The sequence below is a fragment of the Scyliorhinus canicula genome, chromosome 5 (genome assembly GCF_902713615.1).
Source record: "Scyliorhinus canicula chromosome 5, sScyCan1.1, whole genome shotgun sequence".
NCBI classification, from domain to species: domain Eukaryota; kingdom Metazoa; phylum Chordata; class Chondrichthyes; order Carcharhiniformes; family Scyliorhinidae; genus Scyliorhinus; species Scyliorhinus canicula.
Window position 1 is genome coordinate 103718858 of NC_052150.1, and position 72089 is coordinate 103790946.

The following is a 72089-nucleotide window of genomic DNA, read 5'->3' on the forward strand; positions in this document are numbered from 1 at the left end:
GCAGACAGGGGGAGAACGTGCAGACTCCACACAGGCAGTGACCCAGCGAGGAATCGAACCTGGGACCCTGGCGCTTTGAAGCCACAGTTCTAGCCACTTGTGCTACCATGCTGCAAGCTGTATTAGGTAAAGGTTGATGCGCTATTCAACAGCAGGCCACCCTAGCTTGCAGATTTGATGACAATGTTAGGATTGTGCTGAAGAGAATGCAAGTTTAGTGGGAGATGGGTTGGAGTGAGTGTGTGGAGCAGAGAAATTGGGACACATTGGGCGTGATCTAACTGAATTGCAACAGAGTCCCATGTTGAGTGCGTTTAACCGGGTGTTTTTTGATGCTTACAGCTCTGAGAAAGACCATGCTATCGAATGTGACTTTGTTGCAATCCGGGGCCTCAGTGGGGAACGCCCCATCGGGCCACACTTAGTCCCGTTTCCTGCACTGACAAGCTCGGCTCGCCAGAACTCCTCAGTGCAGGAGGAGATTGGGACGCCATTCCTGATCTCTCAAGCTCCCACGTGACCCCAGACCCTCCCACGCCCCAATTCACAGGTAGGGTACCCCCGGGCACAATCCCCAGTGCAGGAAAAATGCCAACCTGGCAGTGCCCCTTCCAACTGACAGTGCCACCTCAGCAGTTTCTGGCTGATCCCCAGTTGGCACTGCCAGGGCAGCAGCACCTGGGTGCCAGGATGGCACTGCCAAGGTGTCCAGGTGAAGCAACAGTGCCAGGGTGCCACCTTGCCCAGAGGGCAGCCACCTGGTGGCCTCTGATCCCCTTGGAGACCCCACCTGCTATTCTTCCTGGTCCCCTTTTGTGGAGGCCAGTACTGAATGGCACTCACATAGGGGGCTGGATTTTTCATTTCTAAAACTAAGTGTTGACACCGGTGCAGGATTTGTGGAGTTCCGCGACAGCAAAACTGCCGCCGCAACTGGACTGATTCTGCTACTGTTAAGGGGCCAACACCGGGGTAACATAGAACACAATCGATTCCAATGAGAAACAGTGCGAGATTCACCGGTTTTGCGGTTGACACTCAGGAGGCTGACAAGATGCAGCTACACGTATACACTGCACTCCCCACACACACCATCCGAGCCAACAAGATGGCAGCAAGGCGTGCGGTGCCACGCTTCACCGCCGCCGATCCGGAGACTCTCCTGGATGCAAGGAGGAGAGGCGGGCAACCCTGTACCCAGCCTGGGAAGGAGGCCGCCAGTCGCCACCATTCATCATGCCGGGTCGCAGGTGGCAGAGGCGGTCAGTGCTGTGGGCAACACCATTCAGACAGGCCAGCAGTGCCCGACAAAACTGCACGACCTCCTAGGGGCAGCTAGGGTGAGTAGGCAGCACTGTGCCCCAGCACGAACCCACCTCCCACACACCCGTAACCATACCCCCCCCAAAACATGGAGGGAAGCCGAATCCCCACCCTGCGCCACATGCCGGTACCCATATCAGCTGCCATGGCCGGGTTCCCTGGCGACTGAGGCCACCAGCTACCCACCCTGGGGCTGAATGCGCAGACTGTCTAGCACTCTCGTTTCCATTGGCAGCCCCCTGAAGATGTGGTCGGCGGTCTGAAGGAAAGGGAGTTCGCCAGGGTGGAGTTAGGCCGCGGGTGAGGAAGTGAGACCACGCTTAGTTACAGTTTCTCGTGACACGTGTCAACACTGCCCCCCCCCCCATACCACCCCCACTTGCCCCTCACTCCCACACCATTCTCACCCTCACACCCATCCTCACCGCGCACCACCCTCACCCCACACCACCCTCACACCCACCCTCACCCTGACACCTCCCTCACCCCCAGGGTCACCCTACATCACCCTTGCCCACACCCCCATCAACCCCACTCACCCCGGCCCGATGTCTAATCATGCATCTTGTCTTGTGTGTTGCAGGACCTGCTGGCGATGGGGCGGGTCCATCCGATGTCCCCGCCCCCAGCCTGTGCCACAGCTGGAGCCCCCCCGGAAGCCGAGCAGGGATGAGGAGAGGAGCTCAGATGGCAACCCTCGACCTGAGACTCAAGACACCCTGGAGCTCGAATCTGAGGATGACACTGAAATTCTGTCACAGTTGTGTCCAACACCCTCCACCATCCCAGAGACACTCACCTCGGTTGGGCACTTTAGTGAAGAGATTCCTGAGACACTATCTGGTGCTCACCACACAGCTGATCCGGTACAGCAGGTAGAGGTAGGAACACCCGAGGAGGTGGACAGTCAGAGGGCAGGCCGACCCCAGGAACTAGCTGCCGTCCAGATGTGTTTTGGGCTTCTGGAATGGACAGTCTCATCGATCATGGAGATGTAGTCACAGAGCCAGGGACTATATGAGTGGTTGTCAGTGAGCATCAAGTAGCTGCGGGTGGAGGAGTCCAACTGCGTGCAGGAGCAGGAGGTGGTGGCAGCCGTGCATGCCACCCATGCCAACACTGCATGAATGACATCCGTGGTGGAGGCATTGGGGGTGATGGATGTGGCTATGGGTCAGTATGTCCAAGGCCCGGGGCATTCTGTAAAGGTGCTGACCGAGGCCCAGGGCAGGGCTGCCCTCTCACAGGGAGCCATGCGCCAGAGCCACCTGGAAATCGCAATAGCGCTCCTGAGCATCGCCCAGTCACAGCAGGCCATGGCTGAGAATGTCAGCGGCATTGCCCAGGTGCTGGCTGCTGTGGCACAGACAGAGGGAGATGGTCCAGTCCCAGAGGGAGATGCCCCAGTCACTGGCTGATGTTATACAGAGCAGAAGTGGTGGCACAGTCAATGGGTGATGTGGTGCAGCCCCAGACAGAGATGGTCCACTCCTTGCGCTCCATGGCCCCAAGCATGCAGACCCTGGTCGAGACCAGGGCGGGCCTCCAGGACTGGCAGCGCCAGGTAGCAGGGGAGCGTCGGGTTACAGCTTCGCTTGCACCCCTGTCCCATGGAGTGGCCCGGGGGCCATCGGGCACCCCCAGGGAGGAGGAGATGATGGGGCCCGTGCTGGTGACTCCCGCAGGGGAGGTGCCAGAACACCGCTGCACCTCGGACTCCTCCCCTCATGTCGCTGGTGCATCTGGTGGGAATCAGGGAGAACAGGTCAGCACCATGCCACTGGGGCCACCTGAACAACAGCCTGGCCCACCCCGGCCCGGTCGCCCTAGAAGAGAGCCGCCAATCTGGACCCTGCTGTAATATCTGGGGATCCACCAAGATGTAGCGTTAAGGCCTGTAAGCCCAGAAAGTTAGACACCAATTAAGTTGGCACGGGTGCAGGGCACAGTTTAGTTATAGGGGCTAGGGCACAAATCTGTATAATGTTGTCACATTAAACACACTGTTACAGCCTGCCTCAGTGCTCTGTCAGGTGGGTGTGAGAGGTGGGCTAGTCTCAGCAGAGAGAGGGTGCCGGCAGGAGGGAGGGGCCTGGGCTTCCCACCCTCCCCCCACTCCTGACCATCCCTACCACCGTCACCGTAGGGATTCAATGGCACGGTGTGCTGGAATGGCCAGCTCGCATCCAGAGCTACCGTGGGCACGAGTCTGATGTTGTGAAACAATACGGAGCACAAGAGCTCACATCAGCCTCGTGTGTATCAGCATCGCCTATCACCACAGAGCGGGTTGTCATTAGTCTCCATCCCATGGACTAGACCCACTGTTAGCGCTAACCCAGGGTTCCCACCTCGTAGTGCAGCAGGTTTGTATCACAGAGAGGGTGCAATCGGCAGGTTGGCCAGGAGGGGAGGAGGAGGTGTGGGGTTGGGATGCGATGTCGATGCCCCTGTCCAGTGTCCCCCCCGGACTAGATGGTGAACCTGGTGGCCATCAGAACATCTCATGCGCGTTGGCCCTGCCGCACACGTCATGCGGCCTCCCGTGCCTGACTGGGCCGCATGTCCTGCCCATCCTGCCCCTCATTCTCCTTGTTGGACAAGGCCTGGCGTTCATCCTCCTACTCCAGCACACGGCCTCTCTGCTGCGCAAAGTTGTGGAGGACGCAGCAGCCGCCACAATGCGGGCGACTCTCTCAGCATCATACTGGAGGACCTCTCCAGAGAGGTCCAGGCACCTGAAACGCATCTTCAGAAGGCCGAAGCACTGCTCAACCACACCCCTGGTCGCAGCATGGGTGCCGTTGTAGCGGTTCGCTTCGTCAGTCTGTGGCCTCCGAATAAATGTCATCAGCCATGGCCGCACTGGATAGCCACTGTCACCCAGGAGCCAACCTCTCATCCGAGGGGAGGTGTCTTGAACTTGTCAGGAATCGTCGAGTGTGCCAGGATGATGGTGTCGTGCACACTGCCCGGTTGTCGGTCGCAGATCTGTAGGATGCGCAACTGCAGGTCACATATCTGCTGCACATTCACTAAGCGGAACCCCTTTAGATTTGTGTAGAGCGGCCTATCATCTGCAAGCGCTCGTAGAGGGACATGCATCCCATCGATCACCCCCTGGACCCGGGGTATGTCGACAACGGAGGTGAACCCCACTGCCCGTTAATCCTGGCGGGCTTGATCTACATTAAAATGGTTGTAATGATCCGCCTGGGCATATGGTCTCCATGGCGGCAGAGATGCACCTGTGCACTGAGGTCTGTGAGATCTAGGACAGGTCTCCATTCAGCGCCTTGAAGGACCCCGTGGCACAGAGGGTTCAGGGTGACGGTCATCTTGACTGGCACCGGGAGCTGATGTTCTTTCCCATACCCCCGTGGTGCCATTGCTGCCATGATCTGGCAGACATGTCGCACTATCTCTGCTGACGGCATGCCCGGTTCGGCAGCTCCTCAAATGATAGGCGGTACAGGTACACACGAGGCCTCATGTGGCGCCTCCTTGGCACCTCCTCCTCCGCCTGTTGGGCGGCTGGCTCTCCATCCTGGGAGGCTGCCACTTCTTCCTCTGCGGCACCCTCCGCTGCTGCAGACTCTGCTGCTGCAGCTTCCTCCTCCTCGACCAGCGTCAGCTTGTACAGCCGCAGGTCATCACCCAGACTTGTGGCGGCAAGCAGGAAAGCCACCATTGCCATTGTCTGTGGGGGGTGGGGGGGAGGGGGGGGGGGGGGGGGTTGAAAGGCCGACATGTGAGCATGATGTGAATCCCCGTGCCCAACCAGATCAAACGGGCTACATCGTGGCCCCGGTTCGTACTGCGGGTTCTGCCCCTGTTTTCTCCCCCCCACCCCAGGCCCTGCTGGTGCCCGGCATTGTGGTGGCCACTGGTCCCAGCGCCTGTCTCTGATGCCAGGTGTACTGTTGACTGGCACTGCCCTTGCCAGTGGCACATTCCTCTGCCCCCGCCCGTCGCCCCCCTTGGTGGGTCGCCTGATGCCCCACCAGCAGCTGTGTGGGGGGGGAGGGGTATGGCTGAGTGTGGGGTGGGGGTGGTGAGGGCACCATATAAGCCGGTGTCACTCTGCAGAACCAGGGGCCAAGTTAGATGGCCAGTGGGGTGCGCAGCATGATGGCAGCCTTGCAGTCCGTAGCGGTACACTGCCCAGTTTCATGGGGGGGGGGGGGGGTACCCCCGAACCTCAGCCAGTTCCCCCATCACCACCCCCCTCACCCCCGACAACCGTGGCAGGGCCCACCTATTCCACCTAGCTCGGCCAGTGTCCAGCCCGGCAGTCAACGTCGGGCCTCTCTAACTCCTCTCTCTCCCTCATTATCCACAACGCCATTGGGAACTTAGCCCATCGGAGGCAGAGATTCGCGGAGAACCCAGAGAATACCTGGTCAGGTCCACGAATGACATGCAAATGGTGTTTACTGTGCATGACTTCCAGACCACATTGAGGCCACCGTTGAGGTGGTGGAGAATTGCGATTTGACGACAAATCGGTGCCCGCCACAATTTTGGCATCAGAACCTATTCTCCACCACTCGCATTTCCCGATTTTGGCTTCAGCCAATGGAGAATCCCACCCAAGGTTTCCAAGGTGAAGAGGTTAGACCCCAACGCCTTGGTAGATCAGGCAAGCTGCATATTCAAGTGAGACAACTACTCACTCTAATATGCAGATTTTCCACATACTGATCCCGCCCAAAATGGGAGGAATTCGGGTCTTGACGGCTCACGAGATCCCGTAAGATCTCACGAGGCATGGTGAGCTGTGTAGATCCAGGATAGGCCAAGGGAAGTTGATCGCGCCTATTATGTCGAGTCAGCAATTCTCAATGAAAAGATCTAGAGAAGATAAGATACTCAAGAGATTCATAGAGGAGAAGATCAGAGGGGATTTTGAGTTTGGAAAAACGGTTTGGGTCAGAGGAAAGTGTAGGATATGAACGATCATGGGCAGCACGGTAGCATTGTGGATAGCACAATTGCTTCACAGCTTCAGGGTCCCAGGTTCGATTCCGGCTTGGGTCACTGTCTGTCCGGAGTCTGCACATCCTCCCCGTGTGTGCGTGGGTTTCGTCCGGGCGCTCCGGTTTCCTCCCACAGTCCAAAGATGTGCAGGTTAGGTGGATTGGCCATGATAAATTGCCCTCAGTGTCCAAAATTGCCCTTAGTGTTGGGTGGGGTTACTGGGTTATGGGGATAGGGTGGAGGTGTTGACCTTGTGTAGGGTGCTCTTTCTAAACGCCGGTGCAGACTCGATGGGCCGAACGGCCTCCTTCTGCACTGTAAATTCTATGATCCGTAACGGATCCATGCATTATTGAAACTTGTGATGCTTATTACCTGAAAAATAGTTAGTGCTTTTGTTGATCTTGGGTTTCCCAACGTGAGGGAGGAGCTGCGGGAGGAATTGGAGGTGGTCCAGATAGTGTTTGGAGGTGGTCCAGATAGTGCTGAAACAGATGCAGGCAGGGAAGGCACCGGGGCCTGATGGGTTCCCGGTGGAGTTTTATAAAAAGCTTGTTGATCAGTTGGGCCCTCTATTGTTGGGTATGTTCAGAGGCTCCTTTGAGGGGGGTGCCCTTTCGGAAGCATTGGGGCTGGCGTCCTTCTCATTACTTCTGAAGAAGGGCAAAGATCCCACACAGTGCGGGGTCGTAACGTCCAATTTCCCTGCTGAACATAGATGCCAAGTTTTTGGCCAAGGTGTTGGCATTAAGACTAGATCCGTTTCTTCGGAGGTAGTAGGGGAAGCTCAGACGGAGCTTGTGAAGGGGCGAATGTGCTCGATTCCTTAGGGTGGTTCTTACTCCTGTGGCCGGGCCTGTGCTGGAGATCATGGACACGGAGAAGGCGTTTGACCAGGTGGAGTGGGGATGCCTCTTTACGCTGCTGGAAATATTTGGGTTGGGTGCGGGGTTTGTATCCAGGGTGCAGCTGCTGTATGCAGCTCCGTTTGCTTTTGACTGTACTGACAATATGACCTCTGGGGCCTTTTGGCTGCATCGAGGTATGAGTATCCGGGAGCTCACAGATGTCTTCTTTGTTGTTTGAGCCATTGGTGATGGTGTTGAGGGCCTCGAAGGAATAAAGTGGGATCGTTGGAGGCACGGTGCATCATAGAGTATCGTTTTATGGCGACAATTTGTTATTCTTTGTTGGGACCTGAAGGTTTCTGTTGGGAGTATTATAGGGATTCTGCAGTGCTTTGGGGATTTCGCGGGCCATAAGATGATCATAGGAAGAGTGAATACTTTGTGACAGTGGCATAGGTGGGGAGCTGGATTGGGGCATTGCCGTTTCGATTGGCAGGAACTAGCTTTCGGTACCTGGAGGTACAGGTGGCATGGGATTGTGGACATTTCTGGAAACTGAATTACCTGAGCTTGGTGCGGAAGTTCAAGGCGGACCTACAGATGTGGAATAGTCTCCCGTTATCGCAGGCAGGCCGAATCTAGTTGGTTAAGATGAATATTTTACCGAGATTCCTATTTTTATTCCCGTGCCTCCCAGTGTTTTCTGCCCAAGTTGTTTTTTCGAGAGATGGACTGACTTATTAGTGGGTTTATTTGGCGTGTAAGGTACCGAGAATTCGCAGGGGGGTGTTTCAGAGGGAGAGACAGGCAGGGGGCATGGTGTTGCCAAATTTGTTGTACTATTATTGGGTGGCAAACGCGGAGAAAGTGTTGGGTTGGTGCAGAGATCCAGGGGCACCTTGGGTCTAGATGGAGACGGAATCAGTTAGGGGACAAGCCTGGGGGGCATTGGTAACAGCGCCACTTTCAGTGGCATTGGTGAAGTACTCACCAAATACGGTGGTGGTGGCCACGTTATAAATCTGGAAGCAGCTAGGCCAGCATTTCAAATTGGGGGCAGCTTCATGGCTGGCTCCCATTTGTGCCAATCACCTATTCAAAATGGCAAAGCTAGATACCACATTTGATGCATGGATGGAGAGAAGGTTGGTGAAGGTGGGGGGATCTATTTTTGGAGGGGGCGGTTTGCCAGCTTGGAGGAATTAAAGGAGAAATTTGGACTCGTGAATGGGGATGTGTTTCCTAGTGTGAAGCTGGGTTAAGGAACCTTTTCCGGCTTTCCCGGTGTTATAACCATCTACCTTGTTAGAGCAGATTCCATCCAGCTCAGGCTGAGTGGAGGGGAGTCGGTCCGGTATTTATCAGTAAATAGTGGGGGAGGAGGTGAGTTTATCAGAGAGGGTGAAGGCAAAATGAATGGAGGAGTTGGGGCCGATACTGAAGGAAGCAGTGTGGAGTGAGGCGCTGAACACGACAAGGGTGGACACGACATTGTCTTGCACAAGACTGAGCCTTATTCAGCTGAAGGTGGTATTTCGAGCACATCGCACTAAAGCAAAGATTGAGGGATTCTACCGAAGGTGGCGGCCATTTATATTGCACTTGAGAGAATTAGTCACTATTAGCTGTTGGGGGGGGGGGGGGGGGGGGGGGGGTGGGGGGGGGGTGGGGGGGGGGGGTGTTGCGGGTGTGGGTGAGGCAGGGGAGGGAGGTAAGTCACCTTTTGTAGGGTTAATTTTGTTGGTTTGGGGAGGGGTGGGTGGAGTGGGATTGAGGTTGGTATTTTGTAAGAATGTTTGATTATGTCTCTTGTATCTTTTATATAAATTGTTAAAAAATTTAATAAAAATCATTTTCAAAAACAAAACAATTGTTTTGTTAAAATGGCAGATTTGATGAACATAGAACGATACAGCGCAGTACAGGCCCTTCGGCCCTCGATGTTGCACCGACATGGAAAAAATCTAAAGGCCATCTAACCTACACTATGCCCTTATCATCCATATGCTTATCCAATAAATTTTTAAATGCCCTCAATGTTGGCGAGTTCACTACTGTTGCAGGTAGGGCATTCCACGGCTTCACCACTCTTTGCGTAAAAAACCCACCTCTGACCTCTGTCCTATATCTATTACCCCTCAATTTAAGGCTATGTCCCCTCGTGCTAGCCACCTCCATCCGCGGGAGAAGGCTCTCGCTGTCCACCCTATCTAACCCTCTGATCATTTTGTATGCCTCTATTAAGTCACCTCTTAACCTTCTTCTCTCTAACGAAAACAACCTCAAGTCCATCAGCCTTTCCTCATAAGATTTTCCCTCCATACCAGGCAACATCCTGGTAAATCTCCTCTGCACCCGTTCCAAAGCTTCCACGTCCTTCCTATAATGAGGCGACCAGAACTGTACGCAATACTCCAAATGCGGCCGTACTAGAGTTTTGTACAACTGCAACATGACCTCATGGCTCCGGAACTCAATCCCTCTACCAATAAAGGCCAACACACCATAGGCCTTCTTCACAACCCTATCAACCTGGGTGGCAACTTTCAGGGATCTATGTACATGGACACCGAGATCCCTCTGCTCATCCACACTACCAAGAATTTTACCATTAGCCAAATATTCCGCATTTCTGTTATTCTTTCCAAAGTGAATCACCTCACACTTCTCCACATTAAACTCCATTTGCCACCTCTCAGCCCAGCTCTGCAGCTTATCTATGTCCCTCTGTAACCTGCAACATCCTTCCGCACTGTCTACAACTCCACCGACTTTAGTGTTGTCTGCAAATTTACTCACCCATCCTTCTGCGCCCTCCTCTAGGTCATTTATAAAAATGACAAACAGCAACGGCCCCAGAACAGATCCTTGTGGTACGCCACTCGTAACTGAACTCCATTCTGAACATTTCCCATCAACTACCACTCTCTGTCTTCTTTCAACTAGCCAATTTCTGATTCACATCTCTAAATCACCCTCAATCCCCAGCCTCCGTATTTTCTGCAATAGACGACCGTGGGGAACCTTATCAAACGCTTTACTGAAATCCATATACACCACATCAACTGCTCTACCCTCGTCTACCTGTTCAGTCACCTTCTCAAAGAACTCGATAAGGTTTGTGAGGCATGACCTACCCTTCACAAAACCATGCTGACTGTCCCTAATCATATTATTCCTATCTAGATGATTATAAATTGTATCTTTTATAATCCTCTCCAAGACTTTACCCACCACAGACGTTAGGCTCACCGGCCTATAGTTACCGGGGTTATCTCTACTCCCCTTCTTGAACAAAGGGACCACATTTGCTATCCTCCAGTCCTCTGGCACTATTCCTGTAGCCAATGATGACCTAAAAATCAAAGCCAAAGGCTCAGCAATCTCTTCCCTGGCTTCCCAGAGAATCCTAGGATAAATCCCATCTGGCCCCGGGGACTTATCTATTTTCACCTTGTCCAGAATTGCCAACACTTCTTCCCTACGCACCTCAATGCCATCTATTCTAATAGCCTGGGTCTCAGCATTCTCCTCCACAATATTATCTTTTTCTTGAGTGAATACTGACGAAAAGTATTCATTTAGTATCTCGCTTATCTCCTCAGCCTCCACACACAACTTCCCACCACTGTCCTTGACTGGCCCTACTCTTACCCTAGTCATTCTTTTATTCCTGACATACCTATAGAAAGCTTTTGGGTTTTCCTTGATCCTACCTGCCAAAGACTTCTCATGATGAAGGATGAAATGGAACTTTGCAGCAGGTGGAATTTCAGCTGGAGCCTTTGTGAAATAAGTCAGGAGCAGATGCTGATGTGGCTGATGTGGCTGTGGAGACAGAAAGCAGTGCAGGTGAGCAAGGCAAACATGACAAACAAAATTGTATCGGGGAAAGAAGAAGAGCTTCTCCAAGAAACGTATCCTTGGCAGTGAATTGTACACTAATGCATTAACACAGCAAATGCTGGAGACGAAAATAAAAACAATAATCTCAACCATATGTGTAAGAACTCTCTCCACTGCCTCCAGATGAGATCAGCACTCCCTTGTTTGAAGTCTGGGTCCCTCAGACCTGGGTCACTAGAGTCCTAAGCTAAGGGTGATCATTTAAATTATCTCTCATCTCTCTTCCACTCCCAGATCCTCAGTCTCAGTAGCGCTTACACTGTTTCTTTCTCCTCTTTGGGCGTCTCTGTGCTGCCACTAGTAGAAGTTAGATGCCCTGAAGCAGTTGAAGTTGTGGTTCCAGCAATGGAAATGTCTGGGTGGTCATTGTCATAACTAGTCTCCTCTCGCAAATAACCTCACAGATGCCAATTACAGAAGTTTGGCTAGCTGTGCACTCAGTGATATTCCCTTTTAAATCATTGCTGACTGTAGGGGTATCACTTTGAGAAAGGACATAAAGCAATCATTACACGTAACAAGTATTTTGCAGCTTTATTCACTGCCAGTCAGTTATGTAGAATGGTCTGAATGTAACAAAAGAACAGGAATATATTGACTTGTGATTTACAGGCAGTGAAGACAACAATGGAAGCGATTTAACCGAGAAAAACAAAGTCCCGTTTTGGGTGCATTTCGCGGGTGTTTCTCGGCGACAAGGGCAAGGGCAACCTGGCACCTGGACATCTTGGCACTGCCAACCCAGCACCCTGGCAGTGCTCCTAGACGCCCAGTGGCACTGCCAGGGTGTCCTGGTGACAGTGCCAAGATGCCTGACTCGCAGTGTCAAGGTGCCCGCGTGCCAGTGGAGTGTCAGGAAACCACACCTGGGGGATCTCCATTGGCCTGGGAGACCCCTTCTCCCTGGTGCCATTATGCTTGGCTCATATTTGTGTGGACCAGTGCTAAACAGCATCCTGGCGAGGTCACCCAAGTGAGCATTAGTTCCCGGGCAGCAGGAGAATATGGCACAGACATATTTAAATAAGCCTAATAGCTCATTTAAAAATGTTAATCTGGATCTTGCCCAGTAAGGGCGGGATCCAGATTGCAACATCTTGTTCAATCTTGTGAAGGCATTTCGGGAGTCACACATCTCATGAGTGGCCTCCAGCAAGATTCAACAGCTTCGTTACATCACCAAGTCAGGCACAACGCGGCCATTAAATCGGGCTCAATGACCCAAAAACCCAGGAGCTGTCATTGATGACATGGAAGCAGTAGTGTAGTGGTATTGTTGCTGGACTAATATCCAGAGATTTAGGGCAATGCTCTGGGGAATCTGGGTTCAAATCCCACCCTGACAAAATGTGAAATTTGAATTTAATCAAATATCTGCAATTAAAAGTCTGATGATAACCATGAAATTATTGTCAATTGTTGCTTGAAAAAACATCTTGTTGACTAACATCCTTTGTGGGAAGGAAATCTGTCTTTTTTACCTTGTCTGGCCTACATGTGACTCCAGACCCACGGAAATCTCGTTGACTCTGAATTACCCTCAGGGATGAGTAATAATTGCAGGCCCGGCCAGCGACACCCACATGCCATGAATTTTTTTTTTAATGAACATTTTGCAGTGCCCTATACTAACATTCAAATGGACCCCAGAAGGAGCAGGAGGGATGATAACCTTGGGGATCATCCCCAGCATTCAGGGCTGGGAGGAGATCAGCACGCAGGTGGAGGGAGATCTGCAGTTGATATTGTGTTAGTTTTCCCTCCCGGGGTAATTTTCTTTTGATTGCTTGTAACATGTTTGGCTGTTTTTGCTCTGGACATGATTGGTGTTTCACTGTGTGGAAAGGTAGTTGGGTGGAGTAGCAGAGGAGTTTCAGTGTTCAAGATAGAGGAGGTGGGTGAGGAGGGGTTGTGCCTGAGGGTTGTTTATGTTTGATAAGTACGGGGGGAGGGGGCTTTGACAGGGCCACCTCGCTAACAAGCAAGGGCTGGCTAGAGGGCGGGAGCCAGGTGGGGGGAGGGGCTGAGCCAGCCAAACCTGTGCGGACAGGTTTCGGCTTGCCTTGGAGGTGTGAATGGTAGGAGGACGGGGAGAAAGAGAAGGAGAGACGTTTCGAGAAGAAGTGGTTGGGGATTTGGGGGATGCGGGGGGGGGGGGGGGGGGGGGTTCACTGACGGAGGCTGGGGACAGAGCTAGTTCCCACTTGGAGAGTGAGGCCGGGAGCCATCTTGAGTGGGTGACAGACCTACGATGTTCCTGGGGAGGCAACCCTGGAATGCTGCCCAATCTGCAAATGTTACTGGCCAGATGATTCCTTGGCATTCCAAGCGGTTGAGCACATCCTCTACCTTTGCCAGCAACGTAAGAAGTCTCACAACACCAGGTTAAAGTCCAACAGGTTTGTTTCGAATCACTAGCTTTCGGAGTGCAGCTCCTTCATCAGGTGAGACTCAAATAAACCTGTTGGACTTTAACCTGGTGTAAGACGTCTTACTGTGTCCAACACTGGCATCTCCACATCATGGCTTTGTCAGCAATGCGTAGGGAACTGGTTGAGCCCTAAAGTACTTTGGTTGAGCCTCAGGGCCTACGTGAATCTTGGGCATGGCACCTTTGTTCTTATCCAGGTTCTCCTGGAAAACTTGTTCCTAGGGATTGCTGCCGTATAAATGGGGGGCATCCTACGCTATTCACCTACATCTCTGATGTACCTTGGAACTTGTGGACTCCCTTCTCCACACTATCCCATGAGAGGGCGGCCTCAATGTCTCTTTTTAGGTCGAAAGACAGTTTGGCCAGTAATTTTCGCTGGGTCGCCATGTTGCTAACCCTTAATCGCCAAGCTCTGCCAGTTTGTGTATTCGTGCCAGAAACTCAGTAGCAGGCTCCCCCGGGGTTCTTTTGGCTGTATTGAATCGGTATCTACGGACAATGACCAACGGCTTGGGGTCATAGTGGTTCTTCAGAAGTGCAACCAATTTCTCAAACGTATTGGAGTCTGGGAGTTCGGGTATGTTAGGCTCTTTATGATGCTGAAAGAGTGAGCCGGCAGGCGGTTAAAAGAACCACCTTCTGGCAGTCCTCCCTCGTAATGGTGTTCACCATGAAAAAATAGTTCATACACTCAGCATACTGAGCCCAGTCTTTCACACACATGCCAAAATTGTTGAGTCTAATGAAGAGTGGCATTTTCAAGACAGTGCTAACCTTGCTCCTCTGTGTTAAGATGCAGCCATGGTCTGAGTGTACAGCAGCGTCGCCTGTAGTTCCATTTTATCCTCGTTACCAATAATGTATTCAATGAGGAGCCGTGAAAAAGTCAGTCAAAAGTAGATTATTTCCTACTCACAGTTAGGAAATGTGGCAACTAAGCAACTAAGCCCCAGCCGGGACCATCCTGAGATGCCGGCTCCCTCTTGAGCCGGCTTTTATCTTGGGGAATTAACAAGCCCAATGTTGGGCTTCTGCCACTCAGCGAGGGAGTTCGTATTCCACGATCCCCACGGGGAGATCGATCGGATCGTCCCCGCGAATCTCGTTGGGGTTTTGACAAAAATCTTATCCATGCCAAAATGTTACCTCCTACACTGATGTTAGGCTCACTGGCCTGTAATTACCTGGTTTAACCCTACTTCTCCTCTTGAATAATGGTACCACATTAACTGTGCTCTCATTCACTGGAGCCTCTCCTGTGAGGTTTGAAAATTAACGTCAGAGCCCATGCAATCACCTCCCATGCCTCCCACAGCAGCCTGACTCTTATTACAAAATTCCAAGAGCTTCCAGAACAGCCAAAAAAAAGTAGCAGCTCTGTTTCTGAGACGAAGTGCTGATGCCAGCATGGAAACAGTGGTGTTTTACGACAACAAAAACAGCTGCACCGATTCAGCAACTCTCAATAGGCCACGTGGAACAAAACCGGTTCCAAACAAAATGGCGCCGGATTCGCCGGGTCCATGATTGGCGTGCATGAGGCTCACACGCCGCAGCCGCACTTAAACGATCCATCACCCCCACACACACACCCCACACACACCGTCCCAGCCAGCAAGATGGCTGGAAGGAGAGCAGCGCCACGGTTCAGGGACGCTGAGCTGGACACCTCCCTAGATGCAATGCAGGAGAGAAGGATGACCCGATACACCGGTCCAGGAGGAAGGCCACCAGGTGCCGCCGTTCGCCGTGCTTGGGCGCAGGTGGCAGATGCGGTCAGCGCTGTTGGCAACATCGTCCGGACTGGCAACCAGTGCAGGAAGAAACTGCACAACCTCCGCAGGGCGGTCAGGATGAGTAGGGAAGGTTGTGGCCCTGACACTAACCCCGTGCCCCACACACCTGTTACCTGGCCCCTCCCCCCCGGGGGACAGCCGACCCCTCACCCTGCCTCACATGTCAGCACCCTTGCCAGCCAAAATGGCCAGGTTTCCTGTCCACTGAAGTCATTACCTACCCAACACCTGGGCTGCATGAGTCGGAATGCCTAACAGTGTCGTAGTTTGTGTTTGCCTCAACCCCCCCCCCCCCCCCGGCAGGAGAAGGGTGCGCACAACCAACGAGAGGGGGAGAAGATCGGAGGGAGCCCATCAGACCTGCGGCCCCTCACCATGCCTGAGCAGAGGGCACTGGACCTGGCCAGTGGCCCGGAGGAAGGTAAGGTCGCCGATGTGGAGGTCGGCGGCAGGCGAGCAAATGAGAACCTGCTCAGTTACGGATCCCCATGCCACATGTGTGGGTACCCCCTCCCCCCCCCCCCACCAACCGGCACCCTCACACCACAGCCCCCACCCCCCTCAACCCCCACAAACATCACTCACCTCCTTCTTCACCCCCCCTCCCCCCGCCCAAGCCCCTCTCTAACCATACATGTCGCCTTGTGTCTTATGGACCTGCCGGAGATTGGGCCGGTACATCCAGAGTCCTCCGTCCCCACCCAGTGTCAGAGTCGGTGCCCCCAGATGGCCGAGCACTAACGATGGACCCTCAATGTGAAGACAGGACTTTGTCTCAACAAGGACTGTGCGGTGGTCACGCCTACCGAGACTGTCATTGACAAATGCATCTGCAGCAGGTAGGTTGGGGAGGATGCGGTCAAGTACCCTTTTGCTGGTTCCCTCACCACTTGCTGCAGACCTATTCTAGTAGTTATAGCCTTTAGGACTGGACTACCAATCCAACATCAATACCATTACGCCACCGCCTCCCCACTTAGAGGTAGTTTCTTAGAAATGTCTCCATCTTGTGTTAAGTAAGCCATATTAAAATTTTTAGGGCTATTTAAAAAAATGTAAAATTGCTTTCAAACTGGTTTGATGTAAGATGCCTATGAACAGAAATTATGAAGAAAACTATCCAGCTGAAGCGTGAAGTGAATAGGGACATAGAAAAGGAATAAGCCAGTCAACCTCTCGAATCTGTTCCATGGTTCGATTAGAGCATGCCTAATCAGCATTTAAACTCCATTTACCAACTATCCCCGCCCCCATCACACCAACCCCTTGTTTTCTTTCTCAATACACTCACCTAACAACTAACGAGCAACCTCAATGTTGAAATTTACATGAAAAACAAGTGATGAGTTGCTGCTGATTCTACCCATTCTGTGTATGTAAAAACCTGGACTTGATTCTAGAATTTTGCACTGAAATAGTTCTGTGGTCAACCGAGCAATAAAACAAGAGACTGGACTGAGTTACAGAAATTGTAGAGGAGAGATTAATTTCTTGAAATGAAAAGCTTTATTAAAATAAAAACACATGCAGGAATCTACTTTATTTGCTTTCTTAGAATTAAGCAGTGGATGAAGGGAACTTTTTGTCCTGGGTGGATCGAATTGCATTAATAAGATCTTTATTGAAGAGATCAAATGTTCATTCTCAGCCTGTGTTCCGAATGTTGAGATGAGCCAGTGTTCCCATTTTATCTGTGTTTGCATACCTTATGGAATCCTCATGCTGGGATTTAGATTAAATTTCCTCAGCTCTCACATTCCTGCAAGGGAATTTTAAATGATCCAATTTAAAATGGGGTCTGCTGGCAAAGTTGCAACATGGCTTTAGTCTAGAAAAGAAGAACGTTTAAAAGGAAAACATTGAGCACTGTGAAAAGGGACAGAGCGCACACTGTGCTGGCAAACCATTAGCCTCATTGGGCAGAATCTTCAAATCCTGCCTACAGCGGGAAGCACGGTTGGCAGGAGAACTTAATTAGCATGAGGCCAAAAATCAGTTTCCCGACATCAGGAAGAACTAGCGGAATGTTGTTCTTGGTCTTTAAAGGTGGATTAAAGGCAGGTGGGGCTTCCCGATGAGTAATGTCAAAATGTCCTTTTGCATGCAGTTGCATGTCATGTATGCTCAATAAAAGACCACCAGAGTTAACATCCCCGCCATCAAAATAAGTTCCCCATCAGCAGGAAAATAGAACACTCGCTTTTACAGATTTATACAAGTGGTGGGCACCTGACGAGCTTCACTTCTTTCATGACCTTCTTGCTTTCACGTTTTTGGGAACCCCTCAGAGCCTCACTCATATCAAGTGCCAGAAGCACAAGCTGTGTAAAGGCCGGACGGTTGGAGGGGGGTGGGGGTGGAAAGCTGGACCAAGCAGGCAAGATAAGCGGGAAAAGGCGCAAGGCTGTCCAGAGCCTCCTTTGAATATGGCACCCAGATCATTGGGCCCATGAGGTAATAGTGGGGAGGACGACCTGCTGCCCATCTCCATGACGAAATTCACACTGATGTGTAAGTATCGAGCTGATCAATACAAGGTTGTACATGTTCAGCTATCTCTTCCTCCCCTCAGAATAACTCGCCCATTGTCGGGGATGGGGGGGGTTACGAAAAAAGCGCCACGCCACCCTGACGCCGGCTTGCCGATTCTCGGGCACCTGCAGGATCGCCTCTGCATCAGTCGGGGGCTATTGAAAACGGCCCCCCCCGGCGATTCTCCGGGCTTCCGGCGTGGATTACGTCTGGTCCCACCCAGCGGGACCTAGAGTTCTGCCTGCGGGGCCGTCCTGGTTGGGGGCGCGGGGGGACCAACCCCGGTGGGGTGCCTCCACGGTGGCCTGGCCCGCGATCAGGGCCTACCGATCGGCAGACGGGCTAGTTCCGTGGGGGCCTATGTTCCTCCGTGCCGGGCGCCTGTAGGGCTCCGCTATATTGCCCGGGGGCCTGCGTGGAGACGGGAACCCACGCGCATACGCAAACTCGCGCCGGCCATGACACGCCGGCTTTCGGGCACCAGAGCTGCGGATACCCCTCTGGTGCCGTACTAGCCCCCTAGGAAGGGGTGGTTACCTGCCACTTGAGGCCCGTTGATGCCGGAATGGCTCGCGCCGCTTTTCAAGCTGGCGTCAGAACTTGGCCGCAGTATTGGACAATCCCGGCCAAGGAGTCTCTCACTTCAGCTGCAGCAAGATGGTGTAAAATGTGAAAGTGGTGGTTGCAAATGAAAACCAATTGTTAGTTGCAAATTAATTGAAGCAGCAACTCCTCGGAAGCAGTTTCCATTGGATCAGAGGCAGAACTCCAGCAGCAGCAGATATCCAGCTGGCACCCAATTAGTGTGAATATTAGAAAAACAGTAGCCACCCTCAAACTGGTCCAGAGCTAATATGCTCTGGGGGAGAATGGAGGGCAATATAATGCAAGCAGCAGTACAGTGTATGGTTTGGTGAAGGTCTCATTGCCTGTATACACAGAGCCAGAACCATCCTGACTCCACAGGGTGCAAGTTCCTCAAGGACATGTATGTGGAGTGCCCAGTCACATGAACACCCATGTTAGAAAGACGCGACCCTGAGTAGGCATGGTGCCCAATCAAACGGACTCTTTGAGCCCGATTCAGTGACGGGGTGAGCCCATTAAATCTCACGCGACGTCACAACCTGGATTGTGCTCGTGCTCGCGGTCGGCGAGATCCAGATGAACATATTTAAGTGGGCCATTAGGCTCATTTAAATATGTCGGCGCCCGATTCCCCTGAGACCCGGAACGAACGGGATACCTCACCATGGCACCGTTTAGCACTGGCTCAGACAAACATGGACCATCTTTGGGGGGTCTCCCAGGCCATCGGAGGCCCCCAGGTAGTCGGGCTCTTGACAGGGTGGTACCCTGGCACTCCCACCGACACCTGGGCACCTTGGTGCTGCCAGCCTTGTACTTTGGCACCGCTCCCAAGTGGCACTAACAGGGTGGCACTGCCAGGGTGCCAGATTGACATGCCAAGATACCCATGTGCCAGGTTGCCCTTGCCAGGGGTCGGCCTGAGAGATGCCCTGCCCTTAAGAGGTGTGATGAGGGGGTGGCTTAAGGACCCTTTAACAGGTAGGGTGGGGCAGTGGGGGGTGGGGTGGGGGGATCTGGAGGCCACAGTGGGGTGTCCAAGGGGGCATTTAAAAATGGCGTCCTGATATCTTCCCGCACTGACGAGCTGGGTTCATCAGTGCAGGAAGGTGAGGTAAGTGTGGTCTCAACTCCACTTTCCCATCCATTCCCCCCATCCCTTGATTCCCTGCGAGACTACAAATCTGTCTATCCCAGGCTTAAATATTCTCAACAAGGGAGCATCCGCAACCTTCTAGGGTAGAGAATTCCAAAGAATTACAACACTTAAAGTGAAGCAATTTCTCCATATCTGTGTCCTAAATGGCCAATCCTTATCCTCAGACTGTCCCCTTGTTCTAGTTTCCCCAGACAACTGAAACAACCTCTCATTACCTACTCTATCAAACATATTGCAAATCTTACATGTGTCAATGAGATCACCTCTCATTCTCTAGAGAATTTAGAACCAATTTACTCAGCTTCACATTATAGGACAACCCTCTCATTCCTGGGACCAATCTGGTGAACCTTTGCTTCATCACCTTCAATACGTGTATATCCTTCCTTAAATATGGACACTAAGACTGCACACAGTATTCCAGGTATGGTCTCGCCAAGGCTCTGTACAATTGCAGCAAGACTTCTTTATTCCTGTGCTGCAATCCTCTTGCAATAAAAGCCAACATGCTCTCTTCCTTTCGAATCGCTTGCTGTATCTACATGCTAACTTTTTGTGTTCCTTGAACAAGCACACCTAAGTCAACATTTACAAGTTTCACTCCTTTTAATGTGGATGAGGAGAGAATGAACCTTAATCTGACATCACAATTGCAAAAGTATTTATTAAAACGTCACAGTTAAGGCTTGGTGATAAAAGCTCCTATCTTTATGCGGAGGGGCGGTGGGGGGGGGGGGGGGGGGGGGGGGGGGAGGAACACAGAAGATCTGCCTCATTTTAATATTTTTTTCTCCATTTCCAGGAATGGTGATTCTGGGGATGCTGGTTGATTGCAAAGTGGGCCATAACATTGGTTTGGAGACAGGGTAGTACCTCTACTCCACCTAATCGACATGCAGTGGTGTAAAAAGCATTTATTTGATGGATCTGGTCACTCTCACCTCCCTTCAGCTGCCGGGTTTCCCAAACCCTGGGTAGTATACCTTGAAGATGGTAAAACTAAAAGGCTGTAAAAATGTGAGGCATGCTGTTTCATTGGCATATTGAATTGCTGACCCATCTCTCGAGAGCAGGTTAATCATCCAGTGAGTAACTGGAGGGTATCTGTCAATTATGGAACCATGGGCTGAATTCTCTGCCCCGCCACGCCACATTTCCTCCTCAACACGCCTGCGGGAAGCTCTGTTACACCGGCCGGTCACTGCGGCTTCCCATTGTGGCGCAGCCCCACGCCATCGGGAAACCCCCTGGCGCCGGCAAAACAAAGCATTCCGCCTGCGGAGAATCCCGCCCCATATCTCAGTGTGAGTATTTGGCAGAGGGAAAAAGAAAAAAGTAGCTAAAATAAAACCATCATTTTGTCAATCTGTTAGCCCAATGTATAGGCCCCACTCATGCTTTGTTCTATCCCTTTTGCCAAGCTTGTATGCTCCTGATAAATTACATTTTGGTGGCATTATGTCCCATCCATGGCACTACAAAATAGTTTAACTAGCAAAGTGGTTTGGCCACTCTGCCAGGGTGTAAACTATTATTTCTGTGCTTAAGTAAGTATATGGGACTGTACAAGACAGTTACGTTTTAAAATGTCTCCTATAATTTAAGGTGAAACGGAATGTTTTGAATTGGGGTGTGGTGGTCATATTAAATCTCTGCCTAGAGACAGGCCCAGGAAAGCCTGCAGCCATGGAGAAGTAGACCCACACTGCAACCTCTGAACATCAGGTGACATTTTCAGGACTTGACACAATATAATGGCAGCTTCTTCTGTGAGACACAGGCAGAGAGTGACAAGGAAGATACTGCTGTGGTGGAAGCAGGAAGTTGAGAAGAACCTATTTTCGTTCCAAAGGAAGGGAACAAAATGGATTGTCCTTTTGGAGATTTAAGGATTGACAATTCATCAAGGAGGGCTTGCTGATGGAAGGTGGATCTGGGAGACCCAGACTGAGTGAACCGACTTTTGAAGGGCACTGAAAATTACAATCTGACTTAAAGGGAGAAGTGAGCATATTGGAATGCTTGAAATAACTCAAGACTTATTCTGCCAGAAGTCCAGTGCACAGTGAAAGGAGCTGTAAGACATATTGGGTAAGTTAGTTACTGCAAAAGTACTTTTTGTTTAGTTCAATGTGGTAGTTGCCTGAGTTTGATTTCTGTTGATTTTAATTTGTTACAGTAGAAGTCTTAAAATGTGAAATCTTGTCCTTCAGTTTATTTCTGTCATTACTAGACATTCTTTTCAAGTTATCAGTCTCCATAGATATACATGGAAGATACATATTATTTTTGATTTGTTGTTCAATTTTGTATTTTTTGAATTATATAATCCAGTAAGTGTAGAGTCCAATGCGTGCACTAAGCATCAAAGTTATTTTTCTTTATTCTTTCATGGGATGTGGGCATTGCTGGCAAGGACTGCATTTGTTGCTCATCCATAACTGAAGAGTCAACCAGTCTGAAGTAACATGTCGGCCAAAACAGTTCAGGATGGCAGATACCTTCCCCAACGGGCAACAGCAACCCCTGGGTTTTTACAAAAGTCAATGATAATTTGATCATTACTGAGACTAGCTTCTTCAATTCCAGATTTAATTTTTTGAATTTAAATTCCACCAGCTGCTATGGTGGGACTTGAACCCATGACTCCAGAGCATTAGCACAAGCTCTGTGACATTACCACTATACCATCATCTCTCCGATAAGTGAACAAGGGGCTGGTTTCGCACAGGGCTAAATCGCTGGCTTTTAAAGCAGACCAAGGCAGGCCAGCAGCACGGTTCAATTCCTGTACCAGCCTCCCTGAACAGATGCCGGAATGTGGTGACTAGGGGCTTTTCACTGTAACTTCATTTGAAGCCTACTTGTGACAATAAGCAATTTATATTTCACTTTCATTTCATGTCACAAAGATTAATTACTAGTATTCACATACCAAAGAACTGAAGATTACATTCATCTTTTTGACCTAAGTTTTTGTGATGAATATATACTTCCTCACCAACCCCCTGCCCCTGCCCTCCTTCGCATATCCACCCATTCAAGGACACGAATGCAAAGTTGTTCAAGTACTTTAAATGTTTCCAAATAGATATGTGAAAAATGTTTGCTATCTGTGTACAGCAGAGGGCACACTTCTCCAATTTTCTAGACACAAACTTAACCCCTGGTAGGGAGTTTCACTGCAAAGTTGTAATTATTCAAATATTATGAGATACAACAATTTCAAGCACCAATCTTACTACCCTCAAGTTGTAATCTCATATCCGTCGAATTATTTCACGAAATATTTTTTGAGTTTTATTGAAAAAAACAGACATGTTGTCAGGGTGACTTGCCAGCCAACCAGAACCCATCACAGAGTGGGTCGTCATCATCCTCCATCCCATGGACCAGACCCCCTGTTACTGCCAACCCAGGGCCTACACCCAGAGTGTAGGAGGCAAGTATCGTAGAAGAGGTTGCAGGTGGGGAGGGGGGGTATGCAGATGGGATGCAGTGTCCATTTCCTGGCTCGTGACCCCGCCTAGCCGGTGGAGGATGATGATGACCCACTCTGCGATGCGTTCTGGTGCTCCGCATTGTCCGACAATGACTCACTCCTGCCTAGTTCTTTCCACTGTCCACCTGGATGTTCCCTGCATGGCAGCTTGCAATTCCATCACATGGTCCCATCGAAGCCGCCGAGGTGGTAGACGTGGGGACGGTAGATGGGGGTTGGGGGAGGGGGGGGGGGCAGGTGGGGGTGGAGGGTGCTGAGATGGGGGTGGGACACTGGAGCGGTGAGCGCTGGCTGAACTGCAATCCCTGAGCCAAGCCCACCCCTAACCTCTGCCCATTCCCCCTACCTGCACCCCACCCCATCCACACCTGGTCGCGATCAGAGATCCCGTGCTCGTTGGCCCTGGCACACACTTTGTGTTGCCTCCCGTGCCTCCCCCACCCCCGCATCCTCCTCTTGGATGAGGCTGCGTTCATTCTCATGTTCATGCTCCTCCTCCAGCACATTGCCCCTCTGCTGCGCAATATTATGGAGGACAAAGCAGGCTGCCACGATGTGGGCAACCTTCTCAGCGCCAAAGTGGAGGGCCCCACCAGAGCGCTCCAGGAACCTGAAACGCATCTTCAGGAGGCCTTGCACCGCTCATTCATGCTCCTGGTCACTGCATGGGCGTCATTGTAGAACATAGAACATAGAACAGTACAGCACAGAACAGGCCCTTCGGCCCTCAATGTTGTGCCGAGCCACGATCACCCTACTCAAACCCACATATCCACCCTATACCCGTAACCCAACAACCCCCCCCTTAACCTTACTTTTATTAGGACACTACGGGCAATTTATCATGGCCAATCCACCTAACCCGCACATCTTTGGACTGTGGGAGGAAACCGAAGCACCCGGAGGAAACCCACGCACACAGGGGGAGGACGTGCAGACTCCACACAGACAGTGACCCAGCCGGGAATCAAACCTGGGACCCTGGAGCTGTGAAGCATTTATGCTAACCACCATGCTACCGGGTCTCCGCATCGGTCTGTGGCCTCCGGATAGGCTTCCTCAGCCTGACCGCAGTGAGTAACCCCTGTCGCCCAGGAGCCAACCACCCCAGCCGTGGGTGCGCCTCGATGAAGCTGGGAATTGTTGAGTGTGCCAGCATGAAGGCATTTTGCACACTGCCCGGGTATCGGGCGCAGACGTGCACACGCAAATCTGATAGTCTCACACCAGCTGCACGTTCATCGAGTGGAAGCCTTTTTGTTTGTGTAGAGCTGCCTGTCATCTGCAGGTGCTCATAGGGGGACAAGCACCCCGTCGATCACCCCCTGGACCCGGGGCACTGCAGCGATAGCGGCGAACCCCGCTGCCCGGGCATCCTGGTGGTCGCGGTCCACATTTATATGGATGAATTGTTCCGACTGGACATATAGGGTCTCCGTGATGGCACAGATGCAACTGTGCACCGAGCTCTGTGAGATCCATGATAGGTCCCCGTGACATAGACGTTCAGGACGGCCGTCACCTTGACAGCCACTGGGAGTGGGTTTCTTCCCCCAGTCCCCCACAGTGCCAGGTGCGCTATGATCTGGCAGATATGCCGCACTGTCCCCCTGCTGAGACAGAGTCTTTGATGGCATGCCCGGTTGGGCAGGTCCTCAAATGACAGGTACTGCCGGCATATAGGAGGCATCGAAAGGTGTCTCCTTTGCACCTCCCCCCCTCGGCCTGTTGTGTGATCAGCTCTCCATCCTCAATGGCTGCCTCCTGTTCCTTTGGAGCAAGCTCTACTGCTGCAGCTTCCTCCTCCTCAAGCAGCTCCAGCTCGTACAGCCACAGTGCATCCCCCAAGACTGCGGTGACGAGGAGGAAGGCCACCATTGCTCGTCGAATTCCAATATCCATGAACAGCCGACATGTTAGCATGGTACCTCCATGCCCAGCCAGGTCCAACGGCCTACACTGTGGCCCCGATTGGCATTGCGGACCCTGCTCCCACATGTTTCCCCTCATCCCTGCACCTCTGGCATCATTGGTGCCCGGCATCATGCGCGGCCTCTAGCCCTGGTGCCTGTCCCTGATACCATCGGCTGTCACTGCCCTTGCCAGCGGCATGCTCCACTGCCCCCATCCAGCACCCTTCTGTAGTGGCTGCTGTTGCTCTTGGGTGGGACACTTGATGCCCTGCCAGCGGATGGCAGCCAATTGGGAGGGATGGTATGGTGGTGGGTGGGAGCTGGAGAGTGGGGATGGGGGCACCCATATCGCCGGTGTCACTCTGCAGATCCAGAGGCCAAGGTAGGTGGGCAGTGGGATGTACAGCAATATGGCTGCCTTGCAAGTCACGCAATGGTGGTCCAGGTTTGTGTCTCCCCATGTCCTAACTCCTCTCTCACCCTCAGCAGCCATGGCAAATGTTTCTTGATTTTTAAAAGCAGAAGTGAGCCTCGTCGTCAGGAATTCCCACCAGTTGAGACGGAGAATTGCGGAGGCCCCAGAGAATGCGGACACGCTCGCTTATGAGATGCCAATGGAGTTTACTGTATGTGTGGATTGGTGTTTGCTGTATGTGCTGTTGAGGCACCAGAGAATTGCGATTTGGCATGAAGCTAGAGCTCGCTATGATTACGAGGTGGAAACCGATTCTCGACCCAATCGCGTTCCCCGATTCCGGCGGCGGATTCCAACACAGAATCCCGCCCCACACATTTTCAAACAGGTTTACGGTTGACATAATTTCCCACTGGTGTGACACAAGTTTGGAAGGCATGACGAGATTCCAGCAAGCAGCTGTTTTAAAGAGCATTCATGTTATTTAAATGCATGCATAGGGACTTCACATCACTATGCAGCGTGTTAACCGACCTGCCATTGACCCACCATCAGGAGAATTGCAAATTGTTTTTCTGCCAGTGGGTTTCTGAATTTTTGCCTGCCACCAGAGTCTTTAACAAAGTTAGGTTTTTAAGTTACTGCCTGAACTCTTTGTGCAGCAACTGGTACTTCCTTCAACAGAACAACAACACCTACTGAGCTTTTTCTCATATTAATCCTAACTTTCTCCAGGAGTTGTATCTACTTGGTTCGATTTATGTTTTTTGCATCAAAGACCTTCTCCAGTAATTAATTAAATTACTCAACTACCCTTTGTGTGAAATAGTTTTGTTTCAGTTTGTGGGAAGACAGGGTAATGGAATGGGCGAACACAGAGTAGATAAAATTTAATACAGAGAACTGAGAAATTACACATTTTGGTCGGAAGAACAAAGACAGACAATATAAATTAAAGGAGGCAATTCTAAAAGAGTGTGCAGGAATAGAGGTTTGTTGGTATATATGTGCACAGGTCTTTGAGGGAGGCAGGGCAGTTTGAGAATGATGTAAAAAAGGCAGTCGGAAAATGTGAAGTTCTGCACTTTGGTAGGAAGAATAAAGGAGCTGAATATTATTTAAATGGAGAAATAATGCAGAAAGCTAGGGCAACACGGTGGCACAGTGGTGGCAGTGCAGTCCCACGGTGCCGAGGTCCCAGGTTCGATCCCACCGTCTGGGTCCATGTGGAGTTTGCACATTTTCCCCGTGCTTGCGGGGGTTTCGCCCCCACAACCCAAAGATGTGCAGGGTAGGTGGATTGGCCACGCTAAATCGCCCCTTAATTGGAAAAAATGAATTGGGTACACTAAATTTTAAAAAAAGAATGCAGAAATCTGCAGCACAGAGGGATTGGGGTCTTCGTGCATAAATCACAAAACCCGTTATGCAAGTTCAGCAGGTAATTGGGAAGGCAAATGGAATGTTGGCCTTTATTTCAAATGGAATGGAGTATAAAATTAGGAACTCCTGCGAAAGCTCTACAAGGTTAGACCACGCCTGGAACAATTTTGGTCCCTTTTTCTAAGGTGCTGGCATTGGAAGCAGTGCAGTCAAGGTTCACTAGGTTGATCCGAATATGGAGGGATTTTCTTATGAGGGGAGGTTGAGTAGGTTGGGCCTGTACTCATTGATGTTTGGAAGAATGAGAGGTAACCTTATTGAGCATATAGGATTCTCAGTGGGCTTGACAGGGTAGATGCTGAGAGGATGTTTCCTCTTCTCGGAGGGTTTAGGACCAGAGGGCAAAATGAAAGAGTAAGGGATCACCCATTTAGGATAGAGATGAGGAGGAATTTATTCTCTGAGAGGGTAGTGAATCTGTGGAATTCTTTACTCAGAGAGTTATCAAGGCTGGGCCATTAAGTATGTTCAAGGCTGAGATAGACAGATTATTAATCAGTGAGGGAATGAAGGGTTATGGGGATAAGGCGGTAAATTGGAGTTGAAGATTATACTACCAGATCAGTCATGATCTCACTGCAGGGCCGGCTCAAGGCACCGGCAACTCGGGCAGTCGCCCGGGGCGCCATGTGCTGGGGGGCGCCAGAGACTCGGGTCCCGCGCATGCGCAGTTGGGCCGGTGCCAACCAGCGCATGCGCGGTGGCCGCCCTCCCCAAGGCGCCCCCCCCCCCCCCCCGGTCCGCCCCCCCGCTCGGTCCGCTCCCCCCGCTCCCCCCGCCCCCGCCCCCCCCCCCTCGGTCCGCTCCCCCCGCCCCCCCCCCCCCTCGGTCTGCTCCCCCCGCCCCCCCCCCCCTCGGTCCTCCCCGCCCGCCCCCCCCTCGGGTCCGCCCCCCCGCCCCCCCTCGGCCCCGCCCCCCCCGCCCCTCGGCCCCGCCCCTCGCCCCCCCCCCCCCCTCCCAAGGGCGCCGAAGTTCAGCTTGCCCGGGGCGCCAGCAACCCTAGGGCCGGCGCTGTCTCACTGAATAGCAGAGCAGACTTGATGGGCCGAATAGGCTACTTTTGTTCCTACACTTTCTGGTCTTATAGGATACTGGGCTTTCTAAGTAGGGGCATAGGGTGGAATTTCCCGACCTAGGGCAAAATCCTGTGGCAGGGACAGAAAGTTCTTCCTTCTGCGGAGGCTGACAGGAAGGACACCATATCACGGGCAGCATGGTAGCACCGTTGGTAGCATTGTTGCTTCACAGCCCCAGGGTCCCAGGTTTGATTCCCAGCTTGGGTCACTGTCTGTGCAGTCTGCACATTCTCTCCGTGTCTGTGTGGGTTTCCTCCGCGTGCTTCAGTTTCCTCCCACAAGTCCCGAAAGACGTGCTGTTAGGCAATTTGGACATTCTGGATTCTCCCTTTGTGTACTTGAACAGGCGCCAGAATGTGGTGACTAGGGGGTTTTAGCAGTAAGCCTACTTGTGACAATAACAATTATGATTATATCTTCCAGCCCCAGACTCATGTATCTGGAGAGTTTGGTGTCATATTTTTTGGGGGTGGGCTTGATTGCATCTGTCTCAGTGTCATATCTGGGTGTCAAATTTAAAAAGTACCCAATATCACTGACCCACCATTGAAGAAAGATGAAGAATCTCCAGGAACACCCTAAGGCTGTAAGATGGACCTCCTCAATGACACTGAAGCTAGAAGATCCACCTGATGGATGCACCCCCATCACCCTCCCACTGCTGTGGTTTCCAGGGTCCAGTGTCACTGGCGACTTCCATCTTGAACTCTGAAGGAAGCCCCAGGCATTAGGCGAGCAGAGCGACGATGATAAAAGAGTGTGACAGAGAGCAGAGCCAGGGAAGAGTAAAAAGGGCAGAAAGAGCAAGGCAGAGCAGAGCTAGGAGGATAAAAGAGCGTGCGAAAGATCAAAATTGAGAGCGAAGCTATAAGAATAAAAAAAGTGTGTGAAAGAGCAAGAATGAGAGCGGAGCCCAGCGAATAAAGAGCTTGAGAAAGAGTAGGACTGAGATCGGAGATAGAAGAATAAAAAAAGTACGTGAAAGAGCAAGACTGAGAGTGGAGCCAAGAGAATAAAGTGCTTGAGAAAGAGTGGGACTGAGAGCGGAGTTAGAAGAATAAAAAAAGCACGTGAAAGAGCAAGACTGAGAGCAGAGCCAGGCAATAAAAGAGCTTGAGAAAGAGTGGGACTGAGAGCAGAGCAGGGAGGGTAAAAGAGCGAGACTGAGATCGGAGCCAGGAGGACAAAAAGCACGAGAAAGAGCGAGCCTGGGAGCGGAGCAGGGAGGATAAAAGAATGCAAGGAAGAGCGAGACTGAAAGTGGAGTCAGGAGATAAAAGAACATGAGAAAGAACAAGACTGAAAGTGGAGTGCTAGCTTGGAATTTGGGCTCTTGAGGTGAGACCAGGATTTAAATGTGATGTGGGCATGTGGAACCAGCTGATTGAGTGAATACACTCAGGTAAGTATTTCATACCTTTATCACTTATAGATTTTTATGGTTTATATTTTGTAGTTTATCATTTGTAAGGGCTATATTCTGTAGTAATAATTATAATCTTTATTAGTGTCACAAGTAGGCTTACATTAACACTGCAATGAAATTACTGTGAAAGTCCCTCAGTCACCACACTATGGTGCCTGTTCGGGTACACAGTGGGAGAATTCAGAATGTCCAAATTACCTAACAGCACGTCTTTTGGGACTTGTGGGAGAAAACTGGAGCACTCGGAGGAAACCCGCGCAGACACAGGGAGAACATGCAGACTCCACACAGACAGTGACACAAGCCGGGAATCGAACCCCAGGGCCCTGTGAAGCAAAAGTGCTGACCACTAAATGAGGACCAGGGCAGAACAGCCCTAGAGTAAATGATATTATCTGATTTTAAGTATCTTCCAAAATGTTTCATTTAAAGGGGTAAATCATGGCAAGAGAGCGCAAAGCCGTGGTGTGCTCCTCATGTTCTATGTGGAAAGCCACAAACAATTCCAGTGCCCAGGGTTAGCATTTGCAGGAAGTATCTCCAACTGCAGCGTCTGGATGCCCAGGGTTTGAGGCTGGAGCAGCAGCTGGGAACACTGAGGAGCAGACATTATTTTCGATACCACATATAGAGAGGTGGTCACATCGCAGGCTGATACGCCACAGGAAAAGAATGATTGACCACCAAGCAGAGCAAGAGGACTAGGCAGGAAGCGTAGGAAACTCCTACGGCCATTCCTCTGCAAAACAGATGTACTGCTTTGGATAGAGTTGGTTGGGGGGAGGAAATGGCCTCTCAGGGGAAGGCAACAACAGACAATTGTTTTGCACCTCAGCTGGCGCTGCTGCACAGGGGAGTAATAAAAAGTGTAGGAATGCAATAGTCATAGTGGATTCAATTGTAAAGGGAATAGAAAGGCATTTCTGTGGATGCAAACGAGACTCAAAGATGGTACGTTGCCTCCCTGGTGCTCGGGTCAAGGATGCCTCATTGTGGTTGTAGGATATTCTGGAGACGGAGGGTGAACAGCCAGTGCTCATGGTACAAACAACAGAGATTTAAAAAAGGGACGAAATCCTAAAAGCAGAAGTTTGGAAGTTAGGAAGCAGGAGTTAGAAAGTAAGTTGAAACTAGGACTTCAAAGGTAGTGATCACAGAATTACTACTAGTCCATGTGCAAGTCAGAGCAAAAATAGCAGGATATGTCAGATTAACATGTGGCTGAAGAAATGGTGCAAGGGGAAGGGTTTCATTGGGATCAGTTATGGGGTTGGCAGGAACAGTACAAACTGTATAGGTTATATCTGGGCAGGAGCGAGACTGATGTCCAAGGGAGAGTATTTGCTAGCGTGGCTGGGGAGTGTTTAAACTAAAATAGCAGCGGGATGGGAATCTATGCAATGAGTCAGAGGAGGAGGAAACATGGAAAAGTACAAAAGACAGAAAAGGCAATAAGAACAGTGATAGGCAGATAAATAAAGGGCCAGTATCAAACAGGAGCACAGTGACAAATAATGGGAATGGGGCAAGAAATATTAAAAAGACAAGCATTAAAGCTTTGTGCCATAACATCTGGAGCATTTGCACCAAAGTGAATGAATTAATCTCACAAATAGATGTAAACGGGTATGATATAGTCAGAATTACAGAGACATGGCTGCAGGATGACCAGGGATCTGAATTGATCACCCAGGAATATTCAGTATTTAGGAAGGACAGACAAAAATGAAAAGGCGGTGGGTCTGCATTGCTGGTTAAAGAGGAAATTAACCCAATAGTGAGGAAGGTTATTAGCTCTGACTATGTGGAATCTGTATGAGTAGAGCTGAGAAACACCAAGGGGTAAAAAACATTAGTAAGGGTTGTATATAGAACTCCAAACTGCTGTGCTGATATTGGAAATGGCATTAAGCAGGAAAGTAGAGATACATGAGATAAAGGAACATCTGTAATTTGTAAAAAAAAAATACCGTAGAGGAGGAATTCCTGGAGTGCATATGGGTTGGTTTTCTGGACCAATACGTTGAGGAACCAACTAGAGAACAGGCCGTTTTCGACTGGATATTGTGTAATAAGCAATCCTGTTGTGCCAGACCCCTTGGGGACGCGACCATAATATGTCAGAACTCCTCATCAAGGTGGAGAGTGACATAGTTGAATCTGAGACTAGGAATCTCAATAAAGGAAACTGCAATGTTATGATGTGTTCTGGACTGACGTGTTTTCCCACTGGTGATGTGGAAAATAGGGCATTGGGTATGGATGGAAGATTCTGGTTGGGCCCTCAACTGCATCCCATTTGCAGGATGCATATCAGTTTCACGCCGGCCACCAGCAGGTTTCCTATTCTGCCATGGCAGGCAGCAGTGAAAAATCCCATGGAAAATTCACGTTAGTGTAAAACCAATTTTTGGTCCGACTACCAAATGCAGCCCTCCACCCCACCACATCCACCCCCCATTAAACCCACTGGCGGGGGCATGGGAGAATTCTACCCACTGAGTAAAAAGATTGGAATGTTATAGTGAACCATTATATAATACTGGTTCAGCTTTAACTAAAGCACGGGCAGGGTTTTCCACGTGACCCCTCAACATGTTTCTGAGTGGTGGAGGCGGTCCACATCGGATCTTCTTGTCTCACCGTTGTTAATGGGTTTTTCTGTTCCATGCACCCACCGCCGCCGGGGAACTGATGGAAGGAGTTCGGCATCGACGGGACTGGAAGATCCTGTTGGTGGGAACAACCGCAGAATTCCAGCCATTGTGTCCAATTCTGGGCACCACACTTTGGGAAAGTTGTGAAGATTTTATACAGGGTGCAGAAATGATTTACAAGAATGGTTCCAGAATAAAGGACTTTCCACAGTAGATAGTTTGGAGAAACTGGGAGTGTTCCCCATAAAGGGAAGGTCGAGGGAAGGTTTATTAGAAGTGTTCAATATCATGAAGGGTTTGGACAGAGGAGGTAAAGAGAATCTGTTCCTACTGATGGAAGGGGCAAGAAACAAAGGACACAGACTAAAACTGATTGGCAAAAGGACCAAAGGTGACATGAAAAAAAAATTCTTTGCAGCGAGTGGTTTGGATCTGGAATGCATTGCCTGATTGTGATAGGGGCAGATTTAATCAGGATTTTCAAATGAAAACTGGATAATGAAAACAAAGTGAAAAAATTGGCAAGGCTACAGGATAATGACAGAGGAGTGGGACTAGCTGAGTTGCTCATGCAGAGAGCCAGTACAAACAGAGCATGCCAAATGGCCTCCTTCTGCACTGTAACCATTATATGATTCTTCTTTCTGATTCACTTACCTGATTATAGAATTTATGAAGATCATCTTTTCATTTATAATTAAAGTAATTTCTATCAGGTGACCTTGAATGATATTTGAGCTAAGGATGCAAGAAAAATTCTAACTAACGGTGCATGTCGCAGAAGACTTGTCCTATGATGTTCCTTGGTTTTTCTTCCTTCCGATAACCTGGAGGATTTAAAATCTAAATTTGGTATCACTTAATCATAAATTCTTGGTTTGTAGCAGTGCCCTTCTCATGCTTCTATATTTAATAGTGTTACAATTAATATACAATGTACTGTTAGCCTCATTTTCAACTGTATGTGGCCCTGAAAAACATCTACCTGGCTTGAATCTTCTAAGTATTCAGTGACATAAAATCCAGCACTCTTAGTTTCAAAGTATTTAACTTATGTTTATCACCATCAATCATCAGTCTTACAGTAAAATAAGAAAATGTTGCACATCCAATAAGATTTATCTTGAAGATTAATAATAAAATTAAAATAAAAAGAGCCACGTGGAAAGACAGATAATTTTCAATTTTGAGCCAACATTAGTATTGTGAAAAATAAAGTGCTTTCCACAGAATGAATGAAAAAACAATGATTGGCTTTCATCCAGTACAAATAGGATTGAGACCAGTCATCATTATAAAGTTTAGAATGACTGTACAGTTTTTAATTGGTAGGTTCTCTTTCTATGAATTACGCCCAATTCTAATTTGTACTGACCTGGAATTAAACCTAGCACAAATGGCAAAGCTATTTAATTAATATGTACTCCCCTTCCCTCTTTCTACTTCATCTTGGCATGCATATAGCAATACATTTCATTTTATATCGTTGCAAAAGGTATTAAAAGAACCAAGAATGGTCAGAGCTTTGTGAACTTATTGGATTGAATGAAGTTTTGATCAGCGCTGTTTCAGCTGAACGTCACACAGTTGCCATGGGAACTGTTATTTGATGAGGTGATTGCATAGCCACCTTGCTTAAATAAATCATGTATTTCAAAAACCTTTTCCTACCAGGGACCCGCCTCAACAGTGAGTAAGACAGGCACTTCTCATACTGAACTGAAGCAGAAAGAGTTATTAACTCTGTTTGACCAGTTCTTCCAGTTTGAATTTTACAAAGGTATAATTACAGCTATTATACAACAATGCTGCGGTTTTTTGTTCCTGTATTTTTGCTCCTGGTTGCTGCCACATCCAGCCTAGCGACGGCAATCAAAAAAAGACCACCTCAAACACTATCAAGAGGTATGTGATATTTGCATAATAGATGCAGTAATTAAATATTGCTTTTCTTGAATTTCTTCCGAGTTGGTATTGAAAGTTATATCAAAGAGGAGTGGGCTTTGCATAACTGCAAAAGCACACTGCTGTGGGAGAAAGAACCTGATTTTGCATTTTCAACTTTCCTCACTGACTCGTGACTGAAGCGAATGGGAATGACGTGGAGGCAAGCTGACGGGAGCAGGCAGTCAGGCAGCTGCAGACTGTCATTGGGGACCTATGGGGAAACAGTTCCCAGCAAAGACAGTCAGGAAGGAGGGGTCAGGTTCAATCATGACCACTGGGTGAGGTGGGAAGTGCGATATGGGTGGCAATACTGCCACTCCTGGCCCACTAGGAACTTTACAAGAATTGTTTTCCATCAAAGCTTTGCTGGCTTCTTCTGAGCCTATCCTGCTTGCAGCTATTTTTATGCTGTAACTCCATGATTGTGGTGATCCAAGCATTTGATGGTTAAAATTGCACCGCGGTATGAATTGTGTGGTGATATGCATCACTGTAAATACACAAGGGGTTAATGCTACGACTAAGTAAACACTAGAGGGAGCACCAGAGACACCATGACATGCAGACATACAGCTAATGAACACATAGAATAGGACACAACCAATGGGCAGTCAAGACACCCAGAGGTGACACTACCACAAGGGGGCATTACACAACCCATATATAAAAGGACAGGGCACACATGCTCTGGCTCTTTCCACAGGCGACACTTAGAGAGAAGGACAGGGGAAGAACAGAAGCATCACACCACCACGTGGCTTAGAGCAGACTGGTTAGTTAGACTGAGTTACTGTAGCAAGATTAGCAGGAGAGTTGAATTCATAGAGAACTGTGCTAATGGTTCAATAAATCACATTGAACTTACTACAAAGTCTGGAGTATTCTTTGGTCAAAGCTGCATCGAATTGCAGCCTGTGTTATCCCAGAGTACATAACACAGCAAATTGCACCATCGGACCTCGAGACACTTAAGATGTTGCTAGGTGTCATCCAAGTTCTCAAGAAGCAGAGAGATGAAATCACAGTGTAGCAGCTCAGCAAGTGGTACCCGTCTGCCATTTTAGCCCCCTGACATCTTGCCTCAATTTGACCTCCCCTCATTCGTCTAAGCTCGAGAGAGTTAAACACATAGTGTTTATTGTTGTCCGTGAATGACCTTGAAAGTAGGCAATAAACACTTGCGCAGTCGACTACAACCTTCACTTGTATATTGCCAAATGAAATTGTGAGAAACCTTTTGGGATTTAAAAAAATAATTTACAGTGTTTTACTGACCATATTTATTTTCCTGCTACCTAAATATATCATTGTATTCATCTATTAACAGCTCCATCACACAAAGACCACTTGCGTCCTAACTATAGTTAGAAAGCAAATCGATTTTTACATCTTCTTAATGTTGACATTTCAAGTTACATTTGCTTATAGTTCAGTTCCATTGTATATTTTTATGGGCTCTAAACATAATTTAGAAATGATAAATGAATAAAAGTGACAAAACTTCACTCAGCACTCCTACTACTGACTGACTGCCCTATGGTCGGCAAGCCCTGGCTGTAAACAGCAAGAGTTTTTAAAAATGCAGTTTCTAAATGAGTTTTATTTCATATTGATTGATAAAGTCGCTCTGAGTGGAGCTGTGGAGATCTCTAGAAAATGTTTGTAATAGCGGCAGAAGGACAGGAAATTGTGCTGGGGTGCCAGAGAAAGCTTTACCCTTGACTATGTATTTTTGTTACCGTGATCATATTGTCAAGATACATCCCTCAGATTTGCCTGCAGATGCAAGCTCTCTAAATCCTCCCATGCAACTTCCAAGAACTTAATTGGGCAGGATTTTCCGCCCAAGCTGTCACGTGTTTCGAGGCAGTGGAGCTGGTCCGCCATTGGCCAGTGGTTGGATCTTCTGGTTCAGTTGTTGTCAGCGGGATTTGCCGTTGACTGCACCCCTCGCCGCCGGGAAACCCGTGGCGGGGTGCATCAGCAGCAGGACTGGAAGATCCCGCTGATGTGAATGGCTGGAAAATTGCGGTCATTGCATCTGAAGTGCGTTTCCTGTCAAAATAACAGTGAGGCTATTGCTATCTGTGTCACCACTGAAATCCTTCCAAATAGAAGAGAATACTACAGTGCAGAATGAGACCATTCAGTCCATCCTATGAAAGAGCACACTGCACTGGCCCCACAAACTAATTTGGACTTCCCTGGACACTAAGGCACAAGTTAGCATGACCAATCCACCTAACCTGCACATATTTGGACAGTGGAAAGGAACTGGCGCACTCTGAGGAAACCCACGGTAGACACAGGCAGTCACCAGAAGCTGGAATTGAACCCGAGACCCTGGCGCTGGGAGGAAGAAGTGCTAACCACTGTGCCAACGTGCCATCCCGTGAGTTTTCCCACATACATGGTGTAGCCACCTGAGTTGGCCACTTCCCAAGTTAAAATGGAGAAACACAAGGAACGCAGGGAAAATTGGACAATCCCAGAGAAACAAGCAGTTTGCAGACTTTTCCTGTGTATTCTGCCTGCAAAGAAAGCAGACAGCACTGAAACCAGTAGCCATGCATATTAATGAGCGATTCCCGGGCACAATAGTAACAATCAAAGGTGATCGAAGTAAAGCTAGACTCCTCAGCGCCAGCAGGAGTCCAAGAGAAAAGAAGCAAACAGGCACCCAAGGACCGCCCAGCGATTGGGAAACAGCCCCAGTATTGGGGAATACAAACCAATCGATTGGTATGAGATCCAATCGATTGGAAGTAAGCTTGGGCTCCGCCCAAAAGGGCGCGAAGCCCCTGAGGACTATAAGATAGAGCCCCCAAGGTCAGTTCGCTCTCTTAGCCGGCCCTCCCAGCAGAACACCTTCGCAGCTCTCGAAGAACTTGACCATAAGAAGGAGAGGCCTGGCAAACTGCTGCACCATTAAGTAAGTGTCCAGTCAACGCACGCTACGAGGTAGACGCTCCTGACCCCTTAGTCCGTATCAGCTGGAAGTCTGCAGACTCAGGATCGAGCAAGAGGCCATTGTTCCCTGACCCAGCGGGTTCCCTTATCCAGATAAGTACTGGCCTGTTAGTGGTAGGAATAGCCTAGTCTTTTAGTATTGTATGCATGAGTAGTGATTAACTGTGTATTAATAAACGTGTTTTGATTTGAACCTTACTAATTGGTGTATTGAGTCATTGATCTGAACTTGAATTTGAACCTCGTGGTGGTATCATAAGGATACCTGGCGACTCGAGAGCTAAGTAATAAAACAGAGCCAATTGAGTGTAAAGCGCACTCACCAGAACGAGCAACAACGGTCTACAGTGGTTCAAGAAAACAGTACACCACCACTTTCTCACGGGCAATTAGGGATGTGCAATGCATGCTGGCCTAGCCAGCAATGCCCACATCCCATGAACGAGAAAAGAAAATTGCATTAAGTTGCCATATTGTAAATTAAATACAAACCACATAGAGAGGGAGGAACCTAAACCTATCATTGTCACAAGAGAAAAGTATAGGAAAACTAATAGGACAAAAAATGTGACTGCAGAGATAGTTGATGCACTAATCGTAGTCTTCAAAAATTCCCTAGGTTCCAGAAAGATTCCAGCAGGTTAGCAAACTGCAAACATAACGGGCGCGATTCTCCGCCACCCACGACGGGTCGGAGAATAGTGGGAGGGCCTTCCCGACATTTTTCCCGACCTCCCGCTATTCTCCCCCCCCCACGGCCGCCCCCCGACACGAATCGCTGCTCGCCGTTTTTTTACGGCGAACAGCGATTCCCCCCTATCCGATGGGCCGAGTTCCCAGGCCTTTACGGCCGTTTTCACGAATTTAAACACACCTGCCCTCACCATTCGTGAAAACGGCCGCAAAGTGCCATTCTGCACAACCATGCCACCGATTGGCACAGCTGTGCCAAGGGTGGCATGGGCCCGTGATCAGTGGGCACCGATCGCGGGCAGCGGGTCCGATTCCCGCGCACTCTTTGTCCCTCCGCCGCCCCGCAGGATCAGTCCGCGGGGCGGCTGAGGGGCATGACGGACCGCGCATGCGCGGGTTTGACGCATATGCGCGGCTGACGTCATCGTGCGCGTCAGCCGCCATGAGTCTTGGTGGCCGGGCTTAGCGAACGTTCGCTAAGCCTGCGCTGCCATTCTTCCTGGGGCCGCGATGCTAGCCCCGACCGGGGGAGTGAATCGGGTCCCGGGAGGGGGCGCGGAAGCTGCCGTGAAACACGGCCGGTTTCACGGCAGCCTTTACGACTCTCCGCATTTGCGGAGAATCGCGCCCGAACACCTCTATTCAAAAAAGTGAGTCAGAAAGCAATAAACAATAGAACAGTTCGTCTAACGTCTGCCATTGGGAAAATGCTGGAATACATAATTTAAGAAGTAATAGCAGAACATTTAGAAAATGATAATACAATCAAGCACAGTCAACATGGTATAATGAAAGGGAAATCATGTTTGAAAAATGTATTCGTTTTTGAGGATGCGATAATGGGGTGGATAAAGCGGAACCAGGAGATGTAGTGTTTTTTGATTTCCAGAAGACATTTAAGATCAATGACCCTATTAAAGGGTGGAGCAGGTTCGAGGGGCCAAACGGCCTACTCCAGTTCCTATTTCTTATGATCTTATGGCCTTCATATGGGTGCCACATACAAAGTTACTATACGAGATAAGACGTCATGATGTTGGTGGTAATATATTAGCATGGATAGAGGATTCACTATTGAACAGAAAACAGAGAGTCGGGATAAGTGGGTTATTTCAGATTCGCGTCGCCAACAGAGGTGGTTCAAACCTCGGCGGCGGGAGAGGCCTCCCAGCGGCAGGACTTCGGCCCATCGCGGGCCGGAGAATCGCCGCAGGGGGCTCGCTGCTCGACGTGGCGCGATTCCCGCCCCCGCCAATTCCCGGGTGGCGGAGAATTTCTGCCACGGCGTGGGCAGGATTTTCGGCGACCCCGGGCGATTCTCCGACCCTGCGTGGGGTCGGAGAATTTCGCCCCTGATCTCATTGAATGGTACAAGATTCTGGTGGGGTTTAACAGTGTGGGTGCTGAGAAGATGTTTTCCTGGTGGGAGAATCTAGGACGGGAGGCACAATTCAAAAATAAAGGGTCTTATATTTGAGACAGAGGTAAGGAGGAATTTATTTTCCTCGAGTGTCTTAGTTTTTGGAATTATCTTCCAAATCTTACACAGATTTTTGATCCACAGAAAGTCACAGGTGATGGATTGGAAGCAGGAAATTGAAGTTATCACTAGAACCCAATCATAGAATCATAGAATTTACAGTGCAGAAGGAGGCCATTCAGCCCATCGAGTCTGCACCAGCTCTTGAAAGAGCACCCCAGTTAAGCCCAAGCCTACACCCTGTCCCCGTAACCCAGTAACACCACCTAACCATTTTTGGACACTAAGGGCAATTTAGCATGGCCAACCCACCTAACCTGCATATCTTTGGTCTGTGGCAGGAAACCGGAGCACCCGGAGGAAACCCATGCAGACACAGGGAGAACGTGCAGACTCCGCACAGGCAGTGACCCAAGCCGGGAATCGAACCTGGGACCTTGGAGCTGTGAAGCAACTGTGCTAACCACTGTGCCACTGTGCTACCGTGCTGCCCTGGTCGAATGGTGGAGCAGGCTCAGTGGGCCAAATACCCTAGTCCTGATCCTATTTCTTATGATCTTTGAAATTAGAGGCTGAATTAATGCTACTCATCCGAAATTACTTCTTTACTATTAAATTAATTTCTGAAAATGCATATTAATATGATGGTCCCTTGCAATTAACTGGAACATAGTAGATGAAACTGTTTATTTCACATTTGTCTAATGTTGTGCGTATTATTGTTTTAGGTTGGGGGGATGATTTAACATGGGTTCAAACCTATGAAGAAGGGCTTTACAGAGCAAGGAAAAGGTAAGAACATTTTGCCAATTTTAATATTTTACTGCAATACTGAAGGATTCAAATTGAACAGATGCTACAGCAACTAGAATCGATATGGCTATAAATTTGGTAAGGGGTGTTGTTTGATAGTTCTGTTTGGAAGCTGCAGAAAATAAACCAAGCCCCTGTTCATGGGTGAAGTAGCATTGAAAGCTTGATTGAATTGGTTGATGAAGTTTCTCATGTAATTATCTAACAATCAAAGCACTGCAGAGATGTAAGCAAATGACTGCGGATGCTGGAATCTGAAACAAAAACAGAAAATACTGGACAATTTCAGCAGGTCTGACGGCATCTGTGGAGAGAGAAGGGAGCTAACGTTTCGAGCCTGCACGACTCGTTGTCAAAGCAAAGGGTCATCCAGACTCAAAACATTAGCTCCCTTCTCTCTCCACAGGTTATGTCAGACCTGCTGCTATTGTTGAGTATTTTCTGTTTTAGTTGCTGCAGAGAGGTAACTGTTATGTCAGCTCTCTGCAAGACTGCCATCCTTATGTCATGATCACAAGATCAGCCAGAGTTGTATCTTAATGCTTTGGCCTTGATTTTTTATATGTGGTGAAGTGAACTTGGACATACTTTCCACTGGTAACTATAATTTTCCCTGGAAACTTTGAGGGTGGGTTTGGGTCAGGAAGGAGGTGTGAAAAATTTGAATCCTGACCCTGGGATTCTGTTGTCTAACTCACATACTTTTCTTAGAATCCACAGAATCACTAAAGTGCAGAAGGGGACCATTCATCCCATTGAGTCTGCACCAACCCTCACAAAGAGCATCTCAACTAGGCCCACTCCCCCACCCTATCCCTATAACCCCACCGAACCTGCACATCTTTGGACACTTAAGGGCAAATTTAGCATGGCCAATCCACCTAACCTGCCCATCTTTTTGACTGTGGAGGAAACAGGAGAACGCAGAGGAAACCCATTCAGACAAGGAGAGAATGTGCAAACTTCACACAGATAGTCACCCAAGGCTGGAATCGAAACCGAGTTCAGCAGTCAATTCAGCAGTCGATGTATAGATAGGCCATGTTGTAACTATGATAATTTTCTGAATGTCTCTTCTGACTTGCACATTATTTATTGTTTTAGCAACAAGCCATTAATGATCATCCACCACTTGCATGACTGCAAATACTGTCAAGGTAAATGATCTGTTCTTTGCGATACTTTCAGCTTGATTGTCAGAGTTGTTATTTAATTACATTACAGTATTAATGCCAGGACTAGGGGCCAAGGATTGGAAAATTGGATTAGTGTGATCAAGATTTTGGTTGACCGGCGTGGACATGATGGGCCGCATGACCTCTTTTAAACGCCTTCCCGCTGGAACAGCACCCCCTCAATGAATATTCATTGGGCACTGCCGTTATGTCATGCGGGCACGATATAAAACAGCTCTATAAACTGTAATGTCAGTAGTCGGCACTGTGGGAGTCTCTGGCCCTGGCGCCTGTCGATGATGCCAGTTGTACCATTAGTTGGCACTGTCCTCGCTGGGGACTGCCATGGCTGCTACCCTGGGTGGTCTGCCGGTGGGTGATGGCCAGTTGGGCGGGGGTTTGGGACGGGAGGGGCATTGTGGTTGGGGGGGGGGGGGGGGGGGGGGGGGGGGGGGGGGGGACACCGATAGGGCCGGTGTCACTATGCAGGACCAAAGAGTTTACATGAAAGGAGGGATTGGAAGTTGCACTTACTGGCACAAAATTCAAATATCTAATGTAATAACATCAGTCAGAAGTTTCTAATTGTTTTCATTGTCTGTTCTTGGGACTCACCTAGTAAAGAACTGGAATCCCATTGTTGGAGACTCACCAGGTCTTCAGCTGTACAGGAGTGATTCAAGAGCTTTTATAGAAATGTCCACGTACTACTCCAAAATTACTAGTCCCATGACACTATTTGAAGAACAGCATAGGTGGCCAATGACCAATATTTATCCCTCATCCATGACGAGCAAAACATTTTACCTGCTACTCCATCTTGTTGTGTGATTTAAAACTGCACACATTGGTTATCATGTTTGTCACATGAACACAAAGATTACATTTTAACAGTAAAGCATTTTGGGAAATCCTGCGGAAAGGTATTCTATCCATGCAACCTTTCTCTTCTTATTACTATAGCACATGCAACACGTAATATTATCAATCTTTTTCAGCACTGAAGGATGTTTTTGCTGGAAATGAAGAAATCCAGATGATGGCTGACAAAGATTTCATTATGTTAAATCTAATGGTAAGGATTCCTCTATTTACTGATGATAAGGGAAAACTTTACAAACTTGTACTTCTGGCTTGCAATTTTGCTCACACAGAATGCACGTTCAAAATTTGTTCTGCCGACAAAAATTAGTGGTCCAATTTGTTGAAAAAGGAGTTTGATAAGTGGGAAAGCTTGAAAAATAAACACCAGGGCAAGCAGAAAGATCAAGGTTTTTGCAGGTGTACAGTACCCTCAAGAACAGTACTGAGTTGGGATCTCTAATTCGTGAATCACTGGGCACAAATGGGCTGCAGCCAAGCCCAGAGATAAAGGATGGCTCATTCTCTTCAGCTCATTCAAGAGAAAGGTCACAGACAAGTTCTGCTACAGAGAACTTCCATGAGGACCTCGATAGGGCAGTAGAACACTGAAAGAGAAGCATACTGAAATGCTGGGTACATTGGTTGGACTGCTAGACCTGTCACTGCCAAGGAGCATGGAGGAGACCCACTCCCAATTGGCAAAGGGCCTGACACAGAAACTCCAAAAAGTGAGAGAGAGGTAGAGCAGCAAATCTGCAGGGAATTCACAGAGATGTACAAGCAACATAGTGTGGTGATGCTGAAAAATTTGATTACCCAAATATCAGTTGGGATAATGTTAGAGTAAAAGAGTAAAGAAGGGGAGAAATTTCATGAAACGTGTTCAGGAAAACTTCCTTGACCAAAAGTTCTTGGTCAAAGTGGGAAGGGGGAATTGCTGGACCTGGTGTTGGGAAATGAGGAGGGCCAAGTGTCTATGGGGAACACATTAGGAGGAGTGATAATTGTATAATTATGTTTAGATTAGTAATGGAAAAGAGCTAGAACAATCTAAAGAAGTGCTTCTAAATTGGAAGACAGATGACAGGGGATCTAGCCAGGATAAAATTGAACTAAAGATTGGCAGGAAAAACTATAACAGAACAAAAGGAGGTAGGCAGAAAGCAGGAAATTATAGGCCAGTGAGCTTAACTTCGGTAGTAGGGAAGATGCTGGAATCTATCATCAAGGAAGAAATTGCGAGGCATCTGGATAGAAATTGTCCCATTGGGCAGACGCAGCATGGGTTCGTAAAGGGCAGGTCATGCCTAACTAATTTAGTGGAATTTTTTGAGGACATTACCAGTGCAGTAGATAACGGGGAGCCGATGGATGTGGTATATCTGGATTTCCAGAAAGCCTTTGACAAGGTGCCACACAAAAGGTTGCTGCATAAGATAAAGATGCATGGCATTAAGGGTAAAGTAGTAGCATGGATAGAGGATTGGTTAATTAATAGAAAGCAAAGAGTTGGGATTAATGGGTGTTTCTCTGGTTGGCAATCAGTAGCTAGTGGTGTCCCTCAGGGATCCGTGTTGGGCCCACAATTGTTCACAATTTACATAGATGATTTGGAGTTGGGGACCAAGGGCAATGTGTCCAAGTTTGCAGATGACACTAAGATGAGTGGTAAAGTGAAAAGTGCAGAGGATACTGGAAGTCTGCAGAGGGATTTGGATAGGTTAAGTGAATGGGCTAGGGTCTGGCAGATGGAATACAATGTTGACAAATGTGAGGTTATCCATTTTGGTAGGAATAACAGCAAACGGGATTATTATTTAAACGATAAAATATTAAAGCATGCCGCTGTTCAGAGAGACTTGGGTGTGCTAGTGCATGAGTCACAGAAGGTTGGTTTACAAGTGCAACAGGTGATTAAGAAGGCAAATGGAATTTTGTCCTTCATTGCTAGAGGGATGCAGTTTAACACTAGGGAGGTTATGTTGCAATTGTATAAGGTGTTAGTGAGGCCACACCTGGAGTATTGTGTTCAGTTTTGGTCTCCTTACTTGAGAAAGGACGTACTGGCGCTGGAGGGTGTGCAGAGGAGATTCACTAGGTTAATCCCAGAGCTGAAGGGGTTGGATTATGAGGAGAGGTTGAGTAGACTGGGACTGTACTCATTGGAATTTAGAAGGATGAGGGGGGATCTTATAGAAACATTTAAAATTATGAAGGGAATAGATAGGATAGATGCGGGCAGGTTGTTTCCACTGGCGGGTGACAGCAGAACTAGGGGACATAGCCTCAAAATAAGGGGAAGTAGATTTAGGACTGAGTTTAGGGGGAACTTCTTCACCCAAAGGGTTGTGAATCTATGGAATTCCTTGCCCAGTGAAGCAGTTGAGGCTCCTTCATTACATGTTTTTAAGGTAAAGATAGATAGTTTTTTGAAGAATAAAGGGATTAAGGGTTATGGTGTTCGGGCCGGGAAGTGGAGCTGTGTCCACAAAAGATCAGCCATGATCTAATTGAATGGCGGAGCAGGCTCGAGGGGCCAGATGGCCTACTCCTGCTCCTAGTTCTTATGTTATGTAGAACAATGGGTGATCTTTAAGTAAGTGCTGTTTCAGATACAGGCTAGGTACATTCCAAAAAGGCAGATCTCTAAGAGAACCAAAGCCAAAGCTTCTTGGTTGTGAGCCCTAACTCCATGCTTGAGGGGCAGTCATTGCTATGGGCCATTACATGCACAGTTCGCACAATATTCTCCATGAATATGTATTACTTGCATGCATCCCAACACTTGAAAACAGCACTATCCTGACATCCATGGTTCTGTCAGTGAGCTTGAGCCATTGGGGCCAGATTTGCACTGCATTCGCCCTGACTGCAAACAGCGACTTGGGCACAAACTCTCATGAGAATCAGAAAACAAGATCCCATTTTCTGATTTTTCATACCCCTCACCAGTGACACAATGAGGTCCCTGGTCAGAAAAGGTGTGATCCTTATTTCAATTGAATTTAATAATTGTAAATACAATTAAAATGTCTTCCCTGCCATACGTTCCCCGCACATGAAATAAATCCTCCCTCGCCGACATGACATCACATGGGCAAGGTTTACAACTACTTTTGAAAAATGTAAAGCAGCCGAGGGGAACCCACCAGAGGTGCACAGGTAAGTGCAGCCTGTGGGGAGAGAGGGACATGCCTGGGGCACTGCCACCTGACAATGCCAGGGAGTAGTGGTAACGGGCCCTTAGGTGAGCTCCATTGTGCGGGGGGGGGGGGGGGCGGTTCCCCTTATGTGTGGGGAGAGGGGCTGCTCTGGTGTTTGTGCGGGGGCGGAGGGGTCCACTTATCAAGGGGGAGGGTTTGCTCTGGTGCATGTGGAGAGGGGTGTTTCCTCATATCTTGGGTGGGAGGAAGAGTATTTTCTTCAGCGCAGATCAGAGCACCCTTTAAAAATAACTCTCCGATCTCTGTGGAGTCAGCATTATTGGTTCTTTCAGGGCCCTCCTTACCAGCATAACAGCAAAAACCACATACACACATTTCCTATATGCAGTGTGCTAGAGAATCTGGAGAGAAAACTCAACTGTGCAGCAGGTGAGCTGCACGCTGGTTTTCTCTCCTCAGCCAGCGCTCTGTGCACAGTGGAAAATACCTCCCACATTCTTTGGTCAAAGGCACTCAAATTCAGCTCATGGGCAATTTATAGATTTCTGCCCATTTGGCTCCCAGATCATGGATGTACAAGAGGGATTCGCCTTTGCTGCCAAGCTATAATATAGATTCATTGGAAAATTCAAAAATAATGTAAGCTTGTCCAGCTTTTGCATCCAGTCCTTTCACATCTATTCACGACTGGGGGTGAACAATTCAAAAATTAACCTGTGAAGAAGATTCCATCCTCAATGATGGTGGAGCCCAGCATGTCTGTGCAAAAGACAAGGCTGAAACAATTGCAACCATCTTCAGCGAGAATTCCCAAGTGGACGATCCAACTTGGCCTCTTCCTGAGGACTCCAGCATCAGGTGCCAGTCTTCAGCCAGTTTGATTCACGCCATGTGATATCAAGTAGAGGTTGAAGACACTGGTGACAGCAAATGGCTGAAGGCCCTGACAACATCCTGGCTGTAATGTTTTTTCAATCCACTTTTAAGGGATGTGGGCTTCACTGGCTAGGCCAGCATTTATTGCCCATCCTTAATTGCCCTTGAAAAGATGGTAGTGAGCTGCCTTCTTAAACTGCTGCAGTCCCTGTGGTGTAGGTACACCTACTGTGCTATTAGGGAGGGAGTTCAAGGATTTTGACCCAGCGACAGTGAAAGGATGGTGACACGGTAGCACAGAGGGTAGCACTGTTGCTTCACAGTTCCAGGATCCCAGGTTCGATTTCCGGTTTGGGTCACTGTCTGTGTGGAGTCCGCACGTTCTCCCTGTGTCTGCGTGAGTTTCCTCCGGGTGCTCCGGTTTCCTCCCACAAGCCCCGAAAGACGTGCTGTTGGGTGAATTGGTTATTCTGAATTCTCCCTCCGTGTGCCCGAACAGGCACCAGAATGTGGTGACTAGGGGCTTTTCACATAAACTTCATTGCAGTGTAAATGCAAGCCTACTTGTGACAATAAAGATTATTATTATAAAGTCAGAATGGTGAATGACTTGGAGGAGAACCTCCAGGTAGTGTATCTGCTGCCCTTGTCCTTCTAAATGCTTTGTGCTCAAGAACTATCTGAATTCCCAAACTGTTCCAGTACATTTACAACACTGGCATCTCGCTAACTATGTGGAAAGTTGTGCAGTTATGCCCTGTCCACAACAAGCATAACAAATCTAATTGAGCCAATTACTTCCCATCAGCCAACTCTCAATCATCAGCAAAGAAAGGGAAAGTGTAATTGGCAGTGGTAGCAAGCCACATTTACTCAGCACACCTATAGGAATATAAATAGTAAAAAGAGGATTAAGGCCATTTAGGTCCCAAAAACGGGATTTACACATGGTGGCAGAGGGCAAAGCTGAGGACCATCTCCCGCACCATTACCCTCGCCTCCTCCCTTCCCTCTCAGAACAAGGATAGCGTCCCCCTCGTTCTCACATTTCACCGCACCAGCCTCCGTATGCAAAGCATAATCCTCCTCCATTTTCGCCAACTTCCAACGTGTTGCCACCACAAAATACACCTTCCCTTCACTCCCTCTGTCAGCATTCTGCAGAGACCGTTCCCTCCGAGATAATCTAGTCCACTCCTCCACCATTCCCAACACCTCTCTCATCACCCATGGCACCTTCCCATGCAATTGCAGAAGGTGTAATACCTTCTCCTTTACCTCTTCCATTGTAAAAAGCACACTGGCTCTCAGTGAAGTGGTGTGTGTTTTGATACAATTCAATTTTCAAACAATGGAGATTTCACTCAAGGTATTTCATAATCTTGTTCTTTTTTACAAGCATGAAACCGTTGACAAGAACCTTGCCCCTGATGGTAAATATGTGCCCCGTATATTGTTTGTGGGTAAGTGTTTGATTATTGTTTTGTGGATTCACCATTTCATGCTGAATAATCCATCACACTCCGTTCTACCGCAGCAATACCAACCAGTTAGGTGATTCCACAGTGTTTATTATTTATTTAATTATCTGAACAAATGTTGGGAAGTGTTCTATTCTCTGTCATTTATAATCGACACTGAAATAAAAAAATAGGTACGATTACAACAGCCCATGCTCAAGTATTACAAGGATAATTGGTTGGACTAAAGATTGATGTGTACTGGCTCTCAAACTGGGGACGGGTGTTAATTTACATATTGGAATATGGGCTGGATTCTCCACTGGCGAGATGCTCCATTTTACCGGCAGCCCGGGGGTGTCCCAACGACGTGGGGCTGCCCCACAAAGGGAAACCCTATTGACCAGCCGGCATAATGGAGCATCCCGCCGGCGTGCTGAAACAGAAATGTGGTACGGCGGGATGGAGAATCCAGCTCATAGTCTCCAGAATGGAGAATCCAGCACACAACTTGGCTACTGAATCGAAAATGAGCTAATCCTTCCCAAGTGCTCTGACATTTCCAAAAAATGTCAGCAGCGCAGCACCAATCCTGCTTGACGGTTCCAGGACAAGTTCCATAAGATGGCAGCATGCAACATGGTTTTCTTATTGGCAATTTATTTTTCACCCACTGGTCCTGGGTACGATCTATCATCAGTAGTCAGCATGTTGTGCGAGCAAGTCATCGATTTTAATTATTCTCCCACGGCTCAGATATTTCTGGCTATCCTTTCTACGGATAGTTGATTTCTTTCTTCTCCAGAGAAATGCCCAGAGAAATCAGATTTGCTGTTGCACCCATGTTTATTTATATGGGGTTAGAACTACCCCTTAGAATGTCTCGGCTCTATTTTACACTGGATTTCTGTCAACACACCCCTCACTCTCAATGCTACCTTCATAATAAATGTTATCAATACAATATGGACTTGAGGACAAACATGAATACATTTGAACAGTCACATTTGATTGATGCAAAAAAATGCTCTTCACAAGCCAAAAAAAGCTATGCAAGGATTTTTAGTTAACATTCATTGTTCTTTTGTTGCCACTGTGCACATGACCTGACATTAACTAACTCAGCATGGGTATTGGCTCTATTGCACACATACTTTAACCCCATTGCATCTTTAGTGATTAAACATTTAGTGGCAGACTTTTTCAACTTTCACCTAAAAATTCTAATGTATTGGACCTGGTCCATGCCAAGAGATTATATCAGGAAACCGCACACTCCCTTACTGTGATCTTAGATCCATTAAAGTTAATGGATGACAAGCCATGGGCTGGAAATGAACAACTTCCTGACATGCATTCTCTGCATACATTTGAAGTGTTAGTACCAGCATTTTCTTCAGTTGTACCGTTGACCTTCAAACCCATTCTTTGATCGAGTTTATTATCTGCACTAATTGGAAATCTAAAAGAAGAGCCATTGAACATAGTGGTAATAAATAGAAACACGCAGAAATAATAATAAAAGCTGCAATAAAGTGGCAATTTTTCCATGTGTTGACTGGAGCTGCCTAAATTTGAATAATGTACAAATTAAATGTTTTCACAAAGATTTTTGTCTATTTTGTTCAGGAGATATTTTAATGAAATTTTCATTGTTTATCTGTTTATTCCACTTGGCAAAAAGTCAGCAATATTTTTACATTTCTTGCTGTTTAATTTTTAACCAAAACAAATCTCCTGGTTTTGTGGCAGTAAATATAGCCAATACAATCAAACAGCCCCAATTAAGTTCAGGACTAAGAAGGTTTCCTGTTTTCATTGCACTTTGTATTTTGTATTGCTGCAGATCCTTCTTTGACTGTGAGAGCAGATATCGTAGGAAAGTATTCAAACCGGCTCTACACATATGAACCACAAGATATTCAGCTTTGTAAGTGAGAATTTCTAAATTTATTGAATGCTCTTGGCAAAATATTCTTGAATTGAGACAATTTGATGACAATTTTCTGCAGTTTGTTATGAAAGATTATTTGGAAATAATTTTCAAAATGGTTCTGGATTTTCAAATGGATTACTGAAAACTTCAGATTTGTCTATGCATAAGAACCATAGAATTCCTGCAGAAGGAGGCCATTCAGTCCATTGAGTCTGTACCTAGCCCCATTCCCGTCCTATTCCCATAACCCCAACTAACCTGCACATCTTTGGACACGAAAGGGCAATTTAGCATGGCCAATCCTCCCAACCTGCACATCTTTGTACTGTGGGAGGAAACTGGAGCACCCAGAGGAAACCCACGCTGACACATCTGCAATTTGTGATGAAAGGTTATTTGGAAATAATTTGCAAAATGGTTCTGGGTTTTCAAATGGACTACTGGAAACTTTAGATTTGCCTAGGCATAAGAACCATAGAATTCCGACAGTGCAGAAGGAGGCCATTCAGTTCATTGAGTCTTCACCTAGCCCCATTCCCACCCTATTGCCATAACCCCAACAAATCAGCACATCTTTGAACATAAGGGACAATTTGGCATGGCCAATCCACCCAACCTGCACATCTTTGGACTGTGGGAGGAAACCGGAGCACCTAGAGGAAACCCACGCAGACACAGGGAGAAAGTGCAAACTCCACACAGTCACACAAGGTCAGAATTCATCCTGGAATGCTGGAATGTAAGTTGAGGTTGAAGATCAACCATGATCATATTGAATGTGAAAATAGGCTCGGAGGACAAAATGGCTTACAACTGTTCCTATTTATGTTCTAAAAAGAGCTTGTAAATCTGCATTCACTGTAGGCTAGACATTGTAATGCGGAGAATCGTAAGGGCTGCCGTGGGATGCCGTGGCCGATTCCCCCCCCCCCCCCCGGGCGGGGCTAGGAGCGCGGCACCGTGTGTCACGGCGGCGCGGCCTTGACGATCGTCGTCAAGGCCGCACGCCAAGCGTCACGCCGGCTGACGCGGCCGATGACGTCAGCCACGCATGCGCAGGTTGGACAACGCGTCTTTTCCCTCAGCCGCACCGCAAGACGTGGCGGCTTGATCTTGCGGGGTGGCGGAGGGAAAAGAGTGCGTCCGTTACGGACGCACGGCCCGCGATCGGTGCCCACCGATCGCGGGCCTATGCCCCCCCTTGGTACTGTGGTACTGCCGTGCCAATCAGGCCCCCAGATGCCGCTAATGGGCATCTGGCACCCGTTTCACGACGGCAGCGAGCAGGTGTGTTTGCTGCCGTGTTGAAACGGGCGTGAAGGCCCGGCCGCTCGCCCATCGGCCTTGGAGAATCATTGCTCGCCGTTTTTTACGGCGAGCGGCGATTCGTGGCGTGGGTCGGGCGTGGGGGTGGGAGAATAGCGGGAGGGCATGAAAAATGTCGGGAGGCCCTCCCGCTATTCTCCCACCCGGCGTGGGGGGCGGAGAATCGCGCCCTAGTGTTTGATCATTTACACACTGCTACCAAATTAATTCATTCCTATTAATTACATCAGACCTATTCCCTGAAAATTTTGAAATTAACCAATAAAAATTATACAACAGTTTAAATGCTGGATTTGATTAGCCCTCTGGAAATGAGGGACGAGGTGGGCGGGCTGGTGAAATGGCAGCAGGAACCATTCACGTTTTGGCCATTTTAGGCCTCATATTGAGGATATGGCTGGGACCAGTGATCTATCATGATACCAAAATCACCACATCGCATGAAAACAACAATTTTTGTATGGCTCGAGAGAAATATTTAATTTTGTGCTGTAAAATGAGTGCATATAATTGGATTGGATTGAATGATTTTGCTTAACATTGTTTTCTTTTTCCAGTGATTCAAAATATGAAGAGATCAAAACGTTTGTTGCCATCTGAGCTATAATGAAGTGCAGCAACAATACTTGTTTTTACTTGAGAGAGGCACTGGAATTTAATTTCTTTACTTCTATTGTTTCCATTTAATGACTTAATCCACATAATTTCCTGTCTATAATCAACAGACAAGAAATTATAAAAATCTTGCACAGTGCCTTAAACCTTTTTTTAATTGAGCCAGTACTCATTTACATTGCGAATTAATAAATAAATATTTTTGAATAATCACAATTTTCTTGTTTATTTTTTCATATGAAATAGAATGAAAGTGCATTGGAAACACTTGAAATGTTATTACTGTGAATTACTGTGAATTTTGGAATCTGAAACAAAAGCAGAAAATATTAGAAAATTTCTGCAGCTGTGACAGAATCTGTGGAGACAAAAAAGGGGCGGGATTCTCCATCAGCCGACGGCAAAATCGGGGAACGCAACTGGGTGGAGAAACAGTTCCGATGTCAAAATCGCCGATTTAGTGACAAATCGCAATTCTCCATCGCCTCAACAGCAGCATCAATGGAGTCTGGGACGGATATACAGTGCAGGGTGGGGGTTCAGATGACCTCCAGGTGGGGGGTAGGGTTCGGGTAACAGGTGTGTGGGATGGGGGTTGGTGCCAGGAGTACAGTGTTAAAATTAACTAATCTACTCACCCTGGCCGCCCTGAGGAGGTTGTGCAGTTTTGTACGGCTCTGCGGGCCAGTCCAGATGGTGTTGCACGTGGCGCTGACTGCCTCTGCCACCTGCATCCAGGCACGGCGAACGGCGGCAGCTGGCAGTCTCCTCCCCAGCCGGAGTACAGAGCCATCCTCCTCTCCTCCACTGCGTCCAGGCGGGTCTCCAGCTCGGCGTCCCTGAAACAATGCGATTCTTCGCCCTGCCAGCCCCGTTTTCTGGCGGTGCGCACCCCCCCCGGCAGCGGGATTCTCCATTCGCGCAGTTGTTCAATAGATGCCCCTCCCCCCCGCCATTGTGACCACCCCCAGGCCGTCGGGAAGCCCGCGGGCGTGAGTGCGCTGCCGGTGATGCGGAGGATCCACCAACGGAGAATCCATCACAAGGTGTCCCTCTACTTGCAGCCATCTTGTTGGCTGGGGTGGGGTGTGTGGGGTGTGAACTGTGTACATTCTACTGCAGCTTGTCAGCCTCCTGAGTGTCAATCGCAAATCTGGTTAAACCAGCACCGTTTTTTCATTGGAATCGATTGTGTTCCACGTGGTGCAGATGCTGGCCCCTTAACAGTGCTGAATCGAACCAGGTGCGGCGCCAGCTTTGCTGTCATGGAAGTCCACGAATCCTGCTCCCGTATAAACACTTAGTCTCAGGACCGGAGAATCCCGTCCCAGACATTTAAAATCTGAATGACTCTTTTCAGAGCGAGAGAGAACTGGAAATAGGATGAGATTTGGGGAGGAGTGGCGATGGAGCAGTGGGGCTGGACAGTGGGCTAGTGAAATATTATCCTCTCTTCAGTGAAATGCATTCCTATTACACTGGTTTTTAATGTTCTAAGCAAACCAAACATTTCGCTCGCCTATGAAGCAACAATCCTGATTATACATGTTTACAAAGTATTGGGTTGCTTTATAGTAATATAATTGTTTGCATGATGCATGTCTCTCCTTGCCTCAGGTATAATGCTTGAAAATTTCCAGTCAGAATTGTCAATAAAAATAATAAAATTAAATGAAATGCCTCTTTTTTATCTTTGCTGATGGAAACTACCAAGCATTTGCTGGTCCTTTTTAAACAAATAAAGCAGAAAAAATGATTTAAAAAATCTTTGGAAACTATCCGCACCTGATTCTCCCAAAATGGGACTATGTCCCCGCACTGGCGTAAAAACGCTGGCGTTTTACTCCAGAGATTCCTGCAAAATAGTACAGCTAATTCAATGCCTTGCAGGGGCTAGCAGGGACCCGGAGTAATTCACGCAGCTTTAGTTGCAGATACGGGCCCCCACACTTCCAGTTTTGAGTGCGTGCATGCGCACGGTGGCAGCCTCCAGCGGCTGCGTTGAGCGCCATGGCGGACTCGGACAACGGAGGCAGACTGAAAAATTAGACCCACCCTGATCGGCCGCAGGACCGAAGATCTGACCGCGCGGATCTTAACCTTGGCCGCCTATAAGGCCTCCCTCGGTGTCCGAGCCCCCGTCCCCTACTAGGGCGGCCGCGTACTGAGTCCACACCAGCATCCCAACCGGCAATACCAGGTTAGTTCCACGCCGTCGGTAACTCGGCTGATCGGGAGCAGAGGATCGCTGGGCTGGCCTCTACCAATAGGCCCCAGACATGAGGTGTACTCTGTGATCACATCAATTCTCGGGACCCAGAGAATCGCCGGACCAGCGCCAGGCCCAATTTCAGCGTGAAATTGGATTCTCCGCCCCTGTTCTTTTAGGACGTTCTTCAGAGTAAAGTGTCAGTCTCTATTTAAAGAATTGAGGCTAGAAAGAGCACCTGCTCAAAAGAGGAAGCACTTCAAAGTTACTGAACAACAAGCAATAATTCCTCCTTTGAAAATGCCTGACCTATCAATCAAAAGGCTTGTAACAGACAATAGATCATGAAATTAAATATAAGTAATGCAGTTCAAAGTTTTTAGGCTTCTAAGCATGCACAGGTGCTTGATAAATTTGAATTATTCACAGAAATTGACTGGGAACAAACACTTCAAAGATTTGACAACACATTAAAGGATTTGGATTGGACTTGGATTTTTTGTCACGTGCACCGAGATAAAGTGGAAAGTATTGTTCTGCATGCAGTCCAGACCGTTCAATACATGAAAAACATAGGACATACATAAATTCTCAATGTATCGACACAGGCATCGGGTGAGCATACGGAGTGTGGTACTACTCAGTTGAGAAGATGCATGGCATGATCATTTAGTCCACAAGAGGGCCATTCAGGTGTCTGGTAACAGCAGGGAAGAAGCTGTTTTTGAACATGTTAGTGCGTGTCCTCAGAATTCTGTATCTCCTGCCCTATGGAAGAAGTTGGAAGAGAGAATAACGCAGGTGGGAGGGGTCTTTGGTTATGCTGCCCACTTTCCCAAGGCAGCGGGAGGTGTAAACAGAGTCAATGGATGGGAGGCAGGTTCATGTGATGGACTGGGCTGTGTTCACGACTCTCTGTAGTGTCTTGCAGTTTTGGGCTGAGCAGTTGCCATACCAGGCTGTGATGCAGCCAGATTGGATGCTTTCTATGGTGCATCTGTAAAAGTTGGTAAGGGTTAATATGGACATGCCAAATTTACTTAGTTTCCTGAGGAAGTATAGGCGCTGTTGTGCTTTCTTGGTCGTAGCGTCGGCATGAGTGGACCAGGACAGATTGTTGGTGATGTACACACCTAGGAATTTGAGGCTGTCAAACATCTCCACCTCAGCCCTGTTGATGCAGACAGGGGTGCGTACAATACTTTGCTTCCTGAAGTCAATGCCCAGCTCCTTAGTTTTGCTGACGTTGAGGGAGAGATTGTTGTCGTTACACCAGACCACTAGGTTCTCTATCTCCCTCCTGTACTCTGACTCATCATTGTTTGAGACCCGACCCACTACGGTCATGACATCAGCAAACTTATCAGTGGAGTTGGAGCTGAATTTTGCCACACAGTCGTGTGTGTGTATAGGGAGTATAGTAGGGGATTAAGTACATAGCCATGCGGGTCCCCGGTATTGCGGACTATCATGGAGGATGTGTTGTTGTTTATCCTTATTAATTGTGATCTGGGTCAGGAAGTCAAGGATCCAGTTGTAGAGGGAGGAGCCCAGTCCTAGGTTTTGGAGTTTTGATATGAGCTTGGCTGGGTGCCTGGAACACGCTGCCGGAGGAGATGCTGGAAGCTAGGGATGATAGTGACATTTAAGGGGCATCTTGACAAATACATGAATAGGATGGGAATAGAGGGATACGGACCCCGGAAGTGTAGAGGATTTTAGTTTAGACGGGCAGCATAGTCGGCACATGCTTGGAGGGTCGAAGGGCCTTTTCCTGTGCTGTACTTTTCTTTGTTCTTTATTATGGTGTTGATGGTGAAGCTGTAGTCAATGAATAGATGTCTGATGTAGGAGTCCTTGTTGTCGCGATGCTCCAAGAATGAATAGGGTCATCGAGATAGCGTCTGCTGTGGATCAGTTGTAGTAGTATGCCAATTGCAGTGGATCAAAGCATTCTGGGAGTATGGAGTTGATTTGTCTCATGACCAACCTCTTGAAGCATTTCATAATGATAATGTTAATGCCACCAGATAATAGTCGTTGGGGCACGTTGCCTGGTTCTTCATTGGCACCAGTATGATGGTGGTCTTCTTGAAGCAGGGGATCCTCGGAACGGAGTAGGGAGAGGTTAAAGATGTCCGCAAACACACCTGCCACTGGGTTGGGGGGAGGGGGGGGTGAAATGTTCTTGTCGAATGGCTTGATTTATATTACAAGAACACTTGTAGCTAAAGCTATAAAAATTTATTAATATTAACTGTGGGTCAAATATATACAAAACAACAGATGAATAACAATATGAACATGCACAAACCACTATCTCTCTTCCAGTTCCTTCGTCAGTCTGAGGTCACCTGACTCTAACATTCACTTATTTACTAATGAGACTTCCAGTGGTCACGGTGAATTACAACTCAATCATAATATCACTACAGAGCTGACCCCCTCCCCCCCACCCCACTTCAAAACTACTCTGGAGCTAAAACAGACCCTCCACCATCACTAACCCCAACTCAGGTCAGACATTAAAATGGGGCCACACAGTTTTGGAAGCTTTGATTTGGCATGTAAATGTTTCAAGCATTTATTTGCCAAAACTCGTTTTCATTAGTGTTTATACATTTATAGTAAAATTCAACCATACGAACACAGGAACATGCAAATTAGGAGTAGGAGTAGACCACGCAGTCCAATTAGCTTGCTCTGTCATTTAATAAGATCATGGCTGATCTGATTGTAAACTCAACCCTACACTCCTTGCCTACCCCCCAATAACCTTTCGCTCTCTTGTTCATCAGGATCTATCGAGTTCTGCTTTAAAAATATTCAGAGACTCTCTAGGCTGATTCTCCGCAGCCTCACGCTGAAATTGCGTTTGGCGCGGGGGCGGAGAATCAAATTTCACGACGGAATCGGGTCCGACATCGGTCCTGCAATTCTCCGGGCCCCGATTATCCGCAGGTTCAAGAATTACGCCGCGCGGCTGGGGGGCCATTGCCAGAGGCCCGCTAAGCGAACCTCCGCTCCCAACCGGCCAAGTTCCCGACAGCGTGGAACTAACATGCAATGGCTGGTCGGGGCTCTCGCGTGGCGGCTGCGTTTTCAGTCTGTGGCCGCCCTGTTGGGGGGGTGTGGGCGGATCGGGCACCAGGGGGGGCACCTCATTGGCGGCTAGCGGAGATATCAGGCCGGACGGATGCTCGGGCATGCAGCTGATCGGGAGGGCCTACATCTTCCAGATGTCTGCGCAGTCCGAGTCCGCCATGGCATTCCGTGCAGCCGCTGGAGGCTGTGCGCATGCGCGGACTCGGAACCGGAAATGCGGGAGCCCATAACCACAGCCGAAGCACCGTGAAGCACTCCGGGTCCCTGCTAACACCCTGAAGGTAAGTGAATCGGCTGGTATTTTTTCAGGAAACTCGGGAGTGCAACGCCTGCGTTTTTACGCTGGCATGGGGACATAGTCTCATTTTGGCAGAATCCAGCCCTCTGTCTCCACTGCCCTTTTGGGAACAGAGTTCCAGAGACTCAAGACCCTCTGAAAGAAAAAATCATTTACAACTACAGGATTATACTTTGGGCCTTGATCCTGAAAATTTCGAGTTAACTTTTACATGGGGTACATGAAACAATATTATGGGTTTCTTTCAGGCAACCTTTACACAAGTATATATTTGTGTACATGTATTAAGTGGATTATATCCACAATCTGTTTTCTTCACAAGCGCAGGAAACAATTTATTTTCAAATTGTTTTTTTTTTTTTGCAGCCTTTCCCTCCTACTTCCCATCAATTCTATTTTATGATTTATACTTGTCACTGGCTGATTTTGCATGCAGCTCGGCAGTGTAATAGAAATAAATATGGGTATATTCTTTGAATACACTCATTCTGATGTCTTTTCTCAGAGCAAACAAGATTCTTTCAAAAGCTCCCCCTTGTCTAGCCGTACTTTGCCATGACTGAGACAGTAAATCAGAGATATCAGTGTTTTTGCAGTGAATAGATTCCCACAAGTATACAGTGTCACTGATGCCAACAGATAGTTATGAAGGCCCCCATTTAATCTGTAATATTTCTTATATCCTTTTTGTGAGAAAATAGTTAAAAACATTAATCACCATGCATTGGGATAACAGGAGGCCATCCAACAAAAACATAAACAAATACTTTAAATTGCCAGATATCTATGTTTATCACCATCTTGTTCCTGAATTGTGCCCAACTTCTACTTATCACTGTCACTACCATGTAGCTAAATGCCTTTTAATTATTGTAACCTCTTACACTTATGTGCTGCCACCTCAGTATTGAGAGGTTGGAGGACTATGTTTGGATTGTGCTGCTGGAGCATTCAGGACTGAGGTGGCAGTGATCATCTTTGAGATGCTTATGTCCGAGAAGGAGCTACTTCAGGTCATGGTGCTTGTTTATTGATTGCTGCTGGACACATAACAGTAGCTTCTCCCTCTGCTGGTTTTGGAAGGGGCTTCACTGATCCTGGTGCCTGACACTATCAGAAGGAACTCCGACAGTGGCAATAGTCAGCTATCCTTGTCTTTGTTTCCACAGGAAAGAAGCAAGATGGTGTTCCCTGCCTCTGGAGGTATCTTCATTGACTTGATTTATGTATTTATTAATAAAAGTTCAAAAGCTGTCAATTACACCATGTATGTAAAAAATCATTTTGTATTAATAAGAGTAACCCTGCCATAGCATAATTTTCACTTACTACATGTCACAACATAAAACTATTTATTTATATAAAGCTTCTAATTTAGAAAAACACGTGAAAACACTTCACAGAGATAGAGAAGGGAAGTTGGAGGGTCAGCAGTTTAGTGAGAATGGATTCAGGAGGTGGGGCAAGAATAAATGTAAGGGCTCATGTTTTGATAAATCTAGGGGGCGATTTTCCAGCCCCGTTGCGCCTGGCACCGATCCGGCTATTCCTGAAGAATAGCTTGAGAATAGCTTGGGTTTCACGCCTGGTGCCAAGCCAATCGTGATGCTCCCAATGCACTGCGCCCGACACAGTCTGGATCATGCCCGTTCGAAGCAGGAGTCTCCGGTATGGGACAATTGGGCGCGGCCGTTTTGGCGCGGCCATTTGGGCGCCATGGGATAATTGGGCGCAGCCAATTTGGCGCGGCCGTTTGGGCACAGACGACAGAAATTTTTTTCGTCTTTGTGGCTAGTAAATTGTTGCAAGTAAATTGTTGCAAGATTCAGTATCATTCGAAGGAAGGACTTAAAAGCAAGCTTAAAACTGTAAATTAAAAGATGAGCTTTAAAAAGTTTTTAAACTAACTTTATCCAGTGACGGTATGGGACAATTGGGCGCGGCCGTTTTGGCGCGGCCGTTTGGACGCAGCCGTTTGGGCGCCATGGGACAATTGGGCCAAGCCAATTTGGCGCGGCCGTTTGGGCGCAGACGACAGAATTTTTTTTAGTTTTTGTGGCTAGTAAATTGTTGCAAGTAAATTGTTGCAAGGTTCAGTATCATTCGAAGGAAGGACTTAAAAGCAAGCTTAAAACTGTAAATTAAAAGATGAGCTTTAAAACGTTTTTAAACTAACTTTATTGTAAATTAAAAACCTTAAATTAGTTCATTTAGTTAAAAACCTTAAATTAGTTCATTTAGTTTAATTCATTTGGTAATTATGAGCAAGGCTCCTCAAGTACTCGATAGCATCCATGTTTTCAAATTTAAGAACAGTTTCATGTATTCTTTTATCTGCATCTCTATACTTTTTTAGTTTTTGTGGCGGTTCATGGCCGGCTAGTAACCTTTCATAATATGCATCTCTACCTTTCTGTACTTTACGCAGGCCATCAATTAGTTTCCATATGGTGGGATGATGCATGCCAAGTTCGTATTTGAATCGACGGTGGGCTGCCTCCGCATTATTGTTTGTGTGGTCTTCCCCGTTTAGATTAGAACATTAGAACAGTACAGCACAGAACAGGCCCTTCGGCCCTCGATGTTGTGCCGAGCAATGATCACCCTGCTCAAACCCACGTATCCACCCTATACCCGTAACCCAACAACCCCCCCTTAACCTTACTTTTTAGGACACTACGGGCAATTTAGCATGGCCAATCCACCTAACCCGCACATCTTTGGACTGTGGGAGGAAACCGGAGCACCCGGAGGAAACCCACGCACACACGGGGAGGACGTGCAGACTCCGCACAGACAGTGACCCAGCCGGGAATCGAACCTGGGACCCTGGAGCTGTGAAGCATTTATGCTAACCACCATGCTACCGTGCTGCCCGATGTTCTCTGATAAAGGTTCCAAATCTCAGGGCGAAATAAAGGTGTTCGCCTACCATTTCCTCGTCTGTTCAGACGACCAACATATGTATCTTCAAACCAGTTGAGTAAATCTTGAAGTTCTTGCAGCAGTTGGGTCACTAAAGCATCCAGATATTCATCGATTTTGTTCAAAGGTACAAAGGCAATGGCAATAATCATTTTAGCTTTTAACGCGAAATCTGGATCAGTGTTATGCAAACTACGGAACCCCATACTAGCTGGATGTTTTTGCATATTTTGAACTAAATGAAAAAAACATCCTTTTATTTGAACATCAGGGAATATGTCTTTCATAGCACTGTGCGCAGCTTGTTCATAATCACAGACGATTGAACTGGGTTTCAAGTTGGGTTCGATTTCTTTCAATAATGCGAACATTCTCGCATATGTGGTGCGTTGCTTGTTGGGCAAAAGAGCATAAACCGTAGGAATAACTCCTCCGTGTTTTTTTACCATAATTACATAAATCTGAGAAAAGAGGCTGGGAGCAATACTGAATGTGCCATCTGCAAACCACATATCAGATGTCAATAAGTGCTGTAGCCAGCTCTGTCTTCCGAAGATTAATATCCGGTCGTGACTTGGTCCGCTATCACAAAGTAAAAACATTTCTTCCACTCCTGGTTGAGGGACATATATCCTGTAGCATTCTGGCACAATCAATTGTTGTAAATCACTTGGATTGGTGGGGGCGTTCAATACATAATTACGCTTTCTGCTTATCATTCTCCTCAAAGCAGATATATTAGGAATGGCTGGTAGACTAGCTTGGGATATGTCTGTCAAACATTCATTAACAACTACAGTCGGTGCCTCAAGGGTTTCCTGTGCTCTCTTTTTTATTTTAGTTTTCACGAGTGCAACCTCTACTTGTGCAGCAGAAGCATCATGCAAATGGCTGTTCAGCTGCCTCACCACGTTTGCAGCTTTAGTATGGAGCCGTGCTTTGCACCGGTTTTTTTGCTCACAACGCCAAAATTTCACTTCGCTGTCACCTTTGCTTGTTTTGTCAAAGACGTAAAGGAATCCGTTATGAACAAATTTTTCTTTACCACGTTTCGTTGATACTTCCTCAGCCATCATATGGGTATGCAAATTGGTTTAGTTAAAAAATATATAAAAATATGGTGATAGAACAAAACACTTGTGACAGCGGACCCGCACCAGCAACCAACTCAACTGAGGCTAATTTACGAATAGAGAAATGTTATTATGGCCAAAACGTCCGGCGCCAAAACGTCCGGCGCCAAAACAGCCGGCGCCAAAACGGCTGGCGCCAAAACGGCCGCGCCACAACGGCCGCGCCCAAATGGCTGCGCCAAAACGTACCTAACCCAGGAGTCCCCCGGCTCCCATTATTCACCAGCCCCACCAACAGTGTGAAGTCAGCGCCAATCAGTAATGGTTTCCAGAAACGGAAATCAGACATGATGACCATGCCGGGGCGGGGGGCCTGGAGGCCATTGGAGCCCTGGCACTGCCAACCTGGCACAAGGGCAGTGCAAGGCTGGCACTGTGGGGGTCCAGAAAAATGCCCAGATCCCCAGGGCACTGTCTTTCTGCTGAGGGGCGGGGCCTGAGGGGGGCCATACCTATGAAAGGGGATGATGGGGGGCATGAAGTGGTGCATAAAGGGGGGGAGGCTGAAGGGGGAGGTCTGAAGGTGTGCATGAAAGGTGGGGTTGTGAATGGTGGGGCAGTATGAAGGGTGGAGGGATATGAAGAGAGGTATGAAGGATGGGGAGTGAAGAGTCCCTGGATAGCGAGCACATGTGTTCATGATCCCGAGGCAGTGGTCGCACACAATCTGAATATTTAGGGAGTGGAACCTCTGAGTCCCCTGGTGTAGGCACCATGCCTGGTCTATGCTTGTGGAGACCAGTACTAATAAGCGCCTGGCTGCCAGGTGGTGGTCATGCCCATGAAAGGAGGGTAAACATAGAAATATAGAAAATAGGTGCAGGAGTAGGCCATTCGGCCCTTTGAGTCTGCACCACCATTCAATATGATCAAGGCTGATCATGCAAATTCAGTATCTCCCACTTTCTCTTAATACCCCTTAGCCACAAAGAGCACATCGAGCTCCCTCTTGAATATATCCAACAAACTGGCCCCAACAGCTTTCTGTGGTAGAGAACGCCACAATTAACAACTCTCTGAGAGAAGAAGTTCTTCCTCATCTCAGTCCTGAATGGCTTACTCCTTATTCTAAGGCTGTGACCCCTAATTCTGGATGTCCCCCAACATCAGGAACATTCTTCCTGCATCTAGCCTATCCATCCTCATCAGGATTTTATATGGTTCTATGAGATCCACTCTCATTCTTCTAAACTCCAGTGAATACAAGCCCAGTTGATCCAATCTTTCTTCATATGTCAGAACTGCCATCCCGGGAATTAGCCTGGTGAACCTTCACCGCACATCCTCAATAGTAAGAATGTCCTTCCTCAAACTAACAGACCAAAACTGCAGACAATACCCGAGGGGTGTCCTCACCAAGACCCTGTATAACTGCAGCAAGACAGGCCTACTCCTACACTCAAATCCTCTCGCTATGAAGGCCAGCAAGCCATTATCTTTCCTCACCACCTGATGTAGCTGCAATGCAAACCTTCAGCAACTGTTCCACCATGACACCCAGTTCTTGTTGCACTTCCTCTTTTCCAAAACTGCCACCATTCAGATAATAATCTGCCTTCCTATTTTTGTCACCAAAGTGGATAACCTAACATTGACCTACATTATATTGCATTTGCAAAGTATTTGCCCACTCAACCAGCCTGTCCAAGTCACCCGGTAGCCTCTTGAAGTGGATTTTGTTTATTGTCACGTGTATCGAGGTACAATGAAAAGTATTTTTCTGCAAGCAGCTCAACAGATCATTAAGTACATGAAAAGAAAAGAAAATACATAATAGGGCAACACAAGGTACACAATGTAACTACATAAACACCGGCATCGGATGAAGCGTGCAGGGGTGAAGTGTTAATGAGGTCAGTCCATAAGAGGGTTGTTTAGGAGTCTGGTAACAGTGGGAAAGAATGCACATTCTCCCGTGATTGCGTGGGTTTCGTCCCCACAACACAAAGATGTGCAGGGTATGTGAATTGGCCACGCTAAATTGCCCCTTAATTAGAAAAAATGAATTGGGTACTCTAAATTTTTTTTTAAACCAGCGTGGAAGAAGCTGTTTTTGAGTCTGTTTGCGCATGTTCTCAGTCTTTTGTATCTCCTGCCCGATGAGAGAAGTTGGAAGAGTGAGTAAGCCAGGTGGGAAGGGTCTTTTTATGCTGCCCGCTTTCCCCAGGCAGTGGGATGTGTAGATGGAGTCAATGGATCTTTGCATCCACCTCACAACACAAACTGCCACCCAACTTAGTGTCGTCTGCAAGCGGCACGGTAGCACAGTGGTTAGCAATGTTGCTTCACAGCGCCAGGGCCCCAGGTTCGATTCCCGGCTTGGGTCACTGTTTGTGCGGGTCACGTTCTCCCCATGTCTGCGTGGGTTTCCTCCAGGTGCTCCAGTTTCCTCCCATAAGTCCTGAAAGACATGCTGTTAGGTGGATTGAACATTTTTAACTCTCCCACTGTGTACCCGAACAGGCACCGGAATGTGGTGACTAGGGGCTTTTCACAGTAACTTCATTGCAGTGTTAATGTTGGCCTACTTGTGACAATATTAAATTTGGAGATATTGCATGCAATTCCTTCGTCCAAATCATTAATGTATATTGTGAACTGCTGGGGTTCCAGCACTGAACCCTGCGGTACCCCACTGGTCACTGCTTGCCCCATTGAAAAGGACCCATTTATTCCCACTCTCTGCTTCCTACCTGCCAACCAGCTCTCTATCCATGTCAATACATTACCCTCAATACTCATGAGCTCTAATTGTACTCACTAATCTCTTGTGTGGGACCTTGTCGAAAGCTTTTTGAAAGTCTAGATAAGCAACATCCACTGGTTCATCCTTGTCCACTCTGCTGGTCGCATCCTCAAAAAATTCCAGAAGAATTGTCAAGCATGATTTCCCTTAAGTGAATCCATGTTGACTTGGAACAACCCTGTCCCCACTTTCCAAATGCTCATTTATTTCATTCTTAATAATTGACTCCAGCATTTTCCCCATCACCGATGGCAGGCTAACCGTCTATTTCCCCGTTTTCTCTCTCCCTCCTTTTTTAAAAAGTGGGGGTTACATAAGCTACCCTCCAATCCTTGGAACTCTTCCAGAGTCCAGAGAATGCTATAAAATGATCACCAATGTGTCCACTATGTCCAGGGACACTTCTTTAAATACTCTGGGATGCAGAGCATCAGGGCCTGGGGACTTATCAGGTTTTCAGTCCATCAATTTGACCAATTCAATTTCCTGATCAATAAGGATTTCCTTCAGTTCCTCCTTCATGGCAGACACTCTGTACCCATGCATTTCCATAAGGTTATTTACATCCTCCTTAGTGAAAACTGATCCAAAGTAAATGTTCAACTAGTCTGCCATCTCTTTGTTACCCATTATGAATTCACCTGATTCTAATTGTAAGGGACTTGCATTTGGCTTCACTGGTCCTTTTCTCTTTACATATTCTATAGAAGCTTTTTCAGCCAATTTTTATGCTTTCTGCTAGCTTCTTCTCGTATTCTATTTTCCTCTTCCGAATTAAACCCTTTGTCCTCCTCTGCTGAATTTTTAATTTCTCCCAGTCCTCAGGCTTGCTGCTTTTTCTGGCCAATTTATCTGCCTCCTCTTTGGCTTTAACACTATCCCTGATTGCCCTTGTTAGCCATGGTTGAGCCACCTTCCCCGTCTCACTCTTGTGCCAGACAAGGATGTACAATTGTTGAAGTTCATCCATGTGTTCTTTAAATGTCGGCCATTGCCGATCCCAGTCAACCCTTAAGTATTCTTTGCCAGCTTATCCTATCCAATGCACATCTCATACCATCAAAGTTAGCTTTCTTTAAGTTCAGGACCCTAGTCTCAGACTTAACTATGTCACTCTCCATCTTAATGAAGAATTCTACCATATTCTGGTCACTCTTCCCGAAAGGATCTCGCACCACAACTTTGCTAATTAATCCTCTCTCATTGCACAATATCCTGTCCAGGATGGCCTGCTCTCTAGTTGGTTCCTCGACGTATTGATCAAGAAAACCATCCCTTATAGATTCCAGAAAATCCTCCTCCATCGCATTGCTATCAGTTTGATTAGTCTAAATTAGCAGATTCAAGTCACCCATAATAACTGTTGACCCTTACTGCACACATCTCTAATTTCCTGTTTGATGCCATCCCGAACCTGAATTACTATTTGGTGGTATGTACACAACTCCCACTAATGCTTTTTTGCCCATTGGTGTTCCACAGCTCCACTCATACAGATTCCACATTGTCCAGGCTATTGTCCTTCCTTACTATTGTGTCAATCTCCTCTTTAACCAGCAAAGCTACCCACCTCCCTTTCCTTTCCTTCTATCTTTCCTGAATATTGAATACCCCTGGAAGTTGAGTTCCCATCCTTGGTCATGCTGGAGCCAAGTCTCCGTGATCCCAATTACACCATATCTGTTAATGATTGTCAGCGCAGTTAACTCATCAACATTATTACACATGCTCCTTGCATAGAGACACAGAGCATTCAAGCTTGTTTTTTTTAAATACTTTTAGCCCTTTTAAAATTATGATACGATGTGGCCCTTTTTGATTTTTGTCTTTGGTTTCTCTGCCTTCCACTTTTCCCTTTACTGCCTTTTGTTTCTGTCCCCACCTTACTTCCCTCCGACTTCCTGCATCGGTTCCCATCCCCCTGCCACATTAGTTTAAACCCTCCCCAACATCACTCGTAAACTCCCCCAAAGACATTAGTTCCGGTCCTGTCAGGTGCAAACTGTTTGGTTTGTATTGGTTCCACCTCCCCCAGAAGCAGTTCCATTGTGCCAGGAATTTGAATCCCTCCTTCTTGCACGATCCCTCAAGCCACGTCTTCATCTTAGCTATCTTGCCATTCTTACTCTGACTAGCACGTTGGTAACAATGCTAAGATTACTATCTTTGAGGTCCTACTTTTTAGATTAACTACTAACTCCCTAAATTCAGCTTGTAGGACATTATCCTGTTTTTATCTGTATCTTTGGTAACCATGACAGCTGGTTGTTCACCCTCGCCCTCCAGAATGCTCTGCAGCCGTTTTGAGACTACTTTGACCCTTACACCAGGAAGGCAAGACAGCATCCTGGAGTCTCATTTGCGTCCACAAAAACATCTATCTATTCCCCTTACAATTGAGTCCCCTATCACTATAGCTCTGCCACTCTTTTTCTTGTGCACAGCAGAGCCAGCCACGGTGCTGTGAACCTGGCTACTGCTGCCTTCCCGTGTGAGCCATCTTCCCCAACAGTATCCAAAATGGAATATCTGTTTTGGTGGGAGAAGACCACAGGGGACACCTGCACTGCCTTGCTACTCTTCCTCTGTTTGGTGGTCACCCATTCCCTATCTTCCTCAGTAATTTTTATCTGCAGTGTGACCAACTTACTGAACGTGCTGTCCACAATTTCCTCAGCATCACTGATGCTCAGAAGTGAATCCACCTGCAGCTCCAGAGCCATTAAGCGGCCTCACAGGAGCTGCAGTTGACACAATTCCTGCACTTGAAGGGGTCACGGGGTATGAAGGGTGGGGGTGAAGGAAGTATGAAGGGGCATCATGCAGGGTGGGGTATGAAGGGAGGGTACTGACCGGGGGGACTGAAAGGGAGTGCCATAAAAGTGGGGGGGCCTTCTGTGACCCAGTATCGGAGTATGCTCACGTTGGCGTTAGGGACGATGCCCTGATGCCTGCGAGGATGGATGAATGTGGGGCAGGGTCACCTTCATGCCTGGGTGGAGGGGTGGGGGGGGGGGGGGGGGCTCTCATGGACTTTCAGTGTTGGGGGTGAGTTTTCACCTCGGGGATCGAGGGCCGGGGGTCTTCCCCTTGTCTGCAGAAGGTCACATTTCCTAGAGTATGATGCGGGAGACCGTGACCTCACTTTGAGGCTGGGGCATCCTTTCAAAATGGTGCCCCAATCTCTGAAGATCCTGTCTGGCCGACGAGTTTAGCTCCCTCCTACAGAAAAAACTACTAAGTCTGGAATTCCAGTGGGAAACTCCCCAAGCTCCAATAAAATCACTAATTAAAAGAAGAGTCTATTCTGGGAGCAGCTAGTGGGGCCATTCCCAGCGCTTGTTTTTTTTTGGGCCTCAATGGGGAACACTCCGAGGCCAAACTCAGCCACATTTCCTGCACTGAGGAGTTCCACTGAAGAGATTGGGGCGCCATTTTAAAAATGTGCTCTGGTCTCTCGACTCCCTAACACGACACCCAGATGCCTCCAACGCCCCAAGTCACCTATTGTGGGATCCTCAAGCCCCGCTCCCCACCTCATACGGGCAGGGTATACCAGGCCTGATCCCGGGCCCTGGCAAAATGCCATCTAGGCACCTTGGCACTGCCAACCTGGCACCCGGGGTGTACCAAGCGCTGTTCCACCTGGTTCCTGTTTGTGCGGATTGGTGCTAAATGGCATCCAGAGTCTCCTCAGTGAGGGCAGTAGACCCTGGGTGTTGGTTCAAACTGGTGTCGGCAGAGGTAAGTGAGATTTTAAACTCACTTAACTCTGCATGTCTGTGTCCCGCCCATTGTGGGATCCAGATCGCAACATCTCAGGAGATCTCATTAGACCTCGCGATCCATAACGCCCATCGGGAATCTTGGAAGAGGCCGCTCCTAGGATCTACCAGCCATGCCCCATCCCGATTCCAGCGTGATGCAGCCAGTAAATCACTCCCTAAGTGTGGATGAATACAGGTCTGGATCTCACCAAAAACGATGGCATGAATCCCCCCCGCCAAACTCACCCAAAATGACATTTTTTGCAAGAATCGAGCCTCCAATGTTTTCTCCTCTCCTCCAGTGTGGACACTAAATTATAATGTTAAAGATACTGCCTATTTTTCAGTGCCTCTCCCAAGTGCTCTTTGTTCACAGTTGGGTTTAGAAAATTAATGTTGACAGACAATTAGGCTCATTACAGCTGAGATCATACCTGTCATTTTATAATTGGTTTACTCTTCATATAGTTATGTTTTGACCAGTAATGCAGAGGCCTGGGTTACACATCCAGATAATGTAAGCTATAGTCCAACCATTGCAGTTTGAGATCTGACACAGCTTCCAGAGGTTGTGCGTGCCCTGGCATGGACAGCGGAGGAGTCGATCCAGGTAATGAACGCTGCAATCTTCTCTTTTGAATGCGTGACTCACATGAAGAGCCAGGTCTAGCAGCTCAGACAAGGTTTCCTGGGTATATATTCAGACTTGCAAGCCTACACACTGTCAATATACTTAACAATGTCATGCAAGTGTGAGAGATGGACAAGGCATCTAGCATCTTAGCCAGATTCTGGATTATTTTAGGTTAGCAGAGAGGGTCATGTAGACCTCATATTGATGGATGATCAGCAGCTCTCTGCATCTTGGGGGTTCCTCTCAGGGCACGTCTGATGGTGACAGCAGCTCCTCTGACTCCTCTGACTCTCTGACAGTGACACCAGCACCTAATGAAGCTACAAGAAGGAGGTTCCTACCATTAGGTAATGCCTGGGCCCCCACACCTCAGGTGACCAGGGGGCAGCCGCCAAGGGGCAGCCTAATGTTGATTCTGCTGATTCCCTTAGTTCCTATTTCTTTCATTCTGTCCGGATTTACAGAAAGCATTTGTTAAGGTCCCACATCAATTTATGGGCAGCATGGTAGCATGGTGGTTAGCATAATTGCTTCACAGCTGCAGGGTCCCAGGTTCAATTCCCGGCTTGGGTCACTGTCTGTGTGGAGTCTGCACGTTCTCCCCGTGTGTGCGTGGGTTTCCTCCGGGTGCTCTGGTTTCCTCCCACAGTCCAAAGATGTGCAGGTTAGGTGGATTGGCCATGCTAAATTGCCCTTAGTGTCCAAAATTGCACTTAGTGTTGAGTGGGGTTACTGGGTTATGGGGATAGGGTGGAGATGTGTGCTTGGATAGGGTGCTCTTTCAAAGAGCCGGTGCAGACTCGATGGGCCGGATGGCCTCCTTCTGCACTGTAAATTCTATGATATCAAAGGCAATTACAAAAAAAGAAAAGCTCACTGTGATGAGATTCATATTGGGTTGATTTTGAGGTTTGTGTGGGCAGAGAAGGCTCCACAGGTGAGGAAGGTGATTTGGAGAGGGATCAACGGTTGCAGCGGGGGGGGGGGGGGAAGTTAGCATTGCCGAGTTTGTTGAATTACTACTGGGCAGCTAACATTGCAATGGCCAGGAAATTGGCAGTGGAGGGGCGGTCGGTTTGGGGCCAGATGGAGGTGTGTAAGGAGACCATTGAGGACATTGTTGTTGGCGCCCTTCCATTCTCGCTGGTTCAGTACTCCGTGAGTCCAGTGGTGGTATCAGTACTGAGGGATTGGAATCAGTGTCGACAGCACTTTGGATTGGGAGGCATGTCGCTTTGGGCACCAATTTGCAACAATCATTGGTTTGCGTCGGGTGGCTGGATGCAAGGTTCCAGGTGTGGCGTTAGGCGGGGATAGAGTGCTTCAGGGGTTTGTTCGTGGGAGAAACCTGTTCGTGCAAACCTGTAAGAGCTCGAGAAGCCTTGCAAGTTATCAAAGGGCAATAGGTTCAGGTATCTGCACTTTATTAGAAAGGAGATGCCGTCCTTTCCGGTGCTGCCACCCCCGGTGCTACAGGATAAGCTTCGGTCTGAGGATGAAATTGGGAAGGGCAAGGTTGCGGATATGCATGGGGAGCTGATGAAGAGGGAGGGTGCTCACATGGAGAAGGTCAGGCGCAAGTGGGAGGTGGTGTTGAGGGGGGGTGGAGGGAGTGGGGCCAGAGTGTGGAGAGAAGCTCTGAGGAGGGTGAATCATCCTTGTTGTGTGCTAGGCTAAGTCTTATCCAATTTAAGGTGGTGCATAGAGCTCACATGATGGTGTCCAGGATGAGTCGGTTTTTCTCCGGGGTGGAAGATAGATGTGGCCGGTGTACGGGGGGAAAGGCGAACCATGTGCATATGTTTTGGGCATGTCCGAGGTTGAGGGAAGTTTGGAAGGGATTTTCAATGTCAAAGATTTTGGAGGTATAGGTAGCTCTGAGTCAGGAGGCGCCGATTTTTGGAGTGTCAGAAGATCCGGGAGTACAGATGGGGAGAGAGGCCGATGACTTGGCCTTTGCCTCCCTGATAGCCTGGAGATGGATTTTGGAGGGATTCAGAGCCAGTGATAACAGGGGTATGCGTGAGTGATTTGGCCAAGTTTCTGCATTTGGAAAGTATTAAGTTTGCCATTCGATGGTGGAGGAGGGGTTCGCCTTGAGGTGGAAGCTGATTATCGGCTTCTTTAAGGAGTATTGAATCATCATCGGATGTGGGAGTAGGTGTTTACCTTTAGGTTGGGGGGGGCGAAGGCAGGTACTGGGGTGGCAGCCAGGTGAGTGGGGGCTGTTGTTGGGGAGTGGGTGCGGGGGAAGGGGTGTTTGTTACCTTTTGCCTTGATTGGCTTTTGTATTTTTGTCATTATGTATATATTTAAAATATCTTCAATTAAATGTTTTTCAAAAAGAAAAGCACTACAACTTAAGGTAACAAGTGCCAGCATTTGTTCAGCCAGGTTGGTGGCTTTGGCCATTACAGGGGTCGAACCTGCAATCTTGGCCTTCGCACCACACACTAACCATCTGTGCTAAGGGGACAACATATCAACCTGGATTGAAGTTTGGCGGGCTGGCAGAAAACAGAGAGTATGCAGAAATGTTTTTTTCCTCTGATTTGCAGGATATGACGGTGGCGTCCTGCAGGAGTCTGTGTTGGGGCCTCTACTTTTTACAATTTACATCAATGACTTAGATGAAGGGAATAAAGACAAGGTAGCAAAATTTGCAGATGACACAAGGTATGCACAGTGGCACAGTGGTTAGCACTGCTACCTCACCACACCAAGGACCCGAGTTCAATCCCAGCCCCAGGTCACTGTATGTGTGAAGTTTGCACAATCTACCCGTGTCTGCATGGATCTCACCCCCCACAATCCAAAAAGATGTGCAAGAAAGTGAATTGGCCATGCTAAATTGCCCCTTAATTGGAAAAACAATTGGGTACTCTAAATTTATGGGAAAGTATGTTATGAAGAAGACAAATGGAGATGGAGTTTTCTCTCCTGCAGACTTAGCTGCAGCCTTCTAATTCCCTGTTCTGATTTTTGACCTTTTGTATAGCCCACTTGTCCATTGCTAAACACACAGTTTGAGTTAATTCAAAATAATGCAGTTTGATTGCATTAATTTGTTCATAATTGGCCTCATAAAAAACGTGGGCAGATCTCCAACTTCTGAGCTCGCCTGTTGTCTGCATTATTGAATTTAGGTGTAATGATGTCAGGAGCCTCACCTGATGCCATGCCATGTGATTTTAGTGTGTGAGGAGGAACTTCCCCCCCATCCTGCACTGTTATAGTCTGATCATGGAAATAAAAAGTTGACATCAGTAACTGGAACCACAGAACTCTTGTCCTGTTGTAAAATCTCAACTGGTGCATAAAATGAGGCTAAAGCATTGCCTAGTAGTTGATTGATAATGGCTTCCTCTTGAGGTTGCCACCATCACAAATGCCAGTCTTCAATCAATTCAATTCACACCATTTGATAGTAACAAATGGTTGAAGGCACTGAATGCAGTAAAGTCAATGGGCCCTGGCATAATTCTGACTGTATTACTGGAGACTGGTGTTTTAGAACAAGCTGCATCTAGGATGGGAATAGAGGAATATGGACCCCGGAATTGTAGAAGATTTTAGTTTAGTCCGGCAGTATGGTCAGCGCAGGCTTGGAGGGCCGAAGGGCCTGTTCCTGTGCTGTACATTTCTTTGTTCTTTGTTCGTTGCATCCCTGGCCAAGCTGTCCCAGTATAGCCACAATACTGGCATCTACCGGGCAATGTGGAAAATAGCCCATGGTGTGTCCTGTCGACAAGAAACAAGACAAATTCGATTCAGCCAACTGCCACCCCATCAGACACTTCAATCATCAACAAAGCAATGGAAGGTGTCATTAATATTGCAATAGAACATCAGTTGCTCAGCAATAACCTACTCACCAATGCTCGGTTCGCGCTCTGCTAAGGCCAATCGGCTCCTGACTTCATTATGGACTTGGTCCAAACATGGACCAAAGAGC

General features: G+C 48.0%; 1 protein-coding gene across 1 annotated transcript; it reads left to right on the forward strand.

Moving 5' to 3' along the window:
• The first annotated feature begins 33650 nt into the window (after window positions 1–33650).
• LOC119965627 (anterior gradient protein 3-like) lies at window positions 33651–51533 on the forward strand. The gene is made up of 7 exons (XM_038796410.1): window positions 33651–33903; window positions 39817–39880; window positions 41006–41058; window positions 42075–42151; window positions 47380–47443; window positions 49287–49370; window positions 51260–51533. Exons 1-7 carry the CDS (start codon window positions 33804–33806, stop codon window positions 51307–51309), a joined length of 492 nt encoding a protein of 163 aa, XP_038652338.1. The 5' UTR covers window positions 33651–33803; the 3' UTR covers window positions 51310–51533.
• The last annotated feature ends 20556 nt before the right edge of the window (window positions 51534–72089 follow it).

Coding starts and splice junctions, on each gene's coding strand:
- LOC119965627 (XM_038796410.1), top strand. CDS start 33,804: ATGCTGCGGTTTTTTGTTCCTGTATTTTTGCTCCTGGTTGCTGCCACA. Junction 41,059..42,074: donor TGACTGCAAATACTGTCAAG/GTAAATGATCTG, acceptor AATCTTTTTCAG/CACTGAAGGATGTTTTTGCT. Junction 42,152..47,379: donor TCATTATGTTAAATCTAATG/GTAAGGATTCCT, acceptor CTTTTTTACAAG/CATGAAACCGTTGACAAGAA.